This window comes from Hyperolius riggenbachi, chromosome 2 (assembly GCF_040937935.1).
Source record: "Hyperolius riggenbachi isolate aHypRig1 chromosome 2, aHypRig1.pri, whole genome shotgun sequence".
In the NCBI taxonomy this organism is placed as follows: Eukaryota; Metazoa; Chordata; class Amphibia; order Anura; family Hyperoliidae; genus Hyperolius; species Hyperolius riggenbachi.
In genome coordinates this window covers 407,992,640-408,064,728 of record NC_090647.1, presented here as the reverse complement: position 1 = coordinate 408,064,728, position 72,089 = coordinate 407,992,640, and the positions used below count along the sequence as shown (strand labels likewise).

Below are 72,089 nucleotides of genomic sequence, written 5' to 3'. Positions count from 1 at the left end.
CTGTCACCACCTGTCACTGCTACCCATCAGATCAGACCCTAAACTGCCCCTTGCGGGCACCCAAACACCCGCCCACACCCTCAGATCACCCTCAGACCCCGCTTGAACACCTCTCCAGTGAATTATTTACATCTGTTCTCCCCTCTAATCACCCATCAATCGCCCATCAATCACCCATCGATAACCCCCTGTCACTGCTACCCATCATACCCATCAGATCAGACCCTCATCTGCCCCTTTGCGGGCACCCAATCACCCGCCCACACCCTCGGATCGCCCTCAGACCCCCCCCCCCCCATCACCTCTCCAGTGCATTGCTTGCATCTATTCCCCCCTCTAATCACACCTTGAGACACCCATCAATCACCTCCTGTCACCACCTGTCACCCCCTAGCACACCTACCCATCAGATCAGGCCCTAATTTGCCTCGTGTGGGCTCCTGATCACTCAGCCAAACCCTCAGATCCCCCACAGACCCCCTTCCGATCACCTCCCGAGTGCATTGATTGCATCTATTCTCCCCTCTACTCACCCCCTGAGACACCCATCAATCACCTCCTGTCACCCCCTAGCACTCCTATCCTTCAGATCAGGCCCTAATCTGCCCCCTGCGGGCTTCTGATCACCCGCCCAAACCCTCACCCTGCAGTGACAGAATTTTTTCTGATCACTGCTGGTCTCTACGACTTAATTGGCGCTGAGACCAACCGTTATGCCACACAATACGCAACCGCCAATCCAAGAAGCTACCATGCCCACCCTTTTCAGTGGAAACCACTCCAAGTTTCCAAATGTAACATTTTTTTGTCACAAGTTAGTGGAAAATAACACTTGTGAAAAAAAAAAACAATAGAAATCAATTTCCGCTAACTTGTGACACAAAATAAAATCTTCTATGAGCTCACCATACACCTAACAGAATACCTTGGGGTGTCTTCTTTCTAAAATGGGGTGATTTATGGGGTTCCTATACTGCCCTGGCATTTTAGGGGCCCTAAACCGTTAGTAGTCTAGAAACCAAATGCCTCAAAATGACCTGTGAATAGGATGTTGGGCCCCTTAGCGCACCTAAGCTGCAAAAAAGTGTCACAAATGTGGTATTGCCGTACTCAGGAGAAGTAGTATAATGTGTTTTGGAGTGTATTTTTACACATACCCATGCTGGGTGGGAGAAATATCTCTGTAAATGACAATTTTTTGATTTTTTTTACACACAATTGTCCATTTACAGAGATATTTCTCCCACCCAGCATGGGTATGTGTAAAAATACACTCCAAAACACATTATACTACTTCTCCTGAGTACGGCGATACCACGTGTGAGGAATTTGGTTTCTAGACTACTCCTCACGGTTTAGGGCCCCTAAAATGCCAGGGCAGGATAGGAACCCCACAAGTGACCCCATTTTAGAAAGAAGACACCCAAAGGTATTCTGTTAGTTGTATGGTGAGTTCATATAAGATTTTATTTTTTGTCACAAGTTAGTGGAAAATGACACTTTGTGAAAAAAAAAACAGTAAAAATCTATTTCCGCTAACTTGTGACAAAAAATAAAATCTTCTATGCACTCACCATACTCCTAACAGAATACCTTGGGGTGTCTTCTTTCTAAAATGGGGTGATTTGTGGGGTTCCTATACTGCCCTGGCATTTTAGGGGCCCTAAAGCGTGAGGAGTAGTCTAGAAACCAAATGCCTCAAAATGACCTGTGAAATCCTAAAGGTACTCATTAGACGTTGGGCCCCTTAGCGCACCTAGGCTACAAAAAGTGTTACACATGTGGTATCGCCGTGCTCAGGAGAAGTAGTATAACGTGTTTTGGGGTGTATTTTTACACATGCCCATGCTGGGTGGGAGAAATCTCTCTGTAAATGGACAATTGTGTGTAAAAAAAATTAAAAAAATCTCATTTACAGAGATATTTCTCCCACCCAGCATGGGTATGTGTAAAAATACACCCCAAAACACATTATACTACTTCTCCTGAGTACGGCGATACCACATGTGTGACCCCTTTTTGCAGCCTAGGTGTGCTAAGGGGCCCAACGTCCTATGAGCACTTTTAGGCTTTACAGGGGTGCTTACAATTTAGCACCCCCCAAAATGCCAGGACTGTAAACACACCCCACAAATGACCCCATTTTGGAAAGTAGATACCCCAAGGTATTCAGAGAGGGGCATGGTGAGTCCGTGGCAGATTTCTTTTTTTGTTGTTGTCACAAGTAAGCAGAAATGGAAACTTTTTATTTTTTTATTTTTGTTTCAAAGTGTCATTTTCCACTAACTTGTGACAAAAAATAAAATATTCTATGAACTCACCATGCCTCTTAGTAAATACTTTGGGATGTCTTCTTTCCAAAATGGGGTCATATGGGGGGTATTTATACTATCCTGGAATCAGGGATGGATCTAGGGGGGGGGGGGGGGGCAGGCAGGTCTCTTGCCCCAGGCGCAGTTTGTTGAATTCTTAAAAAGGTGGCAAAATTTGGATGGGGAATGGCAGTTTAGGCGCCAAAACCTGACCTTTAGGTGCCAAAACCTGACCTTTAGGTGCCAAAACCTGACCTTTAGGTGCCAAAACCGGACATTGCCCCAGGCGCAACTTGGTCTAGATCCGTCCCTCCCTGGAAATGTAGCACCTCATGAAACCTGACAGGTGTTCAGAAAAGTCAGAGATGCTTCAAAATAGGAAAAATCACTTTTGGCACCATAGTTTGTAAACGCTATAACCTTTACCCAAACCAATAAATATACACTTATTGGATTTTTTTTTTTATCAAAGACATGTAGCAGAATAAATTTGGACAAAAATGTATATAGAAATTTTACTTTATTTGAAAAATGTCAGCACAGAAAGTTAAAAAATTCATTATTTTTGACAAAATTAATGCAGCAATCAAATAGCACCAAAAGAAAGCTGTATTAGTGTCAAGAAAAGGAGGGAAAATTCATTCAGATGGTAGGTTGTATGACCGAGCAATAAACCGTGAGGGCTGCAGTGGTCTGAATGGAAAAAAAGGCTCTGGTCCTTAAGGGGTAGAAAGACTGTGGTCCTCAAGTGGTTATGGGGCTGTGTCATTTGATTAGTAGTTGGTGGTATTCTTAGAAAATGTTTATGTTTAGTGACCCCACAGTCAGTTGATTGGGTAATAACCATTAGGAAGAGATCCGACTGCTCGGTACTGCATTGTGTTAATGATTTTCGCTTGTTCCATTTCATCTTATTTTGCACTGTCCTGCTGGGCTGTGACTTAATTGTAAAATCTCTATGAAGCTTACCTCTAAAAAAGAAGGGACAAAAGGCTCAGAGACAAAACTTAGGGTAAATCCAGCACAGAGTGAATCAAAACAGCTGCATGCACTGTAAGAGTAATTATAAATACAATTAATGTTTCAGGCCGAAATTATCATAAAATCCTGATGGAAATGGAGTATTCAACTCTAAAGGGAACCTGAAGCGAGAAGTATATGTAGGCTGCCATATTTGTTTTCCTTTTAAACAATAACAGTTGCATGGCAGCCCTACTGATCTATTTGTCTGCAGTAGTGTCTGAATCACACCAGAAATAAGCATGTAGCTAATCTTGTCAGATTTCACAAAAATGTCAGAAACACCTGATATGCTGCATGATTGTTCAGGGTCTATGGCTAAAAGTATTAGACGGGCAACCAGCCTCACGGAAACCCGGCCGCATTGATGACACCCAGGTGTACGTAATATTCTAATGAGAGGGGAGGTGGATTTAAGACTCAGCAAACGTATTGGTAGTAGCCCCTGATGAGTCATGTGATGTGACGAAACCGGTAGGGCAGAGCTACAGGACATGGAAGCTGAGTCCATGAGGGGATCTGGAAGCACGGTAGACGCGAGACGCTGAAATCCTGCCCGACCAGAGGGATGGTGATATACAAAGCTCTGTTTGTTTTTTAACATGTACGGGCATTACTTGATTTTAATCTAAGTATTCAAAGTGGTTTTACACATAGTCCGCTCTTCGCAGTTTACTTACAGATAAGTCCATGCGGAAGTGCCCTGGTGGCAGAATATAGATGCTGAGTCAAGTATAAATCTGGTGAGCAGGGACATAAAGGGGGGGGAGCGCCTGAGCCCGCAGGTGGTGGAACCCTTCCATGTTGTCACACCCCGGTTTTTGATGAGTGTCTGTCACTTCAGGGTGATATAGTTAGATTGATACAGGTTGCACTATATGTGTTTCTTTGTCTTTGAAGGTGTTTTCTTGCAGCACAGCTTGGGGTTGGCAATGTGACTCTGGAGGAAGCGATCGCATTACTATAGAAAGAAGTGAATTTGTACAGATTGGTAATCTGAAAGTGGAGCGATCCACCATAATAGGACATTGTATTTTTTTTGTGTGGGTGTAACCATAAGAGGACAGGGTAAGCGCAGCACTATAAACTAGACATAAAAGTATTAGAGGCATAGGATCAGCAGGATAGCCAGGCAACTAGTATTGCTTTAAAGGAAATAAATATGGCAGCCTCCGTACTTCAGGTGTCCTTGAAAAAAGGGTACTCTGATTAATATATTGTATTGTAAAGTATCCCCTAGTCTATCTTTAGGTGGGATTGTTTTTTTAGGGCAAAAGATTACATAAATTATGTCATGATGTCATTTACAAACATGCCTTTTATACAACAAAATATGCAAAATCTATTTAAAACTGGCAATTCCCTGTTCTCCTATAACTCTCACTTAAACCAGTATTTATATCCTGTAATTTAACACATATGCACATGTAAACATTACATTTACTGAATACTTGGACACTCATTACATTTTCTTATTTATTTATGTGGTCATCATATGAAACTAATTCCTTCCATGTGATTAATGATATAGAAAAACCATCCAAGAACTGCCTTTTTCGACAGCCCTGATTCATGCAGTAAAAATGCCAATTCACAGTGATTCACACTTCCAGATGGAAATGAGCACGCTTCCTCCATCGCTCTCGTACCTAAGATTCCATTTTATCAGGAAGGGCCTGAATGGTGTTTCACATTTTTGATGTGGTCGGAAGGGAGATGCATCCTTTTTAGGGAGGAAAGGGCTACAATGAGTCAGTGATGACAGTGTTCAAAATTAATACCAGCCACATATATAAATATATTTTCTCTAACTGTTTTGTTTTATGTAAAAATGGAGACCCTGATTTATTCTGTATTATCATTGATTTATATAGTGCTGTCATTTTACCCTGAGCTTTAGGCCCCTTTCACAGTGGGAACGCAGACTAACGCACAGCAATACAAAGTCTGTGCGACATTCACAGTGCGCACGTTGCGTTGTGTGTAACGTGTAGCAATATTTAGAAAGTGCTGCATGCTGTGCGTTTAGCAATAAATTTGCTGCGTTATGTGTGTTGCACATGCCCAGTAATGTTTTTTTTTTATTAAATGTAACGCATGCGCTGTTTTCGTTCCATCAGTATGCAACGAAAACGGTGCACCAAGAGACACATAGCGCAGTGCAAAATAACGTCCAATTTCATAACCTACATGCGCTGCATTAGGGGCACGTTGTGCGACTTTAACGTTGCATCAAACGCAACGTCCCACTGTGAAAGAGACCTTAGAGTATACTGAACAATTTATGTAATTTACTGTCACAGAGTGGACCTCATATTCTAGTCAGAATCAGCTCAGGAGTCTGGAGTAAACCAAATTTCCCTATGCCTCCATGTCAGCCCCACTCTAATACCTCACAGGACAATTATCTATAAAAGTTTTCTTGACCCTCCCATACCTGTCTTTTTTCCTGTCCCTCACCTCACAGGATGTCGCAGGTGATTCCTGCCGATTTTTATTTTCACCCCTTACTGGCCACATCATGCGGCTTACGCGCAGGTGGCCTCCCCCTGCAGCAATACCACCACAACAAACGTTAAATTTATTTACTTATTGTATTTATAAAGCGCCAACATATTACGCAGCGGATGTTAAATTTATTTATTTATTGTATTTATAAAGCGCCGGGGGGGGGGGGGGGGGGGGCGGTCAGGCGAAGTTCATTGGAAGAGCGGAGTGAGCGGCTAGGTGTGTACCTCTGAGTAAGATCAGAAATGTAGGTTGGACAGGTTTTGTGGACAGATTTGTAGGTCAGATACAGTATCTTGAATCCGATTCTAGACTGGATAGGAAGCCAGTGGAGGGATTCATGGATAGGATCCGCTGTGGTGGAGCGATGGGAGCAGTGGATAATTCTGGCTGCCGTATTCATGATGGACTGCAGTGGGGTTATTCGGGTCATAGGGAGACCAGACAGAAGGGCATTGCAGTAGTTAAGGCGGGAAATTATGAGGGCATGGATGAGGAGTTTGGTGGTGGCAAAGGTCTAGAAAGGTCGAATCTTACAGATGTTAGGAAGGAGGAAGTTGCAGGACTTTGTGAGGTTTTGGATTAGGGGGGGGGGGGGGGTGAAGGAGAGTGCGGAGTCCAGGGTGACACCCAGACAGCGGGCTTGAAAGGTAGGGCGAATGGTAGTGTGGTTAACAGTGACATGCACATCTGGGAGGTTCATGGATGGCCGGGGTGGGAAGATCATAAATTCCGTTTTGTCTCGATTTAGTTTCAGGAACCTAGCGAACATCCAGGAGGAGATGGCTGATAGGCAGGAGGAGACCTTGTCCATGGTAGTGGTGGATATGTCAGGGGTGTGGAGGTAGATCTGGGTGTCATCTGCATACAGATGATAGTTAAAACCCATGGAGGTGATAACCTTGCCAATGGAGGATGTGTATAGGGAGAACAGTAGGGGGCCAAGGACCGAGCCTTGGGGGACTCCCACCAAGAGGTGGTTGGCGGTGGACGGGGACTCATTGAATGAGGTCGTGAAGGAGCGGTTGGAGAAGTAGGATGAAAGCCAGGTCAGGGCGAGATCGTGAATGCCCATGGACTGGAGGGACTGGAGGAGTAGGGGATGATCTACTGTGTCAAAAGCTGCTGATAGGTCAAGGAGGAGGAGAATGGAGTATTTACCCTCAGCTTTAGCTAAGGCAAGGTCATTGACCACTTTGGTGAGAGCAGTTTCGGTTGAGTGGGCAGGCCGAAATGCAGATTGCAGTGGGTATAGCAGTGAGTTGGCATTGAAGTACTGGGTCAGGCGTTTGTGAACCAGACGCTCAAGGAGTTTTGAGGCAAAGGGGAGGAGGGAGATAGGACGGTAGCTGGAGGGTAGCGAGGGGTCGAGGGAGGGTTCCTTGAGCAGGGGTAGTACAGTGGCCTGCTTGTAGTCTGAGGGGAAGGTGCCTGTGGATAGGGAGAGGTTAAACAGGGTAGTTAGGACTGGAGCCAATTCCGTGACGTGAGTCTGGAGTAAATCAGAAGGGATGGGGTCAAGGGGGGAAGTAGTGGTATGGGAAGTCTGCAGTAGGTGGTTGACTTCCTCAGTGGTAGCAGGAGTGACGGAGGTGAAAGGAGGATAGGGTGGAGGAGGAGTTGGTTGGGAGGGGATGGGAGGTGAAGATTGAAGATTGGATATTTCCTGATGGATGGAGACAATTTTGTTGGTGAAGTCGGTGGCTAAATCTGTGGCAGAGAGGGAGGAAACAGAGGGTGGGGGGGTGGGTTTAAGCAGGGAGTTGAAAGTGGCTAAAAGACGCAAGAGGTTGGAAGCTTGTGCTCCGATGAGCTTGGTAAAGTATTCCTGCTTTGCATGAGTAAGGGCAGTGTGGAACTGCAATAGGTTAGTCTTGTACTGTAGGAAATCCTGGTTAAGTTGAGTTTTCCTCCATTTCCGTTAAGTGTCGCGTGTTTCCCTCTTGAGGTTGTGAGTATGGGTAGTGCGCCAGGACTGGGGGTTGGGGGGCGGTTGCGGCAGAATATTGGTGGAGCAGCTTTCTCTAGGGCTGATGAGAGAGTTTGGGGATGCTGAGCTGCAGCAAGATTAGGACAGGTTAGGGTGGGGAGAGTGGAGGAGAGGGCATGGAGGGGGTCAGCAAGGACGCTAGGGTTGAGCTTGCATAGGTCTCGCAGCCATCGACCAGGTTAGTTTGGAGGTGGCTTCCATGAGGAGGTTGAAGGTGAGAATTTGATGGTCTGAGGGTGGAAAAGGTGCGATGTCAAGGTCTGCAATGGTGGTGGATTTAGTGAATATAAAGTCGAGAGTGTGACCTGCAGTGTGGGTGGGGGTGTTGGTGTGTTGTACTAGGCTAAGTGAGTTGGCTATGGTGAGTAGCCGGGTCACAGCGGAGTTCTGGGGTTCATCGATGGGAATATTGAAATCCCTGAGGATGATGGTGGGGAGGTCAGAGGAGAGGATGTGTGGGAGCTAGGAGGCAAGGTCATTGATAAATTGTGGTGTGGAGCCCGGAGGGCGGTATAAAACCGCAACAATGGCAGGGAGGGGGTGGTAGAGGCGTATAGTGTGGGCCTCAAATGATGTGAATTGTAGGGAGGTAGGTGGGGTGAGGACACAGAAGGTGCAGGATGGGGAGAGGAGCAGACCCACCCCTCCCTCGGTCCTGTTGTCTGGTCTGGGGGTGTGACTGTGACTGAGGTGAAGGCCACCGTAGGTGAGGGCAGCCTCTGTGGCAGAGTCAGAGGGGTGAGCCATGTCTCAGTGAGTGCGAGGATGGTGAGGGATTTGGAGAGGAAGAGGTCATGGACCGCTGTAAGTTTATTGCGGATGGATCTGGCATACCAGAGACCGCAGGGTAGGGGGAGCATGTGTTTGTGGGTGGGATGGATGGAAATAAGGTTGGGGAGAGGATGGATGTTTACGTTATTTGTGGACAGAGGGCTGTAAAGTGTGTGAAGCAGGCGAGCAGGGGATGCTTGTACGGCAGCAAACTGTGGCCCAGGGTTAGGTGATATATCACCACCATGTTAAATCAAGTTTAGTGAGTGGCAACCCCGTTCTGTTGATCTTGAGGGTCCATGTTTAAAACTTCTCCGTTAGTAGCACTAGAGTTGGGAAACTGAGTTGTTACACTTTCTGCTGACCGCTCTTATAGGGCGGCTGGGTGGGAATCCTTTCCACCCTCTTGCTTCTTGCTTGCTGTACTGCTGGGCTGGATGACGCGCATGTGGCTTGGTGGTCTAGTGTGTGCTTCAGCCTTGGAGGAGGTTGCGTTCCTGCAGAGTGAAACCGGATGTACCTCACTTTCCTTCCACCAAGCTACAGCGTGCTACTGGTGCACAGTGGCTGGAATGCGGAAGTGAGAAGGGCGCTGTCCTAGTACGCGGCGGTAAGTTTTAAAAGGTGCACAGTTCCAGCAGTCGGTGTCTGTTACTCTCTATGGCTGCTTTAGAGAGTGGAGATCCGTTTTCTCTTGCTGGTGAGTGGAAGACTGAGTGTATGTTCCTCCAGTGCTCACTATCTCTTAAAGACACAGGTTCTATTATTGTTCTTCTTCACTTCCGGCTTGTTGCTGTTTTTCGACTGTCAAATCATGGATGCCCCTGTGCTCTACACAGATCAGCGCTTTATGACTAGGTAAGGGGGTTTCAGGTAGGTCACACCGTCTCAAAGATTGGAGAGCTAAAGTTTATCAATTCTTCTTTCTAGCCAAAGTAGAAACGATAATAAGTGGTCCTTTCTGTCTTTATCAGGAGACTATTATAGGAGACATTCTAGGAGTAGATCTCGCCGTAGCAGATCTCGAAGAAGATCTAGATCAAGATCTCCTCTCTATCATCTGAGAAAAAAACGTTGTTGGGCCTACATGTTTAAATGATTACAGGCCTGTTGCCCTGACATCATTGGTCATGAAAGCATTCGAAAAACTGTAAATGGCTTATCTGAAATCCATCACAAATCCCCTGCTGGACTCTCTGCAATTTGCCTACAGGCCTAATAGATCCACAGATGATGACGTGAACATGTGTATGCATTATGTACCACAGCATCTAGACACCCAGGAACCTACACCAGGATTTTATTTATAGATTACAGCTCTGCATTTAATACCATAATGCCATCTCTGCTACACAGCAAGCTCTCTCAGCTACACATACCTGAATCCATCTGCAAATGGATAACCGATTTCCTAACCAATAGGAGACAGCATGTTAGACTTGGTAAACTCACATCAAGCTCTCTGATTGTCAGTACTGGTGCACCCCAGGTCTGTGTGCTTTCCCCACTGCTCTACTCACTGTACACCAATGACTGTATCTCCACAGATCCATCTGTTAAGGTTCTGAAGTTTGCAGATGACACAACAGTAGTTGGTCTCATACAAAACAGGGACGAGTCTGCATACAGGCATGTGGTGGGACAGCTTTCCTCCTGGTGCAGCAACAACAACTTGGAATTTAATGCTCTCAAAACCATGGAGATGATAATAGACTTTAGGAGATCTTCCCCCCAGCACTTCCCCTTAACCATAAATGGATCCACAATAACCCAGGTAGAGTCATTCAAGTTTCTTGGGTCCACAATCTCACACAACCTAAAATGGGACAACAACACTGCCACTATTGTCAAGAAAGCGCAACAGAGGAAGTAGCATCTACGGCAGCTGAAAAGCTTTGGCCTACCTCAAAATGTAATGGTGCAGTTCTACACTGCAATTATCGAATCCGCCATAAGATCATCTATGACTGTGTGGTTCAGCTCCTGCTCAGCATTAGAAAAGGGGAGGCTGCAGCGCATCATCCGAACAGCGGAAAGGATAATTGGCTGTAGCTTACCTTCCCTGCAGGATCTTTACGCTAGCAGGTGCAACCAAAATTGACCCCTCTCACCTAGCTCACTCCATCTTCCAGTGCATGCCTTCAGGAGTAAGATTCCGGTCAATCGCTACCAAAACCTCCAGACACAGGAACAGCTTTTTTCCTCAAACGGTAGCCATACTTAATGGTGAACCACGTTAGAGCTGCTAGGACTTGATCGTAATCAGCACAGAACTGTAAATGAAAAATTCTCACATTGCTTACTGCCACTATACTTGCATAAATGTCCTTGACTTGTAATATACACACTGTTTGTCCTTGTATTGTTTTTGTTTGCGTTTGTTAAGCAACTGCCAAGACAAATTCCTTGTAGGTGCAAACTTACTTGGCGAAATAAAATTCAATCTTGAATTGGTTCTGATCCAGCCCTGAAACATGCCTGAAGAAGAAACTTAAAGTTTCGAAAGCTTGCAAAGGAATCTTGTACAATTAGTCATTAAAGGTATCACTTAAACTACTTTTGTTGTTATGTCTTCGGATACTATGTGGTAAATGTCAGAAGATTTTCAATGGGAAAACACTGAATAAATCATTTATATATAATTATTATAAAAAATGAAACACTTTTTTTATTACAATATTTTCACTGGAGTTCCTCTTTAAGAGAATTGACACAACAGATCCTCTGGGTCTTGTCTATCATCTGTTGTCGAAATACCATCCCAACAGGCCGTCAGGACACTAGCCACCAGGGGCGTCGCTAGCCGTATTTTAGGGGGGCCTGTGCCCCTAACATGTCCATGGCTGCCCCCAATCTATTGGGGTGCCCCGCTGTCTCCCCCTGCCGCCACTACTCCCCCCTGCTGGCCGCCGCTGCCAACATCAGACCTCGATCAGCCGGCGACCACTGTGCGGGCGCTAGGACCTAGCACACCGCACTAATATGCGGAAGTGACATTACTTCTGCATATAGAGCGTGGTGTGTCCGTTCGCCCGCTCTAACTGGTCGGGTCGCCCGCTGATCAAGGTCTGAAGCTGCTGCTGCTGGGTGGTGAGTGAGGGGTCCCTTTCACTCAGTACCTACCCTGAGGGTCCCTGTCACTCACTACCTAACCTGGGGGGCGCCTGTCACTCACTACCTAACCTGGGGGGGTGCCTGTCACTCATTACCTAACCTAGGGGTGCCTGTCACTCACTACCTAACCTGAGGGTCCCTGTCACTCACTACCTAACCTGGGGGTGCCTGTCATTCACTTCCTAACCTGGGGGCACCTGTCACTCACTACCTACCCTGGGGGGCTTCTGTCACTACCTAAACTGGGGGGCTTCTGTCACTACCTAAACTGGGGGGCTTCTGTCACTACCTAAACTAGGGGACTCCTGGCACTACCGTAACTAGGGGGCACCTGTCACTACCTAAACTATCCAGGCCAGCCAGCCCAGCATCACCACCAGCCAACCTGCCCAGAATCAATGTCAAAAAGGCCACAGCTTCACCACCAGTCAGGCCAGCATTTACTTCAACAGCCCAGCATTACCGCCAGCCAGGTCTCAGCATCACCGCCAGCCAACCCAGCCACAGCATCGGCCACAACATCACCACCAGCCAGGCCACAGCATCACTGCCAGGCCTTTCAGCCCACACATCATCCCCAATCCAGCCAAAAACAGTATTGCCAGGCACAGCAGAGAGTAGAGGAGAATTCAGAAGCCAGGTGAGAGGTGTCTACCATATTAAGGGGGCATTCTGCCTATTTATGTGAAATGCTGTCTATTTATGTGCCTCATGACTGCTGAATTTGTCTTGTTGGGGGCCTCATGATTTTTTGGGGGCCTCAAGATTGCTTAATTTGTCTTGTTGGGTGCCCTTATGATTTGTTGGGGGCCTCATGATTGCTGAATTTGTCTTGTTGGGGGCCTCACGATTGCTGAATTTGTCACGTTGGGGGCCTCATGATTGCTGAATTTGTCACGTTGGGGGCCTCATGATTGCTGAATTTGTCTTGAAAGGGGCCTCACGATTGCTGAATTCGTCTTGATGGGGGGCCTCATGATTGCTGAATTTGTCTTGTTGGGGGTCACATGATTGCTGGGAAAAGCTGAATCATCATCATATGAGACAATGGCCTTGATTCACTAACCGGCACTAAGCCTGTTAGTGTGCCTTATTACTTAGTGGGCACAAACTATCGCGCTAACCTTATCTGAGGTTAGTGTGCCTTTTCTGAGTTAGTGTGCCTTATCTGAGGTTAGTATGCCTTATCTGAGGTTAGTGTGCCTTATCTGAACTTAGTGCCCCTTAAGTAGCTTTGTGCACACTAAAAGATGCACAAAGCTACAGGGTGCACTGCACCACGCACAGTGTGCACAGCGTAATGCGTCGATCTTTGCGCGCGGTGCGACGATAACGTTGCACCTGCTATACTGTATATGATGTGACCATAAGGTCGCATAGAATGCAACGATAACGGTGCACTGATGCGTCGATTGTGTACAGTATAGCGGGTGCGATGTTATCGTGCAGTGCGCAATGTAGCTTTGTGCATCTTTTAGTGTGCACAAAGCTACTTAGGGGCACTAACCTCAGACAAGGCACACTAACCTCAGACAAGGCACACTAACTCAGATAAGGCACACTAACCTCAGATAAGGCACACTAACCTCAGATAAGGCACACTACCTCAGATAAGGCGCACTAACCTCAGACAAGGCACACTAATCGGCTTAGCGCCGGTTAGTGAATCAAGCCCAATAGCATTAAACCTTTTTTAGCTTTTTAAAACACAAAATAAAACTGGGAGGTTCTAAAAAAATGAATACATTTATTCAGGAGGAGAATGGATGAAATTGTTTATCTTCACAGTTTATTTTCAACTTGGATTTTCCATAATGTTCATGTATGAGTTAAAACGTTTGTACAGTATTTAGTTTAAATTGCTGTTGCCACTTTACGATAGATAAGTGACTTTTGGGTTGCAGTTTGGGCACTCGGCCTCCAAAAGGTTCGCCACCACTGTCCTAATCTAATGTCCCACCATTGCTAAGTTCATGTAAATATGTCTCCATCCATTACCACACCCACATTCTGGTCCATGGCCCACCCATTTTACGCCAAGCGTGCCGCACAACGTAACCCTCATATTTTTCGGCGCGCTAGCTGCAGTGTGCTGAATTCTGCTGCCTACAGTATGTACAGTATAAGCTGTTCTCTAGTGCCGATCTACCTCCAGTGTGTACAGTATAAGGTGTTACTCTGTGGCTTTACTGATTGTAAACCAGCTGTATTGTATGCTGATCCCTGCTACTTTCAGTATGTACAGTATTAGCTGTAAAGCCTGGTACACACATACAATTTTGATTAGCCAATTTTAGCTCTGTTCATCAAATTCACTGTCTGTTGGCCCACTTACTACATGGGGGTGGTAAAATTGGTCAGTGATTGACCAATCAAAATTGTATGTGCGTATACATCTTTGATCTATGCCTATACTGGTTGTAAATTATCTAAGTAAAGGACAGGGGGCTCCATCCAATATTTTGATGGGCAGGCCCGCATATTTCGATGGGCAGGAGCGTTATCTGTTATCTGTAGCTTACACCGCTGCTAAGTTCATGCACATTTGGCCCCACCCACGCCCACGTCCACTCACCACATGACCACGCCCATTTTTGCCACGGCGCCCCGCATATTCCCCCCACCTAGTGCCCACAGGTGCCCCCGATCTCCAATCTTCATCAATGGAAACCTCAAGGCCGCTGGATATGCGAAATTGCTACATGATGATGTGTTTCCCTCTTTATGCACTGAAGCTGACACGTTCCCTGAGTTTTTCCAGCAAAATGGTGCACCACCACATTATGGGTGTCAGGTCCGAGCATTCCTAGATGAACAGTTTCCTGGAAAGTGGATTGGTCATCGAGGGCCAGTTGAATGGCCCAAAAGGTCTCCAGATCTGACCACCTTAGACTTTTATCTTTGGGGTCATCTGAAAGCAATTGTCTATGCTGTAAAGATACGATATGTGCAGCACCTGAAACTACGGATACTGGAAGCCTGTCCTAGCATTTCTCCTGTGGTGTTGCTATCAGTGTGTGAAGAGTGGGGGAAGAGGGTGCATTGACAATCCGACACAATGGGCAGCACATTTAACACAGTTTATAAGTGGTCAGAAACGTGTAAATACCTCATGAAAGAATAAAGTTACAAGCACATCATTGTTTTTCTTGTGAAGTTCCCAATAAGTTTGATGTGTCACATTACCCTCTTCCTATTGAAAAAACAAAAGTTGGATTAAAAATGGCTGACTTCAAAATGGCCACCATGGTTACCACCCATCTTGAAAAGTTTCCCCCCTCACATATACACATGTGCCACAAACAGGAAGTTAATATCACCAAGCATTCCCACTTTATTAAGGTGTATCCATATAAATGTCCCACCCTGTATTTATGCTGCCTAATTGCTATGTGGTGGATACATATTGGCTAAATGTTATGTGGTGGATATGTGCTGCCTAACTGCTATGTGATGGATATATGCTGCCTAACTGCTATGCAGTGGATACATGTTGGCTAAGTGTTATGTGGTAGAAACATGTTGGCTGTTATGTGGTGGATACATGTTGGCTAAGTGTTATGTGGTAGATACATACTGCCGAACTGCTATGTGATGGAAACATGTTGGCTAAGTGTTATGTGGTGGATTCATGCCGCCTAAATGATATGTGGTGGATACATTTTGGCTAAGTGTTATATGGTGAATACCTGCTGCATAACTGCTGTGGTGGATGTATCGCTAATTGTTATGTGGCGGATATGCTACTTAATTTCTATGTGGAGTGCATCACTTAATTGTACTATTATTGTGACACACAGTAACCTCAGTTTATACATTGCTAGCCACTTGTGTACCAGCAATCTCTGGCTCCTTAAGAACCAGAGGTCGCTGGTACCAAAAAATGTCTCCTGCCGACGAATTGCCACCTGGATCCACCGCTCACACTTCGCCACAGGCACTTTGCTCTACCATTGCTATGACGGTAGAACTCAGTGAACTCTCCTAGAAACGCCCTAGAAACGGCCCTGACTGAGAGCTCAGAGTCAAATATTACCCCAAGAGAACGGGCATGAAGAGTTGATGGTAATACGGTGGTCTCTAAATTTATAGTGAGTAGAAATAAGGAACTAGAAAAAAGATGGGCGGAAAGGTAATACTCTGTATGTGAGGTCAGAAGAAGCTGAGAGGTAGGTGCCTGTGTCATCAATGCAGAAGTAATACTTAAAATTGAAGGAGTATATTAGTTACATAGTTACATAGTAATTAATATACTCCTTCAATTTTCAGTATTACTTCTGCATTGATGACACAGGCACCTACCTCTCAGCTTGTTCTGACCTCACATACAGACCCAGACCATCTGTCTGCTGCTCCTGTAGAAAGAATAAAAAAGAAGGTGTTACCTTTCCGCCCATCTTTTTTTCTAGTTCCTTATTTCTACTCACTATAAATTTAGAGACCACTGTAATACCATCTACTTTTCATGCCCGTTCTCTAGGGGTAATATTTGACTCTGAGTTCTCAGTCAGTTGCCTTCGAGAAGACAAGAGTGTAGATAGTAAGGAAAATGTGTTCAAGAATGGAGCCTTGTGGTACACAGTACAGTAGAGAGTTGAAGGTGTTGAAAAAGTGTTTAAGGTTGTAAGTCAGTCATGAAATTATCAAGGAAAAGTATGATTGTTTGGTATGGGAAAGGGTTTCCCTGACCTTATGTGGGGCTTATTTGTACTTTGTATAGTCCTCTTTGGTAGCAATCTCTCTCCAATGCCTTTCTGACACCATAGGTCATGATCTCAGTTGTTTAAATGGTTTCAATCAGCTAGGGTTGCATAAATTAAATAACTATGGCAGCCTCCTGGTACAAGCATCAAGTAGCCGCATGCCTCTAGAAAAAACAAGTAGTCACATGCTTCCAGAATTCAAAATCAGGGCACTTCTCCCCCCCACAACGCCCTTGCTTGCCACACAAAGGCATTATCAAGTTCCCCACTTACAAGAATTTAGCAATCACTATACCCCCAGTTACATAATTAAATAGCCATGGCAACACCCCCCCCCCCCCAGTACAAGCATCAAGTAGCCACATGCCTCCAGATGAAACAATGAAGTAATCACATGCTTCCAGACAAAGAAACTAGCTAGTTCCCCCCCCCCCCCCACTAGTTAAAGATGTCTCCCCCCCCCCCCCCCGGTATAGGTAGCTGCCAGTATAAGGTAGCCAAAGGTTGCCCCAGGTATAGTTAGCTCTCCCATAAGTATCCTCTGTTCTTCACTCAGCACTCACGCTTTCTCAGACCTTCAGTTCAGCGCATTGACAGATGCAGACCTGCAGATCAGTGCGGGACCCAAATGTTACTGTGCAGCCGTCCTCAGTCCCACGCAGATTTGCAGGTCTGCATCTGTGGCCGCAGTGATCTAAAGGTCTGAAACAGGGAGAAAGGGACGGTGCAGGCCTGGCTGAGATAGCAGCACTGGTGGCATGGCAACGGGCACCGGCTCCGCAGCATTAGATTTCTTTCAGGCTGCTTTGGGGGCAGGCATGACATGGTGCCCATGGCCCTGTGGCACCTATGGAATGAGCCATGCCTGCTTCCTGAAAATACGCCACTGCCTAGTGGAGAAAAAGATGATGCTCATCAGAGCCGGATTAAGGCTAAATGGGGCCCTAAGCAAAGTAACTGATTTGGGCCCCCCCATCATGTCGTAATAGTAATGTCAGAAGATGCAGCTGCACAGCAATATGCCGCACACACCGGGCAGGCCGAGCTACTGGTTGCTATGGGCAACAGCACGCTTTCCTCTGTGGGTGCACAATGCAGGGAATAGCAGCGGCAAAATGCAGAGTGAGAGATGAATGGCTGGGACATTTGCACTCAGGGGCTGGGGCACCCCTGTGAAGAGGGCGCCAGATATCACAGCAGCAGCACTTTCCCCCTGCATCTCCAGCCTGGCAATAGCAGAAAGCTCTGGACACCGCCAAACCGGAAGCCGTTCCCCAGACAGAATTACATAACCACTCCCACCACCGAACAACCAATTTCCTCCCAAACTAGACAGCCACCATGCAGCCTCCATCCCAGTGAATACGATAGTCCAGCAGAGAAGGCAGCCGCAGTGGGGGAGAATGACAGCACCAGATGAATCACATTCACCTATTGCGATCCAAGCAATAGAGGTCCCGTCATCCGGAGCCCATCTGTCTCCTCTAGAGTGCTGCCGCTCTGTTACTACTACTATTACTACTTCCTACCTCCTGTCTGATCTGAGAATCAGGAAGTTCAGAGCGAGCGGCTGCACTGTAGAAGAGACAGATGGGTTTCAGATGACGGGATCTCTATTGCTTGGATCATGGATAGGTGAGTGAGCGTTTGCCATCTGCTGCAATCTATCTTGCTGCAGCTGTGGTTCTCTGTGGGAAGGGAGGGTGGAGTGGGCAGCGGCAGAGCGCACAGTAGCAGGAGGGGGACCTAGGAGGAGAGCCTGGCTCTGAAGACAATCAGCAGCGCACGGCATCATTTGACAAGACAAGACAAATAACATTTATATCGCGCTTTTCTCCTGGTGGACTCAAAGCGCCAGAGCTGCAGCCACTAGGACGCGCCCTATAGGCAGTAGCAGTGTTAGAGAGACTTGCCTACGGTCTCCTACTAAATAGGTGCTGGCTTACTGAACAGGCAGAGCTGACATTCGAACCCTGGTCTCCTGTGTCAGCGGCAGAGCCCTTAAAGGGACTCCAAGCAGTGCCTGTGGATATGCCTTTAAGCATACCCACAACTAATTCATTACAATCCTCATACCTACCAGCATGATGTTTGTAATTATATCCCCCTGGGTTCGTTATATTTCATTGCATTGTGCTGAATCGAGCTGCCAACTTTGGAGAAAAGTCGTCCTGTGGCCGTGATTTCGATCGCGAAAATATCAAAAACTAAAAGGCATAGAGCAGCCGTTTATATATCATTGGAAAGAGGAGAAAAAAGAGCTTTAAAATGATATGCATCTTTCCATAGTTACTGCACTGCTCAGAGTCCCTTTAACCATTATACCATCCAGCCACCACTGACTTTGGAGAAAAGTCGTCCTGTGGCCGTGATTCGATCGCGAAAATATCGAAAACTAAAAGGCATAGAGCAGCTGTTTATATATCATTGGAAAGAGGAGAAAAAGAGCTTTAAAATGATATGCATCTTTCCATAGTTACTGCACTTCTCAGAGTCCCTTTAAATATTATACCATCCAGCCACCTCTGACTTTGGAGAAAAGTCGTCCTGTGGCCGCGATTTCGATCGCGAAAATATCGAAAACTAAAAGGCATAGAGCAGCTGTTTATATATCATTGGAAAGAGGAGAAAGAGAGCTTTAAAATGATATGAATCTTTCCATAGTTACTGCACTGCTCAGAGTCCCTTTAACCATTATACCATCCAGCCACCGCTGACAGGATGGCAAGGGCTGGTTTATGTGCTAATGGGGCCCCTTTGACTCTGAATGGGGCCCCAAGCGACTGCTTTTGTTGCCTGGTCGGTAATCCGGCCCTGATGCTCATACCACTGACTAGCAGATTTCACTGGGATTGAATAGAATTAATGGAGGTGGCCACAGAAATCATACCAATGACTAGCAGATTGCATAGGATTAACAGTGGTGAAAACAGCAATCATGTCATTGACTATCAGATTTCAATGGGATTGTGCCGAATTAATGGAGGGAGAAACAGCAATCATTCAATTGATTAGCGGATTTCAATGGGATTGTACAGAGTTAATGAAATTACAAGGTGGTTGACCTAATATAGGATGAAGACATGAACCAGCAGTAAGAAAGGAGGAAATGGAGAAGGGAGTTGCATAAAAATAATCTGGAAAAGGAGGAGGGTACTCAGTGCAGTCTCAGCTGGGTCTCTATGCAGCAGTGATAATTTAGCAGTTGCTCCAGGTTGACCTCATCTGTTAGTAGTGGTACATGGCACAACCACAACCCTCCATTAGGCTTTATCAAAATATCTTTGCTGTTAGAGCATTCTTGATACCTGGGCTTCTAGAAAAACAACTGTCATCTACACCATTAGTGATGGCCCGAACGGTTCACATGCAAACTTATTTGCGCGAACATCGCTGGTTCGCGATCGAACGCGAACTTTATGCAAGTTCGACCTGCCCCCTATACTACATCATTGGGCTAAACTTTGACCCTCTACATCACAGTCAGCAGACACATGGCAGCCAATCAGGCTGCACTCCCTCCCTGGAAACCCCCCCCCCCCCTTATAATAGGCAGCAGAGTCGGCCATTTTCTCACTCTGTGTACTGCTGTGTTAGTGAGAGAAGGGAGAGAGGTTACTGCAGAGATAGGGAAAGCTTAGTTAGGCTCTTGTTAGGCTTGATAGCTTGCTCCTTGCTGATATTTATTGCTAAAAAGCACCCCAAAACAGCTCTTTTGAGAGCTAATGTTCTTGTGATGTGTATTTTTTCTGTGTGTGGCCCCACTGACATTTGCATATACACAGCCCTGTCTGTCGCAGCTTGGCCCTTGCTAATTGCTATACTGTGCCAGGCCCAGCACATTCAGTGCCTACCTTTTCACTGCACCACCTGACCTGTGTGACTGCTGCATTGCACATTGTTTTGTAATACTAGTTACTGCATACCTTTTTACTGCACCTGTGTGACAGCACACAGTTTTTATATACCAGTCTGTGCATACCTGTTAACTGCACCTGTGTGTGTGACAGCTGCACATTGTATTGTAATACCAATCACTGCATACCTTTTCACTGCACTGTGTGACTGCACAATGTTATACCAGCAGTCAGTGTATACCTTTCACTGCACCTGTGTGACTGCACATTGTATTAGTCAAGTCAATGCATACCTTTCACTTCATCCCCCCAATATGGACAAAACAGGCAGAGGCAGGCCACCCGGCAGGTCTGTTCGAAGTCGTGCTGTTGTGATTTTGTGCGGCCCTGACATATCTTCTCCTCCTGCTCTGATTCTGGCACCCCACTTAACACTCAGTTGGCAGCCACCAAAGTGGCATCATCCCAGGGCTCAGTGGTGTGGATTTCCACACCACTGATTTTGTGTGTGTCTGCCTCAGATAGAGAAAAGCCATCTGTACTCTCTGCCACAGAAAATTGAGCCGTGAAAGACCAAGACACGCGTCGGGACAACGTCATTACGAAGGCACATGATGACAAAGCACAAACTTCAATGGATGACCACCTGAGGAAAAGAAGCACACAAAAGCAAAGCCACACACCGCAGTGGAAGATACCAGTCCGCAATTATTTCTCAAAAAAGGCGATACCCAAATGTTGCTTAGAATTTTTTTAATATTGGATCCAATACCTATGTTTGTATTGAATCAAATACAAAAAAATGTAGTTTGCTGCCTGATGTGATGATGCCACGTGTGCCCGACATTGGGGGGTGTATGCAGCATCATCAGAGGAACACGCCGGGGGACGTGATTGAGGGGGACAGGAGAAGGATGAAGAATGAAGAAGAGGAGATTGCCGTCGGGGATCGCTGTTAAGAAGATGGGAATCTGCTTGCAGGGAAGCCGTGAGGTGCCGGCGAGGGATCTCGCACGCCAGCCACACCAAAGGGGAGTACTAGTAATTAGTGGATGAGCCTGACTCATCCTTAACGATTCCAGCTATTTTTTTTTAGGGTTAGTCAGGCTTGTCCTTAACGCTAGGGAGGTTGATGCCATTAACACCCATTTTAGGTCTTCTTAAAAGATTTTCTGCTGTATGGGGGGGGGGGGGGGGCATGGGTGATCGCTGGGTGCTGAGCAGCAGGGATCCAGTAGGGTCTCCACATCCTCACACTGTGTGAGGAGGTGACCCGACATCAGTAAGGGCAGGACAGGCACCAGCTCGCATGCTTAAGCGCAACAGTATAATTATGCTATTACGTAGCGCAGCATGGTGCCGAAGGGGAAAAAGTGTTGGATTTTGTACAGCATTTTGATTCACATAGCCTGATAGTGTGCCAGGACTAGATGTGGCAATGTTGCCCTAGTAATATTAATTTTACATGGTGCAGCGGTGGAGCATGGGGCCAGTGGTGATCAAAGGTTCGGACTCAGTCCAACAATTTCATGTAAAGGAGCTAACACTGTGCCAGACTAGATCTTTCAACAGCACCCCTAGGGGCAGCCATTTTTTCCTGTGTCAGACTATGTCCAACATTGGTGTTGATCTGAAAAATGACACAGTTCGACACAGGATTGGAAAGGGTTTAATTCAAATTGAAAGAAAACGAAATAGCTAAGAGCAAAGTTTTGTACTAATTTAATGCCCATTTTGTGCTCTAACGAGTGCATTTGTGTATTTTGCATATAAATTAACATTTCTTGCATTGTCTAGTTGATAGCCTTCTCCTTTATAGACTCGGTTGGGCCTTGCAGAGAAGTGGCTTGGCTGGAAGGTCAATTAGGGGCCTTTGAATATCGTGCTGTGACTGATATAACCAGCCTCATAAGCACACCACAAGACTGCACTAAGCCTGCATATAGGGGCCATTACAGCCTGTAACAGGAACCAAGTTGAGCAGAATAGTTAAAAGAGGATGTGTCTCCTATAAAGACTTTTCCAGCACGATGGAGGACTGCAAGCAACACACGGATAAACTGTTTGTCAACAAAAAAAGGAGACTTTAATCGATGCAAGCATAAAGTAGCAATCAACAAGTAAGATGTCAGGCTACACAAACGCTGCTGATAAAGACAGAGGTTCCTGAGAAGAACCCTGAAGTTTTCAACAAATAAATACTATAACAAACTGTGTCTTTATTATTTCCACTTCTAAGCACTTTGGACATAGGAATAAGTGGTCTTATAAGACCCCTGTACACCTCAGCTGGAACCGGTGTTTACATGATCGCTCTGATTTGGGGGCAGTTTGGATAGCTCTATAAACCCTCGTTCTCATTATAGTTCACCACACTGGGGCAGGAAGTTTGATCAAAAAGCTCCTATGCTCACCAGCAGGGTAAACAGTGCTCTGGAAGGTTATGACAATCCTCTGTCCAATGGTCCCTGCTGTTGATTGCAAAAGCAAGCTGGTATGTAATCTGGAGGGAACCCCCATACTCAAGTGTTTTTTCCCTGGTAATAACTAACTCATACAGCCAGGTGGCAAGGGAAGCAATGGTCATTTTTGTGTAGTTTCTCATGAGGGTGAGTTATTCAGCACCTTGGAAAGTTTGGTAAGCTGCAACCGCTATTATCTCAAATAGATGCAGCACATAGTGAGTAGTGCCTCCTCATACGTGAGGTAATGTTCATGTTTATTTGCTGAATTAAGTGCGCAGTACCTGCTGGTATATGTGTGCAGTTACGGAAGCTTACTGAAAGGTTTTTGAATTGCCCCCATGGTTTCCTAACATCTAAGCATTATATTGTGTACCTGTTCATTACTAGGATTGGCACTGAATATCTCTTATCAGCTACCATTTGCTGAATGTTTATCCGTCAAGTTTTCCACAAACCATATGAACTTGGTGCCCACCATCACTGGTTGTCAAGAGCTATTGGTACAATCACACCAGCCCTGTTTACAACATCCAATCATTCAGGCTACTTTCACACTTACAGTGTCGCATCACATCGCGGTACTCTCCCCTGTAGCAGCTTGTTGTGAGGGCAATGTAAGTCTATGTGGATTAACACACTATGGTGATGCGATGCATGGGATGTATGATCTGTGCCTACTGCACAGATTATGCAGCAATGCAAGTTTATGGGGATGCATTAAGTGTAAATGCCCAATCACGGTTGCGGCATGACGTGCAGGTGCAGAGCAATGAAACTTCAGTGACGTACTCTCTCCCATAAGAGTGCATAGATAAGTCTCAGAGCTCAGAATACATAGTTGCAGGGTGGACTGTGTTACAGAGGAAATAGTCAAGTGTTCATAAATCCTGGCTAAATAAGTGGCTTTTCAGTAAGGACTTCCAGGGATGGCAAAGCCCTGATTGGATGTGGCAAGGAGTTCCAATGTGTAGGGGCAGTACAACTGAAGGCTCTGACTTCAAAGGTTTTGAGGCGGGCTCTGGGAGTGACCAAGTTATTAGAGCATTTTCATATAAAATTGTGGGAGGTGTGATGCAGTTTCCCTTAAACAGACATTAAAACATCTGGAAATGCATGCATTTGTCCTTGTGTTTTACTTTTTATTGTGTGGTTGGTAATGCTTTAAGAAAAACAAATTTGTACAAACACTGTACCATTTCTGCAAAAAAGATTAGCAATTACAAATGTCATCCTGCAGCTTTCCTCTAGTCATCACCAAATAATGTTGAGGCAGTCACTTCTCTAATGATGTGCTATATACAGAATCATGAAAAATTGTAATGCACTTGAGATCCTTAAACAATACTATATGCTTTTATTTTTGACATTAGAAATGAAATCCAAGTACATAAATAATACACAAAAACACATTTAATACAGGAAAAAAATATAAATATATTTATCAATCAGAAGAATTTAGTTTCCAGCTTGGTCCTTGTCAGATTTATACATCCTGGAAGATATGTCCATTGAGCCTGAAACCCAGCAGACAATGTAGCTGTTGCTTCACAAACACAGTTTTCTACATTGTGTGCCAGGTGCATGCACAATTTGGATGGGGGTGGCATTTAAATCACTTGTGTTTTAAAAACAAAATATACAGCAAAGCATGAATAATAACAGATACTGAAAATCTTATCTTGGAAGCTCCAAATGAAAAGAAATAAATAAGCAATGAAATGCATTTTTTAAATAAATTTCATGAACAAAAACAGAATATGGGGCTTTCAGCCAATATAAATCCTATCAATCCATGTTTTCATTTTGACATAAACTAGAATGGACCTATACAACTATTGAATGAGTTTGTGGTTATTAAAGTACAGTTAGAAGTCATTAAAGTGACTAACATAAGTAATTTGTCATCATGGAAAGGCCTAACTACGGGTATAGCTAATCATGAAAGTGATATATGCCCAGCATCGCAGTAGGCCTAAACTATCCATCTGAGCAGATATGTATCCCAATAGCAACAGATAACTGTACAAAAATGGCTATACTTGACTCATGCTCTTCTGTTAAATACTTCTAAATACAATTATCTTTAGACCTGCATTTTTCTAATTCAATACCTAAGGATGAATCTTAAGAATTGGTTGCCTCAGAGTTTTTGATTTTATCTTCGGTCAAAGCCTATTTGTGACACACCTTCATTAATTATATAGCATCTAAAAAGTGAAAGTCAAAGGCCAATTTGCGTTATATATTTCTTACTTTTTTTTTACTCTATGGCTTCCATTCTATTCATAAAGCATTACCACATTCAGTAATTGGCATTCGGGTAATTTTTCGAAGTTAGTGATATAAATTAGCTATTCATAGAAAATTAACAAAGGTTTTTACTGAATGCAGCAAAAAGATGATAAAATGTGTGGTGTTGGTTTGGTAAAAAAGTAAAAAATGGAATTCATAAAGAAAAAAGGGGGGGGGGGGGGGGTGTCTGTTTGAAAATCACAATCCTGCTTTCACCTATATACTGTACTGCTGTCGGCATTGCTTACCGCATGTCAATTTGACCAAAAACGGAGCCCTTTCATTGAGCATGCTGGAATTCCTCAGGATACAGAAAAGAAGGAGAGATAGGAGGAGGGTGATGCTGAAAGCACCTACGGTATTTAGGCTATGAACTGTATTAGTCAGAGCTTTTCTGACAAAGAGGTAGCTGTTAAATTAAACCCTCCCAATCCTACCCACAAGGTACCATAATTTTAGGCTTTACACTGTAAATTACCACAGCTTGAGGATTTTACTGACAGGATGTCGTATACTTATCGATCTTTTACCTATAGCATACTGCACTGATACAGAACAAACTCAGTAAGTTTTCTATATACTGAAACAAACAAAAATATGACATTGCTGCTAGTGGTGATTTACCATAGAGTTTCTGTTAACTGCACAAAGCTTTATGAATGAAAGCCTATGTTTTCTAACCCTAAACGTATATATAAAAATATATTCTCAGTTCAAAGCAATAAGTGCCCTAAGTAAGTTATATTATTTAAGCGTGAACATTTTCTAATGTTCTGTACTTTTGTGCTCTCTACCTGCTGTCAAATTATTATATAGCATAAAAAATGCTTATTGTTCATAAAAAAACATTTTTAAATTAAGTGATAAATGCATATCATGTTTTATTTATCAGTCGAAGTACATCCACTACCTCATGCGTAAGAACAAGATGTCATCTAGACAGTGTTAGAGACCCAGTAGCCAGATGTAGCTGCTGAATAAAATCACAGGATCTACACTGGTTACTGAGCGACCAACAGCACTATAATCTTTGGCTCTATGTTTTCTTCATCAGCTTTTTTCAACCTGCAAAAAGAAATGCACACTTGTCATAATGCCAGAAAGTAAATCTTGCAACATGTCTCTGATATCTTATAAAACTATAAGTATAACTAAAATATTGAAATCTATTTCTATTATAATTATTTACCAAAAAAAAATCAAAACACACAACAGTTTTACATTACAATTAAAGTTTAGACTCAAAAGTGTTGAGGTATAAACCAGAATTATGCTGGAACACATAGCTTTATGCACAGATTACTGCTTAGCGTTGTCGCCAAATTTCCATACCTTTAATGCAAGGGGTGCGTAACTGTTTACTTGCATTAAAGAATAATGCAAAAATTACTTTGTAAAAAAATACTAGCAATGCATAGTTTTATATTATACAACATAAAATTACCCTTGCATATAACCCCGAGCAGTAACTAAAATCAAAACTTTCACTTACCTGGGGCTTCCTCAGCCCACCATAGGCTGCGAGGTCCCCCGCCGTCCTCCTGACTCTTTTGCGGGTCCCGCTGGTGGCTTCGTTGCCGGCGACACCTGCGCCGGGCCGACACTTCCTATTTTTGAATCCTTCGCGCCTGCTTCACGTCATTGCGCCGGCCGCTCAGCATCATCACAGCAGCCAGCGTGACAGCACTGCGCATGTGCGGTTTTCTATCTCTGAACCGCGAATGTGCAGTACTGTCACGCCGGCCGCCGTGATGACGCTGAGCGGCCGGCACGATGACGCAAAGCGGGCGCGAAAGATTTAAAAGTAGGAAGTGTCGGCCCGACACGGGTGTCGCTGGCATCGGAGCCACCAGCGGGACCCGCAGAAGAGTCAGGAGGACGGCGGGGACCTCGCAGCCTACGGTAGGCTGGAGGAAGCCCCAGGTAAGTGAAAGTTTTGATTGCAGTTACTGCTCGGGGTCCCTTTAACAAGTCACAAGAATAATACATTACTTAGCGTAAGATATATTTATTATTAATCTTGAAAATGGACCAATCAGATCCCGCCAAGGTGATATTTCATTGATTTACATTGAAGCTTCATACATTTGCATATACAATTTGCATAATCATGCATCAACTCTGAACTGTTTGCATCTCATTCACCATCCCTACACTCAAGAGGTGTAAGGAGCCCTAATACGTTCATATGGATTTTATTATTTATGACTGTACTATGCTTTGGAACAGTCAGCATTTCAATAAATTGATGTTGCATTGATTAATAATAAAAATGACACCATAGTCAGAGATAACTACTGTCCTAATTAGTTTCTGACTATTATACATGAGAAACATTTTCTTATGGCTCTTTGATACTTTGTGAAATTCAAAGTGAAAATTTGTTCCATGTTTGGTAAATATCCACAGAAAATGTATGATCTGTGAATGAGTTTGAATCTAAAGGCACAGCAAACTAGATTATAAATCTTTCTGCCATTCAGACTGTACAGTTTATCTGCATAGATATCTTTGCTTGAAGTTCTAAAATGCACACATGCACATGTACAGCAAATTGATGACCATATCTACATTAGGGAAACATACAAATATGGGCAGGTTTGCACTAAGAATATCTGGAATAATGTGTTCCTTAATTTGCTTTATTGAGCAGGGCTAGTCCAGTGGCCTGCTTGAAGCCTGAGAGGAAGGGGCCTGTGGATAGGGAGAGGTTAGACAGGGTAGTGAGGATTGGGGCCAAATCCAGGAAGTGAGGATGGAGTAAGTCAGAAGGGATGGGGTCAAGAGGGGAGGTAGTGGTATGGGAAGTCTGCAGTAGGTGGTTGACTTCCTCAATGGTAGAAGGAGTGAAAGAGGTGAGGGGAGGATAGGGAGAAGGAGGAGCTGGATGGGAGGTGAGGATTGAAGGCAGGATATTTCCTGATGAATGGAGACAGTTTTGAGACAGTTTTGTTGGTGAAGTAGGAGGCTAAATCCGTGGCAGACAGGGAGGAAACGGAGGTTGAGGGGTGGGTTCAATCTGTTTAGTGGCAGGTGTTACCCTCTGGAGGTTGCACAATTCACAAGTCTAAATCAGATTAAAGAAGTTATGTGCTGTATATAAGTTTTAATAAATATTGTCCTTGGTGCCTTTCCTTTTTAAAGCCACCAATGATACCGGATCAGTCCAACGTCAATACTTAATAAATCAAGGACTCAAAACAAGATTGCAGCATGTAAGGACTTCAAATACTCAGCTGCATTCTTGTTTAGATAAATAGCTAGCACCACACTAATAAGAATGAATATACCAAGAAACTAAGAAATAAAAATGTGGTAGGCTCTGGCAGCTCTCATATTTCGGTCTTGACAGGATCACGTCTTTAGCTCTGGGGAAGAAAAGGTTAAATAAAATATTCGTAGACTGAAGCAACTTATAGTTATACGGCAATTCCCTTGCAAAAGAAATAGACATGGTCACTGAAAATATCTGGTCTAGTTCCATGGATAAAAAATATATATATATATATATATATATATATATATATATATATATATATATATATAATGTAAACGGGATTGTACATAAACACCCGGAGAGTGCATGAGAGATTAGGCAGCCACTGGAAAGAGATGTTTACATGTAGGAAAACATATTATTAAATGGGCGCAGTTTCATTGAGTAAACACTTGCTGGTGTGAGAAAAAAGTGCAGTACGTTTTCCACACAATAGAGAATGCACAGTGGAGGAGAGCTGGGACAATAGTGTAAGGCTCGGTTCACTTTGAGTTAATTTAGCATAGGTTCCGCTCCAATGAGCAGAACGCAGCAGCGGCAGCAATGCTTTCCCGATGGGAAAGTTCACATTGCTCCGTTCCGCTCCGTTCCGTTCCCTGCGCTCTGCTCATCGGAGCGGACGTTTCCGCTAATGGAACAGAACGGCAGCGCAGGAGCAGATGCGCTCCAATGTGAACCGAGCCTACATGTAAGACATGTGAAATAGGCTGACTGTAGGGCTCTTGAGTCATACACGAAGGCTTGTTATTACCTGCTGAGAATATTTTTACAATTCTTTCAAAACTTAATCCAACACACATTTTGAGCATAAAAGTGAAAGTTCAATAGTAAAAGTGTTTTTTCTTCCAATTTTTCTGGCAATGATAATAAAGTACATCCATAATTCTTGTTTATCAACATATGCTAAATAAGTACTGTCAACACTTACTTTGAGCAGGCAATCAAATCCAATCTGTTGTAAAATTGTATCTGTTGAATTAGTTTAAATCTGCCTGGTTGCCAAAAGCTGGTAGATAATTCTGTCATATACATCAAGTTTACTCATAGCTGCAACATGCACCATGGTATAAAGCTAGGTAAAGACATTAGATTCTAGTCAGATTTGCAAATGATTAGCTTATTGCAATCTTTTTAAGCTAAAACCATTGTAATAATATACTTTAGATTAAGTGATTTTCAGTGGTAAAGAATGGATACAATCTTAGGCCAAAAACTGATCAGTGTATTCATGCAAGAGGAATGAATGGAAACCAAAAACACTCCTGGATACGCCACTATAAAGATTTATTGCAGGTAAAGAAACATTATTTATGTAAACAACACAACCCACACTGTCAGGGCCCTTTTCCACTAGCAATCGCTAGCGTTCACGCTGAACGCTAGCGATTGCTGAATCGCAATTACCGGCGATTCCCCGACGTTCGCGGCCGCGATTTTGCTATGCTATGCACTGCATAGCAAAATCGCGGCAATTATCGCTCCGCCGCGCGTTCGCGTTCCCGGCAAAAACGAATCGCGGTAGTGGAAATGACCTACCGCGATTCCCATGTTAAAAAGCAAACCGTAGCGATTGTAAAATCGCTAGCGGTTTGCGTTTTTGCGATTCAGCCAGCGCAAACGCGCTGGTGGAAAAGGGCCCTCACTGTGTTAGCTCTTAATTATATGTGCATTGCAAACAATGGACATAGAGGCCCTCATGAGTCTTTTCAATTCATTGCTGGTAATATTAATGTAATGCAGACTGTTCCTAAAATATTAGAGCAAACCTGTTAGGGTTCTCATAATATGCCAACTGATACTTCTATTAAGCACAGGTACCATAAGATGCCTGCAGCTATAATTTGCTATACTGGAAATCCCATCAATGCAGGTACACAGTTATTAAAGAGACTATAAGTTAAAAATACACATTTTATACTAACTTCAGCTGTGTTTTCAGTATCACTGATCCTCACAGACCCCCTGTGCGGTGACTTTTATCATTGCCTCCTTGCAGGCGAGTGCCATGGCACTCTCTGTATTGAAGATACAGAAGTGCCACAGCACTCAGCTGCAAGGTGGCAGCAGGGCTGGATTTCTGGAAAGGCCACAAAGTCCATGGCTTGGGGAGAGATAAGAGGCCATGACCCGTATGCAATTAACTTTTTCTCCTAGGTGATACTTTCAAAATTGTCAATAAAATACCTTTTAAGACAACAGTAAGCAAGAAAATACTCTAAAAAGGTTTTGCCAGTACTTTTTCATCTACTTTTTGACACTTTTTTAGTTGTTGAGTGCTTAAACGTTATTTAAACAGAAGACAAATTATGAACTCCTAGGAGAAAACTGATGACATAAATGAAATTTCATTTGGGCCCACATGTCAAAGTAAATAATCTCTCCTACTCCAAAGCGACCCTGGTTTGCTGCACACACACAGCCTGAATTCCAGAGATTTCTGCATCCTCCTTACTTCCTGGTTTGCAATGAGACAGTCACAGCTTGCTGCAGTGTTCTTATGATCCCGGAACATACAAGCTTCAGTTTAGTGCCAGGGTTGTCGACAGAAGAATTTCTGATTCAGTAAGAAGGTATCCTGCACAGCACACATTCACGGGAATCTCATCTCTACTTTTTGATAGCTTAGCAAAAGGTCTCCGATTACAGCAGAGCAGAGAAGGAGATGAATGCTGCTCTGCTACTTCCCTATGCAGTCTCTGCTCTAACAGGAAATACAATAATTTGTCAGCTGAGAGAAAGCATACACACATAGTCACTAAAACAGACCTAAACCAGTGATTATGATTCAGGGCATTTGACAGAATGACGTTGGGAGGAGGGGGGGGGGGGGATGGTTGGAGTCAGAGGGGGCCTTGGGAGCTGAAAAGTACAAATCCGGCCCTGAGTGGTAGGGCCAACCGCTGGAAGTTGCAATACAGGGGGTCTCCAAGGATGAGTTATACTGAAAACACCTCCAAAGTCAATACAACTTTTTAGAAGAATGCCATGCAGTCCATGTGTATTTTAGACTTTATAGTCTCAGAGAATTCAAGGACTGACTTATGACTTGAAACTCTGTTGTACTCTCATCTACTAGCTGGTTTTGTAGCAACAGGAATTGGACAGAACTCCGAGTTAAAAATGAAAGGCATCTGGGGCTTCTTCCAGCCACTAGAAGTCTATCTGGTCCAGCGCTGCAGTTGCACTGTCCTCCGAAATATCCTAAACTACAGCTGTGGATGCTAGCTTCTGTGAATGTGCAGGTACTTCAGCACATCTCTCTTGATCATGCTTCCAACGATGAGAGTGTTCTGCGCTTGCACAGTTTAAGTCTTAGTGAGCTGCGGAAGCACAGAATTCTCCTGGCCACGGGGCGCAATTGAGAAAGGCTCATGGATGCATCCATGCAGAAGCCCATGACTGCAGCTGTGGCCGGAGATCTTTCAGATCTAGGGGCCGGAAGACAAAGCAGGTGCTTTCTGCTCACGCACTGGCCACACAGGGCACAGTTAGAGCACTAGTGCTATAGTGCCAGCCCAACGCATGGGTAATTTGGGGTTTTGGCAATCGCAGGACCCCAAATTACTTCTCCCCCTGAGTTGCTACAACTTGGAAGGGAAATAGTGCTGTACACCGCCGGGAATTTGCGTGGCAGCAGGGTGAGCCATCACTGGCGGCATATAAACCTGGAAAAAGCCCCAGTTAAGTGAAGCTTAATTTTTTTCTTTCAGCTTCAGTGACAGCTTGAGGTTTTAGAGGCTCCTTTGGACAACAAGAAACAATTTAAGGTTAAGACAAAAGTATTTATTTTCACCTATATTTGAAGGAAATATTTACTTAATGCCTACTTCAAAACAAGTGTTACATTATCTGCATCTTGAGTAACAAAAATGCTTCCAATATAATGTTTCCCTGTCAATTCTTTCCCACGGCTGATTTCTTTGGCCTGTATAACTTTGCCAGTATGTGAGCTGCCATCTTTTTAGTGATTTCTGTATTATTTACACATGATTTATAAGCATGGTGTCTGAGATTGTTAAGTTACAACAAAATAACGTCTTTCTTTGTACAAAGAGAGGATGAATCTTGTGAAAAGGAAGTTGTTAGAAGTCCCATTTAGGTATTCACGTCTGTACATGACAAGAACTAATGTTATTCTGGGCTTCTCTGTATCTAGTCTTTTTTTGATCCTTCTTGTTTGAAAACATTCATTGCTGAAGCAAGATTTTCACTATATATTGCTCCCAGTGAGATAAATAGATTTAGTAGCAAAAACAGCATACATATGTTACTGGGCCCTTTTTACAGTTCACCCTACACAGTAGATGCTCACTTCAACGTCACTTACCAAGTGGGCATCTTCTGCGCCTGCACGAGCGTGCGGCCGCACCGCTCATGATCACGCTCAAGTGGCTTGGAGTGGTCTGTGCAGGCGCAGAAGATGCCGACCTGGCAAGGTCGGCATCTCCAACAGAGGGAACCCCCAGGCCACCGGCTGGGAGCGGAGCTGCGGCGAGGGACATATCAGCTGCCAGGGGCTGGAGGAAGCCCCAGGTAAGTAGAACTTTTTTTTAATGTCCTTGGATCTTCCCTTTAAGTCAGTGCAGTCATTTTCAGTCATCAAATCTCTTGGATATTTTTTGTATGCCATTTTATTAGGAGTCAGTGTATTAACCGCTATATTGTTACTTGGACAGTGTGTTTGACTTATCCTGGACAAAATGCTGTGCAGATTCGAGCTGCTCATAGCATTACAAATTATGTTTTGTGGATCAATTCATCCCCATTCAGCTTTGCTGGTTTACAAAATAAACACTTTTAAATACCATGATTGTCTTACACAAGTAAAGACAGTTGCTCACTGCAGCAACTGGAAGTCTCAGTATTTCAGTGTCACAAATGTGCTTTATGCGTAATAGTCAGTGTGAACTGCAATCAAGATTTGACATAGACTAATACAAAGGACTTAATTCACTAAAGCGTGATAACGCTTATCACGGCTGTGATAAGCATTTTTGCGCATGATTTCAGGTGTGTACAGGTTTGCGTGTGATAACCAATGACTTTGTGCGCAAAGACGGGACATCACGTGATAAAAAACTTTGCGCGCAATCAGCGTAGAACTTTGTGCGTGCTAAATGCAATGCACCATTGCTGATTTAAGTACCAAACCCTATCTACATAATGCAAGAAGCGCCGTAGTTATCACGTGAAAAGCGCATTTATCGTGTGAAGCGCAACGCCGTACGCGCGATAAAAATGATCACGCGAGTGCTAAACTTTTCACGCACGTTTGCGCACAAAGAGCTTTAACATGTGATAACTGTGTTATCACGCTTTAGTGAATTGAGCCCAAAGCCTACATGCAGTGAGTTCGAATAACGCAATCTGTTACAACGCAGCACTGTGAACAAGCCCATAGAATTGTATGGGCAGAATTACTCTGAAACGCAAATGAGCACTGTAAACTAGCCCTCAGGCTAGGTTCACAGTAATTAGTTTCATAACGCATGCATTATAATGTGTGTGAACTGCAATGGAGACTGGCCATAGACTTTAATACAAAGCCTGCATGCAGTGAGTTAGAATAACGCGATCTGTTACAATGCAGTACTGTGAACAGGCCCATAGAATTGTATGGGCAGTGAGTTGACATGCAGAATTATTCTGCATCGTAACTGAGCACTGTTAACTAGGCCTCAATCTTTAGGGGTCATTTTCATTTGCTGAAAAAATGTATCACTGTAATAAAAAATGTCCTGCAACAGGTCCTATAATATTGTTAAAGTCTTTCTATTTTCAGCAGAAATATTCCTTAAGTCTCCCTGGTCCATAAAACTGTTAGATAGTATGATTTTATATGCACTGCAACACACAATGATGAATTAAGCCCTGCTTACAGCGCTCAGTTGCGTTACAGAATAATTCTGCCTACAATTCTATTGGCCTGTTGGCAGTAACAGATCGCGTTATTCAGGCTTTGTATTAAAGTCTATGTCCAGGTAAAAACACAGCTATAAATATACGTCGCCTATTCTCTAATATGCAATGCCAACACACCAATATAGGTAAAAGGGCCATTGCCTCGTTGGACATGGCTAAGGCCTTCGACTCTGTAGAGTGGCCTTACCTGTCTGCGGTCCTTGCCAGGTTTGGGTTTGGAGAAAGGTTCTGTAAATGGGTCCAACTACTCTATACCAACCCCCTTGCCCGAGTCTGCACAAACTCCTGGATATCCGACACTTTCCCCTTGGGAAGAGGAACACGACAGGGGTGTCCCTTATCCCCCTTATTATATGCCCTGGTAGCAGAGCCCTTGGCACATAGACTCAGAAACCACCCTGGGGTGATGGGCTTAAAAAACCCCAACTCAGAAGACAAAATAAGTATGTACGCAGATGATACAATTCTATATTTGGCTGACAGTGGGCCTTCTCTCACCTGCGCCCTGGATATAATAGATGAAACAAGTTATTATTCTGGACTGTGTGTCAACCGCTCGAAGTCAGTGGTACTCCTGTTAGATGAATCCGGGGACCCATCCTCCACCTCAGTAATACCCTTGCAAGTAGTGCAATCCTTTAAATATCTTGGTGTACACATCTTCACGTCCCCCAAGCAATACCTCTCTGACGAAATATACAACCTAATTCCCTATGTGCAGACCCGCTGTAAATCATGGGCCAAACTTCCCCTTTCTGTGATAGGCCGCACGAGCCTAATTAAAATGATATTGCTACCTAAACTGCTATATCTCTTCCACCACTCTCCCATATACATCCCCCAAAAATTCTTTAAGCGCCTCAGGTCTATTCTCCTAGCTTTTATCTGGGGCAATGGCAGAGCCAAATTAAAATACACATTGCTACAAAACTCAAATAACCTAGGGGGTATTGCCTTTCCCTCCTTTCACATGTACTACCTGGCCTCTCAATTGCAACACCTGGCAGCTTGGTTTGTAGTCCCACATGCAGTGAACCCTGAAACTCTAGGATATGGCCCCGACCCCCACAGAGAGTGCTTGGTGTTAGAGGTCCTATCCGCACACATCCCACCCAAAAGACAAGACAATACCATTCTGAGACAGTTCGTAGGTGTATGGAAATGTGTTCAGAGGGAATTCTCTACTGATGGGCACGAATATTATACACCTATTTGGAATAATCCTGCACTGCCTGAATTTAACACCATCCCCGACCACAATTTTTGGAGCTTCCATGGTATTGTCTTCCTGGGACACATTCTTACGCAAGGACAGCTACTTACCTTTCAGGCCTTAGTAGCCAAATTCAAATTACCCACCAGCCAGCAGTTTAGGTACCTACAACTGCAGCATGCCTTCATGTGTCAATTCAAGCATCTACCCCTTAAGATCAATAGTACACCCATTATAGATATGATAGCCAATGGCCCTACTCCACATATGATAGGGAACATATATAAAGTACTGGCCAACAATAATGCCCTGGAACGCACGGTGAAATCCAGAGATAAATGGGAGGCAGCAGGGGTCGAAATTCAAGATGATGACTGGGAAGACGCCCTCCTTATGGTTAAAAAATCCACTCCTTGCATACGGGAGCGCAGCACTCAGCTGTACATATTACATCAAGTATACCTTACCCCAGCTATAGTCTCTAAATATAACCCAGCTCACTCAGATACCTGTCCCAGATGCTTAATGGCCTCCCCCTCTTTCATGCATTTGTTATGGGAGTGCCCCCCCTTGACCGCTTACTGGACTCAAGTCACCAAATTCATACATGACAAAATGGGTAGCCCCGTTCCACTGGACCCCATTCTATGCCTACTAGGAGTTATACAAGACGAAGACCTAGACTCCTCCTCCAAAACTCTCCTATCTGAAACACTCTTCATGGCCAGACAAGAAATTGCCAACAAATGGCTATCTCCATTATTGCCTACCTTATCTAATTGGAAGAAAAGGGTCAACAATTCCATCCCATATAAAAAACTAATATACGCCCACAGAGGTTGTGGGAAAAAATTCCACCTAGTATGGGACAAATGGAAAATATCTTAACGTGCCTCCCACCCCACCTTCCCTACGAAACCTTCTCCCTCAGAGAGTCCCAGCGAACACTGACGTATAAACAGACTTGTGTTGACAGCACCGTAGACCTAGATGATCCCCTATGGTATGCTTAATCTGATATATGCTATTCCTTCATTGTGTTGAGATTGGTCCTCATTCACTCAATATATCTTCTTTAAAATGCCTACACTGTATATGCATCCATAGGTATATATCTGTCTATGCTCTTGCTCTGCTCCGCTCTCAGATATGTTTCCATTGATGTATTCCTATCAGATGCAATGATGTACTTTTGTATTTCATCCCCTCTTATCCTGTATAATATTTGTAACTATCAATAAAGCCTTGTGTTTGTTTAAAAAAAAAAAAAGTCTATGTCCAGGCTCCATTACAGTTCAGACCCATTATAACACGTGCGTTATGCAACTGACCACTATGAATCAAGCCTTGCTATCTAGTTGTTTGAAAAAAGCATAGACTGTAACAAGTATTATTTATTTATTTATTGTATTTATAAAGCACCAACATATTACGCAGCGCAGGACATTAGTTTAGGTTACAGACAATATTTAGGGGTTACATACAGCAAAATGAATCTACATGAATACAAGAAAGACCACAGTATGAGTACAAGGTAATGCTTAGTCACTGGATGGAGCATGGAGATTAGGCAAGTTAGGTTCACTCAGATGCATAGCATGGGTTCACAGTAATGGAGGTGCATGATCAGGTGGGACACAAAAGGAGGAGGACCCTGCCCATAGGCTTACAATCTAGAAGGAGAGGTAAGGACACGAAATGTAGGGGACCAGAGTTCAGCTGTGGGTTTAGAGCACTTGTGAGGGGTAGTAGGCCAGAGTGAAAAGGTGAGTTTTGAGGGCTTTCTTGAAGATGTTGAAGGAGGGGGCTGCCCTAATGGGTGGAGGTAGGGAGTTCCATAGTGTTGGAGCAGCTCTTGAAAAGTCCTGGAGGCGTGCATGGGACTGGGTGATGCGAGGGGCGGTTAGGCGAAGTTCATTGGAAGAGCGGAGTGAACGGCTAGGTGTGTACCTCTGAGTAAGATCGGAAATGTAGGTTGGACAGATTTTGTGGACAGATTTGTAGGTCAGACACAGTATCTTGAATCTGATTCTGGACTGGATAGGAAGCCAGTGGAGGGATTCTAGAAGGGGATCTGCCGTGGTGGAGCGATGGGAGCAGTGTATAATTCTGGCTGCCGCATTCATGATGGACTGCAGTGGGGCTGTTCGGGCCATAGGGAGACCAGACAGCAGGGCATTGCAGTAGTCAAGGCGGGAACTTATGAGGGCATGGATGAGGAGTTTGGTGATGGCAGAGGTCAGGAAAGGGCGAATCTTACAGATGTTACGAAGGTGGAAGTTGCAGGACTTTGTGAGGTTTTGGATGTGGGAAGTGAAGGAGAGTGAGGAGTCCAGGGTGACACCCAGACAGCGGGCTTGAGAGGTAGGGCGAATGGTAGTGTGGTTCACAGTGACATGCACATCTGGGAGGTTCATGGATGGCCGGGGTGGAAAGATCATAAATTCTGTTTTGTCTAGATTTAGTTTCAGGAACCTAGCGGACATCCAGGAGGAGATGGCTGATAGGCAGGAGGAGACTTTGTCTTTATATATCTATTTAATAAGACACCCGACAAATCAAGTATGCTACACCAGCCAGTCAAAACCTATTTAGAACCTATCTAGTTACCCTAGTCCAAAAATGAAACTTGATTGGGTGCTATTGCTCAATGTACTTTTCAAGTTCGCTGTTGTATGAAAGAAATTGTTTAATAATTTAGCTATAAAATACATGCATTTTAAGTAACTGAGATTAGATATTTTAAAACTCAAGTACTATCCACGTTAAGTAACAATGAACCAACAGTCAGCCAAAGGTTGTGTGTTTATTATTATTTTAGATCTTGCATACCTGAAACCGCATGACCATAGATCAAACACAGTTATATCATCAGCTGATCGTCACTTGACTTTGACGTTCACTATTTACTAAATTTCATTTGTGGAAAAAAGTCATGGTAAAGGACAGACAGTACATTTTAATGAAACCTTCTGCCAAATATTTCTTTCATTCACACTCCTGCCAGAGATTACTAGTATAGCAAGCTGGGCAAGGAGTGTTTCTTACACAGTTGTCAATGAAACAATCGTTCAGATGCCAAGTCACACTTAGAAGCAAACTTTATACTTCCTTTATTGAAATTCACCGCAATGGGACAGGAATTATCTTCATTCTTTTTTTCGTTTTATAGGGCCAGACGGTTATAGTTAGAAAAGTCTAGAATGATTATATTTTAAAGCCAAAAGAAACTTCTTTTGACAAAAAAAAACTTGTTGGTTTAATATGTGTTAAAGAGTAACTGTCAGGCTGCAAAAGCTAATTTAAACCTCTATTCTCCTGTGTTAAACAGTTTAGAAGGAAGCCAAAAAGCAATACTGAAGTTAAAAATCTCTCTTATTTTTGATGTGTGTTGACAGCAAGGCTCTGTATTCCCAAGGACGAGAGGCCGCATACCATACTGCAAAGCATTCTGGGGCCCTCCCCTCGGCTGCTAGTGAGAAGCTACAGGCTCAAGTTACAACAGCATGTTACATAGTTACATAGTTACATAGTTATTTTGGTTGAAAAAAAGACATACGTCCATCGAGTTCAACCAGTACAAAGTACAACTCCAGCCCGTCCCCCACATACCCCTGTTGATCCAGAGGAAGGCGAAAAAACCCCCACCAGGCATGGTCCAATTAGCCCCAAATGGGAAAAATTCCTTCCTGACTCCAGATGGCAATCAGATAAAATCCCTGGATCAACATCATTAGGCATAACCTAGTAATTGTAGCCATGGATGTCTTTCAACGCAAGGAAAGCATCTAAGCCCCCTTTAAATGCAGGTATAGAGTTTGCCATAATGACTTCCTGTGGCAATGCATTCCACATCTTAACCACTCTTACTGTAAAGAACCCTTTCCTAAATAAATGGCTAAAACGTTTTTCCTCCATGCGCAGCTCATGTCCTCTAGTCCTTTGAGAAGGCCTAGGGACAAAAAGCTCATCCGCCAAGCTATTATATTGCCCTCTAATGTATTTATACATGTTAATTAGATCTCCTCTAAGGCGTCTTTTCTCTAGACTAAATAAACCCAGTTTATCTAACCTTTCTTGGTAAGCGAGACCTTCCATCCCACGTATCAATTTTGTAGCTCGTCTCTGCACCTGCTCTAAAACTGCAATATCTTTTTTGTAATGTGGTGCCCAGAACTGAATTCCATATTCCAGATGTGGCCTTACTAGAGAGTTAAACAGGGGCAATATTATGCTAGCATCTCGAGTTTTTATTTCCCTTTTAATGCATCCCAAAATTTTGTTCGCTTTAGCTGCAGCGGCTTGGCATTGAGTACGATTATTTAACTTGTTGTCGATGAGTACTCCTAAGTCCTTCTCCAAGTTTGATGTTCCCAACTGTATCCCATTTATTTTGTATGGTGCTAGACCATTGGTACGACCAAAATGCATGACTTTACATTTGTCAACATTGAATTTCATCTGCCATGTATGTGCCCATATAGCCATCCTATCCAGATCCTGTTGCAATATGACACTATCTTCCTGAGAGTTGATGATTCTGCACAATTTTGTATCATCTGCAAAAATAGCAACATTGCTCACTACTGCATCTACTAGGTCATTAATAAATAAATTGAAGAGCACTGGACCCAGTACAGACCCCTGTGGGACCCCACTGCTAACAGTCTCCCATTTTGAGTACGATCCATTGACCACAACTCTTTGTTTTCTGTCCATTAGCCAGTTCCCTATCCATGCACACAAACTCTTCCCCAGTCCTTGCATCCTCAACTTTTGCACCAGACTTCTGTGGGGAACAGTGTCGAAGGCCTTTGCAAAGTCCAAGTATATCACATCTACAGCATTCCCAATATCCATATTAGCATTCACTACCTCATAAAAGCTGAGCATGTTAGTCAAACAGGACCTGTCTTTAGTAAACCCATGTTGATGCTGAGAAATAAGATTATTTTCTACTATGAAGTCATGTATAGTATCTCTTAGTAACCCCTCAAATAGTTTGCATACAACTGATGTTAAGCTTACAGGTCTATAATTTCCTGGATCAGATTTTTTGCCCTTCTTAAATAATGGGAAAACGTGGGCTGTACGCCAATCCACTGGGACTCTGCTAGTTGCAAGAGAGTCACAAAAGATAAGATAAAGGGGCTTAGCTATAACTTAACTTAATTCTCTTAGGACCCGAGGATGCATGCCATCCGGGCCAGGTGCCTTGTCTATTTTTAATTTATTTAGTCTTGCCTTTACTTCTTCCTGCGTTAAGTATTTAATATTACAGTTAGAAGATTGAGACTCTTCTGCCTCTGTAATTTGCAACAGTGCTGTTTCCTTTGTGAAGACAGAAGCAAAGAAAGCATTTAATAACTCTGCCTTACCTTGGTCATCCACCATTGAGTTCCCACCCTCATCCTTTAGGATTCCTATACAGTCAACCTTTCTTTTTTTAGAGTTGATGTACTTGTAAAACTTTTTTGGGTTAGATTTGATATCCCTAGCGATTTGATTTTCAGCTTCGATCTTTGCCAGCCTAATTTCTTTTTTACAATTTTTATTGCACTCCTTATAATTGCTTAGTGCAGCCTCAGTCCCCTCCTGTTTTAGGACCTTATAGGCATTCTTTTTCCTCTTCATTTTATCCCTAACCTTTCTATTCATCCATAGAGGCCTTTTTTTATTCCTAGACATTTTGTTTCCATATGGGATATACATACTACAATATTGATTGAGAATACGTTTAAAAGCTTGCCATTTCCCTTCAGTGTCGTCCCCTTGTAGTACATTATCCCAGTTCACCAAACTTAGTGCCTGCCTAATTTGATTGAACTTTGCTTTTCTAAAATTCATAGTTTTAGTGGTCCCGCTGCCCCGTGGCCTATCAGTCACCAGATCAAACGTTATCATGTTGTGATCACTATTTCCAAAATGTTCTTGAACCTGCACATTTGATACATTATCTGGTCTATTAGAAATGATCAGATCCAGTAACGCATTCCCCCTAGTTGGTTCCGTTACCATTTGAGTCAAGTAATTGTCCTGTAGTGCTGCCAGAAATCTGCTGCTTTTACCAGAATGGGTAGCCTCAATACTCCAGTCAATGTCTGGAAAGTTGAAGTCGCCCATAATTATGACCTCGTTTTTACTTGCAGCTTTTTCAATCTGCTGTAGTAATCGCAGTTCTGCAGCTTCATTAATAAGAGGTGGTCTGTAGCATACCCCAATAAGCAATTGGCAACTTTTATTTCCACCATGAATATTTACCCAAACGGACTCCACATCTTCGCAATCTTCCTCCATCTCATCGTTGAGGACAGCTGTAAAAGAATTCTTAACAAAGAGACAAACCCCTCCACCTTTTTTCCCTGCTCTATCCCTCCTAAACACATTGTATCCTTTTAAATTAGCTATCCAGTCATGGCTTTCATCCATCCATGTCTCGGTTATTCCCACAATGTCATAGCCTTTGTCATTCAGAATGAACTCTAGTTCGTCTATTTTATTTGCAAGGCTCCGAGCATTGGTTACCATGCACTTTATATTTTTACCAACACATTTACCAATTTTGTTTACACGAAATGGGCTACTTGAAGTTTTACCAACCTCCTTAATCTTTACACTGTCCCCACCCCCCTCTCCACCCCCCATAATGTTAGGCTCCCACTGTCTTTTTACCTTATCTTGTCTACATATTGAGACTTTATCCTCCCGCCTGGGCTGCTCACAGCACTGATAAATCTCCGGGCAGAGTACACTGCAGGAGTCCGCTATTGTTCCTAGCCACATGGCTAATTAATATTCACTGCACAGTAGCGTTATTCATTACGAGCTTTTTTGTGAGTGGACTCATCAGGAAGCAGGGAGGATATAACATCACAATTGGCTTCATAGGAGACAGACAAACATGGAACCTGCCATGAGCTGTCAGGAGCATCATTCTTTGCAAATACTATATAAAAAATCTGTGAAATCCAAACGTGGACAGTGAAATGCATATGTAATGTAATTACAGCCAATATTTAGCTACTGATATACTGTATGTGTTTATTTTCTCTGAGACCTTATACCTAACAGCTCCTCTTTAAGTTGGTATTGGTTAAAAATAAAAACAAAAGAAATAACTATGAAGTAACTATTGACTGCACTATGTAATGAATTTCAAATTGGATGAAATCCCAAAGCAGTGAAGAATCAGAACATTAAATTAATGTATGACTAAATATATATTTAAAGTGTTCACTAAAATTACCTTTATCTTCTTGGGCAAAAATATATTTCACAAAAACAATAAAAAAATTTGGTATGGCTAGCTTAGCTAAACAAATAAATCAAAGGCAGACAACAAATGTGAAAATATAAATGGTCAATGGACGAGCAATCCTTATCCTAATCTATGAACAATGCATATACTTAATAAAGATTAAAGAAGAACAATGACAAGGCATTTCCTGACCTTGGTTGGATATCAAAGTGAACGAAAGATAATATGAAAAATATTTTTACGTAAATCATCACCCAAGAATCTTGATCAACTTGGGCAAGATGCAAATAATAATTCTTCAGCAACATTAGCACATTGCTAATCATAAACGGACTATATATTAGCTATTATTATCATAAAGTATTATATTGTACACCACCAACAATTGAACATGTGTTTATAAATAATTCCAAGCAGGTAACTTGTCCAGCCCAAAAAATTACAATTCTACAATATCTGTTTCCTGTCTACAAGTGTATACAGGTGGTATAAAGATTTGTAAACAATAATTCTAGTTATCGGCCTGATGAACTAGATACTCTGCACGACTGAAAGAAATTATACATTTGGCAGCATTTTACTTCCAGAACAGTTAAGCCAAATTTACTCAGCTTGAATGGTATTCCACTACCCTGGAAATAATATGCAGTCCATATGTCAAAGAATGATAGATTACATCTAAAAATTGCCACAGAGGTATTTTGATTCAGAAAATATTCCCTTTAAAACAACAGAAGTAAAAGGGAGATCAATAAAGCATTTCAATAATACAAACACACAGATCCCTGGTTCTTCTTGGCAAGCCCAGTTCAGAGTTCACTATTGGCAGTTATTGTGGGTTTCCTTGTAGATGTTTGAGGGATGACTGTGCAGACCACATCCACATTCTCAGATATATTTAAGATCCCCTAACCAAACTGCCTCCAGAAAAGCAGGAACTGACTCATTTCATAGAAGCCAGCTTCATGAGCCTTGGAAAATGAATCCTATGAATGAATTATAATGGCAAAGATCACAAGACCAGACCCTAAGTATACATTCATGTTAAGACTTTGTGATGGCATATTTACACCCATTCAAATATCAAACTTAAGAGCTAAGTTTTAGTCAGGGTTGTGCCAGTGTTGTGCTTCCGCCTGTCCGCTTACCACTCACCCTAGTGCCCAGCATCTCCTACCACATGTAGCTTGATTACACCTGACACGAGGAGAGTGAGGGGCCAGCACTAGAGGGAGCAGGAGACAGACAAGATGGTCAAACAGGCACAGCACTGGACTGGCTTCTGCTGCGCTATACTCTGCATTTACACAATGGACTGGGGGAGTGCAGGAGGGGGACAGGGACAGATAGTGGCACAAGGGTACATAAGGAGGCATACGGGGACAGAGGGGGGCACAAAGGGGGGCAGAAGGAGCCTAGGCACAGTGGGACAGAGGGATGCACAGGCAGGCAGAGTAGCACAAGGGGACAGAAGGAGGCATGAGGGCCAGAAGGAGTCACTAAGGGGGACAGAATTAGGCACAGTCACAATGAATGAAGTACACAGGGGGACAGAAGGAGGCACAAAGGGAGATAGTAGGAGGCACAGGGGGGCAGAGGTAGCACAAGAGGACAGAAAGAGGCACAAGGGCACAGGAGGAGGCACAGGAGGACAGAGGAAGGCACAGGGGTCAGAGATGACACAGGGGACTGAAGGAGGCATAAATAGACAGAAGGACACACAAGGAGATAGAAAGAGGCACAGGGGGACAGAAGGACACACAGGGGAGGCAGAGATGGCATGGGGGATTGAAGGAATCACGAGATAGAATGAGTCTTAAAAGGGAAGAGAAGGAGGCACAAAGGGGTCACAGAAGGAGGCACAGGGGGACAGAGGGATGCATGAAGGGGGGGGAGAGGTGGCACAGAGGGACACAGTGGAGGCTGCCTGCAACTTACACTATCTGGATATCTGCTCTTCAGAAGAGAAAAGCGCTATACAAATGTTCAGATATTCACAAGCTATTTACTTTTACTGACCGAGTCACTAGGGGTGTTTTATTAAAAGAGAAAGTTACAGTGATAAGCAGTGAAGAGAAGCAGTATTCCTTACCAGAGTAATTAAAAAACGAAAATGAAAAAAGAACTTGCATGCCTACGTATTCACATGTTTAATTGTATATTTTCTTTAGTAAAACTTTCTTTTTTTACATAAAATATGAATAGAATGAGATGAATAATACATAACATAAAACTTTAATATTGCATTGTATTAATTATAACATTTGCTGTGCCAGGTCCATAAACAGTGTTATAAATGTTAAAGGGAACCTAAACTGAGGAGGACGGCATTAATTTTTCTTTTTAAAATAATACCAGTTGCCTGACTCTCCTGCTGATCCTGTGTCTCTAAGGGCTCGCTTCCACTGTTGCGGTGCGGAATCGCCTGGATTCCACCGCGGACGAAATCGCATGCGGATGCGTCTCTGCATGCTGTTTTCCCCACGATTTCGCATGCGATTTCGCATGGCTAAGAAGCAGGCGAATTTAACCATGTCACTGCCTGTGCAAATTTTCATGACCTTACATATGAAATCGCACGTGAAATCGCCGGGAAGACCGCATGACAAAGCCGCATGCGATTTCCCTATTAAAAGCATTGCGGGCGATTCGCCCGCATTCCAGCCGCACTCGAAATCTGACAGCTCTGCCGTGCGGATTTCCCCCGCACACCAAAACGCACGACGCACGACGCACAAGTGGAAACAATCCCATCCACTTGTATTGCCTATGCGAATCCGCATGCGGTGCCCGCATGCAGATATGCTATAGTGGAAACGAGCCCTAATACTTTTAGTCACAGCCCCTCAACAAGCATGCAGATCAGGTGCTCTGACTGAAGTCATACTGGATTAGCTGCATGCTTGTTTCAGGCGTGTGATTCAGCCACTACTGCAGCCAAAGAGATCAGCAGGACTGCCAAGCAACTGGTATTGTTTAAAATAAAACATCCATATCCCTCTCAGTAAAGGTTCCCTTTAAGCTACATTGAAGGGAAATTGCTACTGATTGTCACAGAGTGTATGTTCACTGCTCTTAACATCACATCTTCTTTAATAAACCATCTTCAAGAACAATATTTTCAGGTCAGTTTTGGAACAGTTAACACTACAATGTTCATGCATTTCTGTGAATGCTCACAGAAAAACTATACTTTTACAAAATGCCATATTCTGACGCACAAAGTCACCACACCCAGATGAGAAATCATCTTGATTCACTGGATAACTATTTTGTGTTTGTCATGCCAGTCTGTGGCTTACAAAATGTGGTCATTACTGACCACCAAAGCAGGCCCTGGCCCAATATCTGGAAATGTGTGATCAGAGGTTGTCAAACGTAACCTTTTGAAACAAAGTGTAACAGACATTTGAGTGCTCCTCAAGGACAGCTACCATGGTGTAAACCTTTCTTTCCAAAACTGTTTGGCAAAGTATTCACATGTCCTTAAAGGGGTTCTGTGGTATTGTAAAAATCAAACGAGCTGACACCTACCTGGGGCTTCTATCAGCCCCTTGCAGCAGTAATGTCCCACGCCGTCCTCTTCCGATGCACCGTTCCCTGCCGCCAGTCCCGATGTAATCACGCACTGTGGCTGTACGTGCTCGCTCCCGCGCGTGTCATCAGGAGCTTACTGCGCAGGCGCAGTACAAGAAAACTTCGTATAGAAGTTCGATAGAAGCCCCAGGTAAGTGTCAGCTTGTTTGATTTTTACATTACCACAGAACCCCTTTAAAGAAGATCTTTATCCAAGGATTGAACTTCATCCCAATCAGTAGCTGATACCCCCTTTACGGCAAAAAAAATAAATCTTCACCTTTTCTCAAACAGATCACCAAGGACATCTGTATGGCTGTTATTGTGGTGAAACCCCTCTCACATTGTTATACTAGGATTTTTCAGTATTGGGCTGTGAAGACCTGGAGTTTGACATCTCTATTTTAATACAATCTTACTTGAAATACAATTATTGAAATAACTTTTGCTAAAAAGACAGCAATAAGGAAAAATGTTACACGTTAACCAACCAGTGCTTCAGTCAGCGAATAATATATCTCTGAGAACCAGATTTTTTTTAATGTTGTTATAAAAATGATAAAACAAGGGAACACTCAAAATTGGGCAAGTTGAGAAATCTAATTAATGGTAACTATGCACTAACATATTCATCTATATTTCACATAGCACATCGCGTGTAAGAGTTGCCTATGGCACTTCCTGCAAATCATAATAATTAAGAGACATTGGGCCTGATGCAATTGTCAGACCCGCCAGCGTTAATCGCTGGTGAGTCCGATAATCAGATCCAATTGCATTTAGCCCTAGACAGGGTGTTAAAAAAACTCGCTTGGGCGATATTATCGCCCAGCATGTTCCTTACACCCTATCCTATTACACCTTGCATGCCTCTATGAGTGTTAGCTTAGACCTGCAAAAAGCAGGTCTAAACATGCTAACGCACGTCATCGCCGCTGCGTCTGGGGGTCTCCTTCAATAAAAAGACTCCCAGAGCTTCCCGCTGCCCGCCGCTCGTCTATGCAACCCCTCACGTAGCTGCACAGATACTGTGAAGCAATTACCGTCCCGTCGCTGAACACCCGCCGCAAGTCCCCGACGTGTAATTACAGTGTATGAGTCACTGTAATTACTCTCGCTAATAGCAGAGTCCCGGCAAAGCATCTGTGAATCAGCCGCCGGGGCTCCCCATTGGTTCACACTCTGGACCAATGAAAATGGCTCAGACTGTGAACCAATGGGGAGCCCCGGTGGCTGATTCAAAGATGCTTTGCCGGGACTCTGCTATTAGCGAGAGTAATTACAGTGACTCATACAATGTAATTACACGGCGGAACTTTCGGCGGGTGTTAAAGGGAAGGATCAGGGAAACCTTTAAAAAAATAAAAATCCATATCCACTTACCTGGGGCTTCCTCCAGCCCGTGGCAGGCAGGAGGTGCCCTCGCCGCCGCTCCAGAGGCTTCCGGTCGTCTTCGGTGGCCGCACCGACCTGGCCAGGCCGGCTGCCAGGTCGGGCTCTTCTGCGCTCCAAGGACGGGCTCTTCTGCGTCCCACGCAGGCGCGCTGATGTCATCGGACGTCCTCCGGGCTATACTGCGCAGGCGCAGCCGGCCTGGCCAGGTCGGGTCGGCCACCGAAGACGCCTGGAAGCCTCTGGAGCGGCGGCGAAGGCACCTCCTACCTGCCACGGGCTGGAGGAAGCCCCAGGTAAGTGGATATGGATTTTTATTTTTTTAAAGGTTTCCCTGAACCTTCCCTTTAAGCGGCGGTAGGGAAATTGCTTCCAAGTATCTTTGCAGCTGGGTGGTTGCATAGACTAGCGGCGGCCGGCGGGGAGCTCTGGGGGTCTCCTTATTAAAGGAGACTCCCAGATGCAGCGGCGGAAGATGGCGGCGGATGTTCGGCGGGTGTGCGCATGTGTGGGGAGCGAGGCCGTGGTGCTGATGGACAGCATTACAGGGTAAAACCTCGTTTCCCATTGCCCGTGACAAGGGAGCATCGCTCAGGCTTTCACCTGAGTAATGCTCCCTAACGATCGGCCATCGCACGAGTGAAACTGGCAATAGGATTTGCCGGTTATCCTCGTGCGATGGCAAGGTGATAATTAGCTTGCATCTGCAAGCTACTTATCACCTTGAATAGCATCAGGCCCATTCCGTCTCCAAAAGGTAAAAAATAATTTGCTCATGTATGCTGCATTGCGTTGAGAGTTCATATATTACCTTTCTGCGTCAAAGGAGGTTTCTGCAGCTATAAACTTGTTTTGAAAATTTGATCAACTGACCTGAAGCAGACTGGTTGAAGGAGTCAACAGAAGGGTGTGTGTGCAAGATTTCTGCTTGGCTCTGTTAAACCTAATAGTTAAACCTGCAGGCATAGATGGAACTCTCTGAGGGGACTGTAACCTGAAAGTCTCAAAATCTGCAGAACGTTACTGGTGTAGGTACTCTAAAAGTGCTACTTAAGTTAATTTTACCAGCCCTATGAGTTACTTAGTAAACACATGCTTTCATAATATGGTATAATCTTTGATAGCGTTGATAAACACAGCTGTAGATCTATTCTTATTTTGTTTCACTAAGCAAATCTGCATACTTCCAGGGATATTAGTTACTCTGAGGTCTACATATATGAATGAAAACCTGTCTGTGCTGCACATAGTAACTAATACTGTCAATTATTTTTTAAATGTAAGAGGTGCTCTGTTGGTGCTTTATAAATCAATAATAATAATAAAACATATTTTTTAATTGATTGAAATGATATTTCTGATATGTTAATATTTTCTTTAACAATCATCAACTGTTCTGCAAGTGCCAGAAATTAATCAAAGGTGCATACTGATCAGGTAGAGTGTGATCTATGGTAGCAGCAAATCTGTATCATTAGCACCATGCTATCAGTGAAGCCCTTATAAAGTAACATAAACGTTGCTGGCTCATTTCATATTAAATTCCTATCATCCACCTGACATCACGTGCTAAAACAAAATTCTGGTGTGATTCGATAATCACTAACATTTTGTAGCTGGAGGAAAGAAATGCAGCTACTACTGGATAGTACAGGTACAGACCATGTTTCAAAGAATACTAAGTGACATTTTGGGAAGTCATGCTTGAGTGGCAAGTCATAATAACTCAGGTGACCAAGCTTCGATGTATGAATAATTCCTAGGTGGTCACTGCAGATGATTATTCTTTACCAAATGAGAAAAATAGCAGATTACTGCAACTAAAGATTATCACTAACCCTATGGACATGATTCTATAAACAGATGATTGTTCACTTTCTCTTATTCCACATAAAATAACCAATTATATTTTTATAATTTTTATTTAATGTTTGGGTATCTGAAATGAAACCAGGACAAGTGAAATTATTGCTTTATAGAAGGGCTTTTCAACATTTTTACAGAATATACCACTTTTATCACATGGCATTTTTAATGCAGCACCAGTGGCTCCGCAAAACCGGCAAATAAACTGGATGTGGTCATGACAGGCTGTGGGAGGAGCCAACAGTCAAGAATGAACCATAATTAGCCAGAGAGTATACATAAAAACACCCACCAACCATAAAATAACCAAATATCACATGTCCTACCTGCCCTCCATAAAACTGCCATGTGCATGTCATGGTTGTTATATTTTGCCAGCATTAGCATTTGTAATCCCCGTTACAAATGCTGCTCCTATTTTCCTGCCAGAGACACATTGAGTATGGGGTGGGGGTAATCGGGGAGAGATCGGGGTACCTGCGTCGTCAGGATTCTCTGCGCAGTCCTTGAAGTCCGTGACTTGCAGCAAGAAGGGAGGAACTGCTGAACTGTATGGGCTGTACTACTGCCCGCTGAAAGGGGGAGGGCGGAGCTTTCCATTCACTCCACTCCACAGCCCTGCCATAGTGCACCAACACCAATCCACACTGCGCACCCCTTGAAGCAGGCAGATATTGCTTGCCCTGCAGTCACCCGCCAGATCGTAGCGCGCTCTTTTCTACGACCGCGTCCCCGCTCCCCACCCCTCCTGAGGCAAATAAGGCAGCTCCAAGCTCCAACTGCCAAATTTAAAAAAAAAAAAAAAGCTTTCCGTAGCAGGAGAGATACGCGTACCACCGTGCAGGTGGCAAGGAACCACCAGTGGTACGCGTACCACGGGTTGAAAAGCCCTGCTTTATAGCATCTGAACCCATATTTCCATAACTCACAGAATTAAACAGATCTCTGCCTTCATTTTACAAACAATAGAATGAGATTTCTGTGCATCAGTGTAAATATAAGGTGTTTCTTATGGTACCCTACACAGTTGGTCATGTAACATGTCACTGACAGATGTGTGTCTAATGACCACTGACAAACAGCTGAGCTCACTTACTTGCCTACTATGGTCAAAGTAATACGGCAGGGTAGAAAAGTCTGCTGTCATTGTAGCAAACAGTTTGTATCTGTGTTAAACTATGTACAGTTACCTACGTAGTGGACTGTAAGAAATGTGTATGTATGTGTAAAAGACTAGAAATGTTTGACATGCCAAATGTTAGCAGCCCAAGGAAACAATACTAAACCTTAAAGGTCTATTAACTTTTACTGAATGAGCAACCATTCATCTTCCAAGAATGCACTGATTCATTCTTAGCTAGAGTATTAGAACAGTTTCCTGGAGCTCAAGTGCTGATTTGCTGACAACACCCACCCAAGTGCAGCACAACATTTTTGTGACTTACAACGCTCTATATAAATTCCCATTCTAGCACTATTCTGAGGTCCTCCATTAATCAAGCACAAACAGTTTGGCCACAATACCTCTTATTGCAGTCAACATTCAAAGTTGCAGTTCCCACTATCAATAATTGCAACTGTAAATATTGCAAATAATTACATTTAAATATTAAGGACTCGGAGCTGCTCGCCTGCACCGACTGGGCACTTGTTAGTGCTCCGTATTGGCGCTGGACAGGTGGCAGCCTCTATAGAGTCACATCCGTGCTAAGACATGACATGTCACGTTCTCTGCTGCTGGGTAACACCACTGTGTCAGCACTTGACACATATGGTGATATAACCACTGCCATTCGGCTGTTTGCACTGGAATGCCACACATGGGCAAGAGGCTGAACTGCCCAACAACTCCGCAAATCAGCCTCTGAACTGAAAGAGGTCTCACTGCATGAAATGTGTAGCTTTCCAGTACCCAGCAAGCGTATCTTAAGTCTGATTTTTTTTTCTTTACTCAACTCTCAGTATTTTTTGTATGGTATGCTTATATGTATAGCACATAGAAGGAAAACAAAGATAGTAAGAACCAGCGGCGTTGCTAGGCCTTGCACCGCCCACGAACCTGTTGCCATGGTGCCCCGGATCTATTATGGCCCCCGTGCCCCACAGGCCGCCCTCTCCTCCCCAGACCGCAGATCACGGCGACTCTGCCCGCCCCTCATGGGCCCCCCCCCTCTGCTGGTCCCCCACACGTCACCCCGCCCGCTTATCTACAAACAGCAGCAGCTTACCTGCCTGGATTCCAGCGCCAAGCCTAGAGACCAAAGCCGCAGACCTCTCTTTTCCTCCTGCTGTTCCCCCTAGTGACCGGCTTCTACTAATGACACTGATCGCGTCATTAGCAGCAACCGAGCATTGGGGAGAAAGCAGTAGGAAGAGAGAGGTCTGCGGCTGGTCTCCAGGCTCAGCGCTGGAATCCAGGCAGAGGTAAGCTGCCGCTGTTTGTAGATGGGCGGGCGGAAAGGCCGTACGGGGGACCAGCGAGGGGGGGGGGGGGGAAGGAGCCCAGCCCCATGCCTACCTACCTACCTAAACTGAAAGCCCTATCCCTACCTACCTATACTGAGGACCCCATACCTATCTACCTACCTGTACTGAAAGCCCCATACCTACCTACCTATACTGAGGACCCCATACCTACCTACCTATACTGAAAGCCCCATACCTATCTACCTATACTGAGGACCCCATACATACTTACCTACTTATACTGAAAGCCCCATACCTACCTACCTGTACTGAGGACTCCATACCTACCTACCTATACTGAAAGCCCCATGCCTACCTACCTATACTTAGGACCCCATACCTACCTACCTACCTATACTGAAAGCCCCATACCTACCTACCTATACTGAGGACCCCATACCTACCTACCTACCTATACTGAAAGCCCCATACCTACCTATCTACACGGAAAGCCCCATACCTACCTACCTATACTGAAAGCCCCATACCTACCTACCTATACTGAACGCCCCATACCTATCTACCTATACTGAAAGCCCTATACCTACCTACCTATACTGAGGACCCCATACCTGCCTACCTATACTGAAAGCCCTATACCTACCTACCTATACTGAAAGCCCTATACCTACCTACCTACAATGAAAGCCCTATACCTACCTATACTGAAAGTCCCATTACCTATACTGAAAGCCCCTCTACCTATACTGAAACTATATATACATATATATATATATACTGAAAATACTGGGACGTGCGGGGGGGGGGCAAGGGGGGGGAGGGGGAGGAGCCCAGCCCCATACCTACCTACCTTTACTGAAAGCCCCATACCTATACCTACCTACCTATACTGAAAGCCCCATACCTACCTACCTATACTAAGGACCCCATACCTACCTACCTATACTGAGGACCCCATACCTACCTACCTATACTGAAGGCCCCTGTACCTACCTACCTATACTGAAGACCCCTATACCTAGCTATCTATACTGAAGGCATCTATACCAAGGTACCTATCCTGAAGGCATCTATACCTAGCTACCTATGCTGAAGCCTCCGGTCTCAGCAAAGGTAAAGCCCCCTGGGCCCCAGACAAGCAAAGCAAAGCCCCCAGCCTAGCAAAGCCCCAGCCTAGCAAAACTCCCGGTCCCAGCAAAGCCCTGGGGCCCCAGCCCAGCAAAGCAGAGCCTCCGGGCCCCAGCCCAGCAAAGCGTACAGCCAAGCAAAGCTCCCAGCTCAGCAAAGCCTAGTAAAGCCCGCAGCCCAGCAAAGCATCCAAAAATGCCGTCACCCCAGTGAAGCCCGCAGCAAATTGCCCAGCCCAGCAAAGCCCCCAGCAAATTACCCAGCATAGCCCCAGGCCCAGCACCCAGCAAAGCCAGGCCGGCACAGCATCACCACCAGCAAGGCAGCCCAGCATCACCAACAGCAAGCCCAGCATAACCGCCAGCCAGGTACAGCACACAGGCCAGCCAGCCAAAAACAAGACAGACAGAAGCCAGGTTTATGTGAAATACTGCCTATCGAATATATTTAAGTTACACCACTGCTATGTTCATGTACATTTGGCCCCACCTATGACCACGCCTACTTTCCACAGCATGACCATGCCCTTTTTTTTTGCATAATCTTTTCCTCTTGGTGCCCAGGTGTGCCCCGGATCTCCCAGGAACCTAGAAACACCCCTGGTAAGAACAAGATAAAATCATACATAGCTCATGAGAGAAGCTTAATGAATAAATGTACTTCTATTATAAGGCTGGATTCACACTGTGTAAGTTGCATAATAGGTGAGTGAACTGCAACTGAGACTGGGCATAGACATTAATTCAAAGCCTGCATGCAGTGAGTTAGAATAACGCAATCTGTTACGCAGAGAAGTGAGCAGTCTCAAAGAATTATATGCGCAATGAGTTCACATGCAGAATTATTATGCAACACTGATGCAGTGTGAAAGGACCCTAATTGTTTTTACAACCTAGTTAGCATAACACGTTGTGCAAAATGTAAATAAAACAATGCAAATATTTGCAAATCACTTAAACCCTACATTTGATTGAAAAAAGTACAAAGTGGTGGAGCTATATATAGATCCCCCAAAAATAGAAAACTCAAAAGGTTGCTCAATCAGCTAGTTTCTACTAACATCACTTCATTTGAAAAAATGTTTGTATTATTTAATCATTAGTTTTTATGGTTTCACTTATATTATTGCTCTCTCCGGTACAGCGTGCACAGAAACATCACTAATATTTACAGGCTGGAAAGGGGGCAGCGTGGTCTGCACAGGAACACTCCTATTGCATAAATAATTTATAGAGCATCGTTGTGGGCACTGTAATGTAAATGGGATAAAATAGATTTGTAGAGAGTTAAAAAGTCGATGACTAAAAATGTAAAGCAATGGAAGTTAACCTGAAAGGTTGGAAATGGGGGAAAAGGCACAAAGTATAGGCTATTAAATTGATTTGTATAAATGTAGTAATAAACATCTGTGAAATTATGTAAATGATGTTTTCATCTACAGCACAGTACATACAACAAGGGGGCACAAGCTGGTTATGTAAGAGAGAAACCTTTACTAAAATAAATAAGTGAAGGTACTACTACAATACAGGTAGTTGCGAATGTGTAAGATTTCCTAGGAAGTTTGACTGGTTCTCTTCTCTTCTATGCAATTAACTTTTTCTCCTAAGTTGTCTCTTAGGTGACATTTTCACAAATTGTTAAAATGCCTTAAAACAACAGCAAGCAAGAAAAAGTTATTTGAATAAGGGCCCATGGGGTTGATTCACTAAGAATAATAGTTTGAGTAACCTCCTGTTACTCGCACTATTTAATCTGCACGCCTTCATTTTGAGTCTCTGCACGCTATGCGCGCTAATGGCAGCGTAGCGTGCGTAATTAAGTTCAGTTAGAGGGGTGCTCACTATGCTGTGCATAGCAAGCGCTAGTAACTTATGCCTGTTAAGTGACAGGCAGCCTATTGGGCCAATCAAAGTGCAGAGATCTCGTCCTTTGAATCCACTGGACCTGAAGGGGCTCAGGACGGGACGAGCGGAGCACCCGTTATTGGGAAGTAGCAGGTGCAATTTACTAGCTTTCGCTATGCACAGTATAGGTAGCACTCCTCTAACCAAACTTAATTAGGCACGCTACGCTGCCATTAGCGTGTGTCGTGTGCAGAGCCAGAGACTCAAAATTAAGGCGCGCTGATTAAATAACGCGAGTAACAGGAGGTTACTCGCACTATTGTTCTTAGTGAATTAACCCCTATGAGGTTATGAATAATCAACTGAAAAGGACATGTATACCAAAGAAAATGGGATTTAAGGAGGGAAGAAAACTGGCGCAGGGAGAGACAGATGTGGAAAGGGGAGGAGTGGAAAATAGTAAATAACAGAACCAAGGAACTGTTCCTCACTCTCTCATTTACCTTTCCCCACACCTCCCCTTTCCTCAATCTTTCATCCCTTCTTTCCCTAGTTTTCCCCCCTCCTACCCTTATCATTAAATCCCATTGTATTTGGTATTCATGGTAATAATTGGACATGTATGGCAACACACCTGTTCAGTTCTATATTGTTTAGTGGAACCTCTGAGAAGGATGCAATGCTGCAAGAGATAATGACTGCCTGGTATCACGCCTTATGTAATGCATAATTCACAGTTTGTAGGGAACAGTTACCTCATTGCAAATATATACAATAATAGAGGAGTTACCTATTTAATGCAGTGGTTAAAGCATAAATAGCTTAGCTAGAACAGGAAGCAGGTGTTGTACACCATGCTGAACTTCTGCTATTAATGGCAGTTTGGTATGCAGGAAATCCTTGTTTTTTTATTTTATTTCAAAAGTCTAAGAAAAAACAGTGTGGCTCCCTTTATATATATGCAAAGCAGCCCAGCCTCCCCTCATGCATGCTGTTAGTCAGCATAGTCAGCAGGAAGAGACATGACCAGTGTGCAGTACTTCTTGCTGATTTAAACAGTCTGAGGGCTGGTTCACACTTGGCGCTTTGGCAGTACTGCTGCTAATGCAATTCAGTGGTAGTGTTCACACTGTATGGTGCATGCAGCATTTTTGGAGTGATTTGAAGTGATTGCATTTCAATGTTAAAGAATCACAAAAAGCAAACACTCAAAAATCCCTTTCCTGCACAGTGAAAAAAAGCGTTTTGCTGATCGCCGGCAATCAGCAAAACGCTATCAAAGTGCCCAGTGTGAACTAGCCCTGAATTAACCTATAGATGTCTTGTTGGGGAGGTGTTTTGTAGGACAGATTTTCTGATGATGAGCACAGAGTATTTCAGGATTTTTCCATGGCCTGGAACTTCTTTCAGTGGCGCTCCAGCCAGGCCAAGCATGCACAATGGAGTGTGACTGACAGAAGTACTGGGACAGCTAGCGGATGACTAGGGCAGCCCGGAGAGACGGCAAGGGAGCCCGTGTCCTGAAGGGGCTGGAGGAAGCCCCAAGTAATTATAAATGTGTTATATCCATTCGTCCCAGGTTTCCTTTAGGGTAAGTAAATCATCTGGAAAATAACTCTTAAGTTATTCATCTAGGGAGGATATAACTATCTGTTTATTTCTTTAACAGAGCAGACTGGCATCACATATTCCATTCTTACTACTGAGCAGCTCTTTGGAGCAAGGAAGATGTCTGAAGTGGAGAGGGGGCAGGTCAACCGTTCTATGCTCCTCACAAGACATTGAACTAAAGCTAAAATTCATGTTGGCTATAGGAATGAGCTTGGTGATTTTTTTTTTTACCGGTGGACTAACATGCTAAATGATTGAGGACCCTACTGGTTTGCATATGAAAGAGGACCTGTATTATATATATTATCAGAGCCGGCCCTAGACCTTTTGCCGCCTGAGGCAAAATTAGAAAAAATCGCCGTCCCCCCCAACCTCCCCCAGCCGTGGGCCGCCGAGCTGGAGGGGTAGCTGGCAGAAAAGGGTTATTGGGCCTAGCGGTGGGGAGGGGGGTCGCATACCCCCCTCCCTCGCCTGGGTCCCCCGATCTGCGCTCCTCCTCCAGCGTTAAGTACCAGCCTGCATATGATGAAGAGGCAACGGGCGGGGGAATCACTCACCTCTTCCGCGTTCCATCGTGCGCTTCACTGACGTCACTTCCTGCAAGGCCGTCCACTTACAATACAGTGGGCGGTGTTGCCGGAAGTGACGTCAGTGGAGCACACGATGGAACGCGGAAGAGGTGAGTGATGCCCCCGCCCGTTGCCTCTTCATCATATGCAGGGTAGTACTTAACGCTGGAGGAGGAGCGCAGATCGGGGGACCCAGGCGAGGGAGGGAGGATCCGACCCCCCTCCCCACCGCTAGGCCCAATACCCCCTTTCTGCCAGCTACCCCTTTAGCTCGGCGGGCGGGCCCAGCATCCATGGACAGGCGGGTGCCGTCCCCCCAGATCTGCCGCCTGAGGCAAATGTTTCACCCCGCCTCATGAGCGGGCCGGCCCTGTATATTATTAACTATCTAAATATAACGTAAGCAGTGCTGCTGTGCTGTAACATTGCAAAAACACTACAAATTTGTGCCAAACAGTTAATACCTGTTTTTTGTGGCTCTAACATTAGTCCCTAAATCAAGCATGAGAATATCATGCTAGCGGGTGAATAGCAGCTGTAAATCTCTCTCTACCAAAATACTATTTTAAAATACTTATCATACATAAGAAAACACACCTAGCAAAATCCTGGTAAAGTTAGTGAATCATCTAAACAACAAAACTGCGATATAACATGAGATTTCCAGGAACATCTTTTCTTATATCATTCCTTACGTCATTCCCTATGTCTCCTAAATATATTTCAGTGGTCGATAAATTGAGGCCTAGGTTAAAATGATCATTAAAGGATAACTGAAATTACAAAATACGTTTATCAAAAATGTAGAGTTGTGCAGAAAACAAACAGGGAGATCCGGGAGCCCAATCTGGCGCAATATTGTTAGGTCACCAGGATAATCAAGAAGAAAGCAAGAAATATAATCACAAAGATAGGTTGCTGTTTGAGGCAACTATTCGTTTACACCTGTGGGGAAATGCTGTCCCCACTCGGCCTTGGGTCGTCATTGTCGCTGCTCCAATAAAAAGGATTTTTGAGGTCCAGGAGTAAACCTTAGACTAATCCCCCCTGAAACTAGGGGTAAATACTAAGTACTGAAAGGAACTGGAGGCGCCCATTATGAGAAGGTAAATATGTATTTCTATAACTATAAGGTAGTATCCAACAGTATTCTTAGAAGGGTCGTAGCTTATGGATGTCTCGTTCTAGACAAAGACAATTTGTATTTCAGGGTAAAATTCAGAACATTTTTATTGGTGCACTTGACAACGCGTTTCACGGCAAAAGCCACAATAGCTCTTAGAACTCGATGGACGTATGTCTTTTTTCAACCAAAATAACCATGTAACTATGTAACTAGTACAAGACAACTTATCATTCATAATACAAGTAATAATATACAAATATAAAAAATATGACATAATATTGGTTTGTTGTAATGTTTGCAAACAACAGATTAAAATAACAGCAAATCCCACTTTGTGCTGGGTGGACAGCCATTGACTGTCCCTCAAATGATGTACTTTCTGTCCACCAAGCACAAAGTGTGAGTTGCTGTTATTTTAATCTGTTGTTTGCCTCTCAGTCGGCCTGTGCCTTTTCATTCTCATTCACAGGTGAAAGGATTGAGGGCCAAGGGATCTTCTTTTGCTTACAACCACTAATACTGGCTGCTGTGCCTACGTTACAGTTGAATGCAGACAGCCTTTCCATACCACTAAATAGACAGAATGTCTATTTCTTACTAGGCAGCAACATCTAGCTCCTGGAGAGAGAGGAGGCAGTGGATGCAAACAAGTTGTCTCAGCTTTTTAAATCTGTACTTTATAAGGACAGCTATCCTTTAAAAACATTATTGACAGTATATCTATTCATACCTCCATAATAATGACAACTGAAAAAAATGCTTCAAATGAGAATATTTAAACAATATCAAGTAGTGTATACTGAAAATATGTTCATGGCAACCATATAAAGATTAAAAGTTCTTAAGAAATTATTTTAAATGTATTAATTGTTTAGAATGCCCAAAAAGGAAAAACAAAGATAATGGTAGTGAATACTACCAACTTAGGTTATCCATGTGTGGTGTCACATGCAAATTCCAAACATACTTTTGACACAATATTATGTGGTTATTTGACACTACGTGCTGAATGATACCCAGTGCAATTATGTGTATAACATATATAGTGAAATGTAGTTTAATACAGCTTTTATTAGCTGAACAGGTGACAGTTACAAGCTTTGGAGACAATGGGCCTGATTCAAAAAGCGGTGATAACTCAGTTATCACGCCTAAAAGACTTTAGGCGTGATAACCTTTGCACTAGCAAAGTTATCCCCGCTTTGTGCTCTAACTCGTGCGAAGCTCCCGCGCGCAAAGTTTTGCGCGCAAAGTCCCATAGGGCTTAATGGGCACTTCGCGCGAAGCACGGTGCGCTGCGCGCGTAGTGCACCGTGCTACACGCGCACAACTTTGCGCGCAGGAGTTCACGCAAATTCCTTCAGATCAAAGGGCTTTTCACAGGCGTGCAAAGTGTTTGCACCGCTTTGTGAATCAGGCCCATTGTAGGTTTCTTCATCAGACATGGTGTAACTGTCATTTAGAACTTGAATTATAATTCGAGTTATCACCTAATAAATATACGCAGTAAGCAAATGAAAATGATCACTTGATGCTTTACAGTCTACCAATAGCTAAGACGGTACAAAATATGTCTACTTCTACAGATACAATGGATATTTATGTACAATATTTGAATAAATGTCAATACATTTAAAATATCACCTCTTAAAAAACTAACTGAACACCCACCTACCCTCCAAGTAACAATCTATAATTTATAAAGGGCACCAATGTGTCCTAGATGCTTGCACCATGCTTTCCAGCACTGGACTTCCGGGTCTATCCAGGACAAAAATCTGCAGGGTGTTTGAATGTTTTCCTGATATTTGTGTGTGTTTTACCAACAAATCCTAAAAATATTCTGATATTTCAATTTGTTTCCCACAAAACTGGCCTTAGACTATTGTGGGGACTTTAAACTTTAGAATACTTTAGTTTAGACTATGACTATGGATTAGATTTTGAGCTTCTCTCAGGAACAGCTTGTGACATGCATTAAATATTCAATGTACTCTATAGAGTGTATAAATGCACAAAAACAATAAGAAAAAGATGAAACAACCCTTCTACTAATTGGAAACCCAACAGATGTCATGCGACTGCTGCTAACTTTTTTCTCTTGAAGAATGGATTTATGAAACCCATCTGGGTAGGACCCCCACCTTACACACAGACACACACACCTTGACCCCTGACTCCACTGATCCTAGAATGATGGAAAAAATGAAAGTGTCAATAGTTGCCAAAATACTCAGTTTCTATTCTAAAATGATTGCTCCTGGATCTCCAATGAGTCTCAGTACCAATGAGAAGTTAGAGAGTCAATTATGTGCCCCAACTTGACCATACTGTGTCATCCTGAGAGGGGAGCCTGTTATATTTATTTTATTGTACATTCATTAATGTGCACTGCATTTCTATCACAGGAGATAGCATTCATCTTTTGGGTCTGATATTGAATGGGAAAAGATGTAATTTGACTGCTACATTTCAACTAACTTTCTGATATAGGCAAGTTTTTTTTACTGTTATTTTAGTTTTTATGCTATGCAGTGTTGGGAAATTAAGTTATAAAGTGCCCCATTTGTAATACCCAGTGTTGGACTTAAAATCATTTCTAATAAATTGTAAAGTATTCTATGGTTTTTGACAGTCTGTCAGTCAGCTTGGTAGATGATCTTCCCTAAAAGCTCTATTTGAGAAGCATTTAGTTCCACAAGTTAAAAATCACTTTGTGAAAAAATGCACACAATGATCTCATCTTGTAAAATGTGCATTCTCTGTACTCATTATACTCTGAATCCAGCAATACTGGTAACATTGGAGTTTAACAACATGAAAAAGATGTAATGTACTACAAGACAACTCTGTTTTTAATGGTGTGGGACAACCCTAAACACTTTCCACAATGGATGACATTTAAAGGCAGGCGTCATGAGACTGCTTAGGATATTAAGACTGCAGGATGTGACATAACTATATCGCGTAGGAAGGAATGAGGATATGATGTTACTTACATAAGATCACACACGATCATGTCACTAGATTATGCAGCACTTGACTTTACAAACCAGCATACCATTCACTTAAACTGATGCTAACAGTCCATTTCCTCCACTTTGCTAAAACTGGAAAAACTACACAGGACATATTGTTCTGAATGTCACTCTTTCAGCAATCATCAATCTTCAAAGTGTCATTTTTAACATGACAGGTAAACTTTAGCTAGTTACACACCAAGCTAGTAAAACATTGCCACACCTATGACTGAAGGAATATGTGAAAACTCTGGTTTGATAAGGGACGGTTCTCCTTGCACATGAATCTTATCTAAAATCAATTTAGGATTGTTTCAGCTTATATGAAACATTTTCCTGTTCAGATCTACAGTTTACGATTGGCAATAAAATGGTAGTTACTTCTAGTTTTAGTAACCCTTGACAATTAAACTTAAAACAGTCTACAAATAGGACATTTCCCAACTTATTCTGAGAATTTCCAAATTAGAAAATAATCTAGAAAAACATATACTGCACATGCTAATTCAGCTAAAAAAACTGATCTGTATTGTCAAGCAGATGGATTAAACACACCATGAAATATCATCTTTCCCTTGTTTCCATTTCACAGAAGTAAGTGAAAACTTTCTCAATATTAATAGTATCCTCAGTGAAATAATGGAATTACTGAATCACAGCTTCTCTATCTGCCTTTAACAGAGTGTGGATCAGCAGACATGCACTGCTCACTGCCCAAGTCATGTGTCAGCAGCATTACGTTAGAGAAAAGTCATTCATGCCGACCATGTGCTTCAGAACAGACATTACTGCCTGGCATAACCTAATCCACATTAGGCAGCATAGCTCTACACTACTGCTGTTAAAATGTCTGTAAATGAATAGCACCGATATACAATAGTAATTAAGAACACATTTCTCAGTGCTTACCTAAAACACATTTTAAATGATGATACTCCAGGTCCGTTAATAATCTTTCTTCAATTCTAAAGGAAATAGAAAAAAAAGACAAGCTCAGTAACATTCTCTGTCCTTTTTGAAGATCCAATTACCATTTTAAAACAATAAAAATAAACATTTGTATTCAAATAGGTTTCTCAGGGAAAACTGAACATGTTCTTCGGTGTTTAAAAAGCACACACCTAGGATGACTAGAGTCGTAGTTAAATCCCAGTCCTTAGGTCTATCCAAATGTATCTGCTGTCTCTCAGAGGCATAGTTACATCCACAGAAACAGAAAATCTTATTCACAGGATCCTTGCTGCCACCCAGCTTTGCCTGAACAGTGTGTCAGAGAGAGAAAGAGAGAGCTACGAGTAAGCTCAGTACAACTCAAGTGCTTGGAGTCTTATAGAGTACCGCCAATTAGCAGCTGACCAATCACATGCTCTGGGGACAAGTAATCACGTAAGAAAAAAAGGGCAGCCCCTTCTGAATCAAAGAAGTTCTGAATTACTGAGGTTACACAAAGGACACTCATTCAGAAAAAAAGGCAGTGCTTCTGTGCTGAAAACGCCCAGGGAGAAACTGCAAGTACTTTAGATGCAGGAAACGCCTCACTGAGACACAGATACTGTACGTACAGCAGCAGCTAGTATCTTAACCAGGAAATGTCTCTGGCACATATAGTACACTAATAACCTAACGTAATAAAGTGCTAAGGAAGAAACACAAATTGTCCCCATTGGGAATTACCAGAGAATATTTCTACTAATACTTTTAAATTTTAATCTCCTTTTACACTTATTTATTCATTTATTTCTATTACACATACAAAATTAGTAAACTTAGAGTAGGCATTTATTTGGTTATGGCTGATGTACATTTATGTATTCTTATTCTGATGCATGTTTCTCATACTTAATGTATTTTGATTCTATGATAGTAACAACATATAGAAAGAAACTTATAGAAAAACATTCAGGCGCACACTGATGATCTATGGGTATTATACATTTCTACACTTTATTTAACAACATAAAAGGTATATTTTATATAAAGTATCCCATAGTAGATGATCATCAACAAAATATAATGGAATCTGTGGTTTATATGGTTTAATGCACTTTGCAATTTATTATTGTTACTTGGCACTATTAATAAGTCAATCCTGCTTATATTTCTAGCAACTTTAAATATATATGTATTATTATTAATAATAATAATATTGATAAGAAGTACTTATCCCTTGATAAGATAGCCAAATGTGCCCCCCGTTAGATAGCCAGATGTGCCTCCCTCCCACACTTTTATACTTTTTTGGCAGATTTACTGGAGGATTGATTTTCCGATAATTTTTTTTGATCTATGAGAAAATCGATCAGAAAAGCGATTGAAATCAGATCAGACCTGTCGGAAATTATTTATTGAGCCATCTATCTGTCAAAAAAACTCATGGTGTATTCCCAGCATTAGATAGCCAGATGTGCCTACCTTCCCCACGTTTAGATATAACCCCTATAGTTAGCCAGATGTGCCTCCTTGTTCTGCTGCTGTTAACACTTCTGCACTCCTCTGCAGAGGGAGCAAGAGAAGCAGGGGCACTTCGGGCAGCCAGTGAGCTGCCTCTCACTCACTGGGGTGTGCGGTGGCCATGTTCTGCGCCCCCTTACAATTCTGCACCTGGGGACATGTGTTTCTCCTTGCCCACCCATAGCTACGCCTATTCATAACACATCTATAAAGCAGCATAATATGAGAGCAGCTCAGCTGGAAAAGATGCTGAAAGCATCAGATCTGACCAATCAGCAAGTAAGGTTTGAGTGGACCAATCACCATTAATCGAGTTCATGATTGCAACTCCTATGTCTATGGAAGATGAATCAGGAATCAGATGAAAGGTAGGCTACTGCTCACCATCGGCTCCAAGCAAAATCTTATGTAATGGACTTCAGCATCCCAAAATAAAATATAAAGGCTTTTATTTTACAAACTAAAAAGCATGCTAGACTTCACGCATTTTGCGAGGTTCACATCAATAATGGTTCAGTTGTTGATTCCCAACAACGGAAAACATCTACCAGGAACATAGGAGCAGCAATCCTGAATTTGATTCATGGTGGTTGGTCCAGTCAAACCTTACTTGCTGTTTTGTGAGTACTGATGTTGTTATCATGTATTCCTTATGCACCAGGAGGGCTTTTCTCTTTTTTATTTTGTGCAGATTATCAGTTTATTTGTGGTAGCCAATAGAAAGCAAGTGCCATAATTTCTAGAGTAACATGACATCTATAAAAGGCCAGAGTCTATTCTTGTAAAAAAAATATTGGTTTGATGTGCAGCAGTGTTTTTGTTCTTCCTGCTGGCTCCTGTTTAGGGGTATTTTAACATACGTGATGTTTCAGATATTACTGTATGTAAACTTTTTGAACAATCACTGAAAGTATGTCCCATCAAAAAGTACGTCATCAAAAAGTTTACATACAGTAATATCTGAAACACCACGTGCATCAAAATACCCCTAAATAGGAGCCAGCAGGCTCCCCTTTATGAGAGGGGTTTGCGGTCTGTTCTGAGTGCAAACTCTTAAAGGGATACTGTAGGGGGGGTCAGGGGAAAATGAGTTGAACTTACCCGGGGCATCTAATGGTCCCCCGCAGACATCCTGTGCCCGCGCAGCCACTCACCGATGCTCTGGCCCCGCCTCCGGTTCACTTCTAGAATTTCAGACTTTAAAGTCTGAAAATCACTGCGCCTGCGTTGCCATGTCCTCAATCCCGCTGATGTCACCAGGAGCGTACTGCACAGACACAGGCCATACTGCATTAGGTCATGCATGCACGAACCCGATTTTGTGAACGCATTATGACCTACAGCATGACATCGGGAAGTTGTGGTTCGAAGCTGATCAGCGGCGCTAGTTCTAATTCAACCATCGGGAAAATGCTGGCGCTAGACGATTAAAAGCTCCCAGATGCGTTATAACATATTGCTCTGGAACGCTTTGTCTAATGTGAAGGTAACATTAAAGTCTCCTTTCTAACTGCATCCTAAGATCCATCAAAACGCACGGAACAGCTCCTAGTGTGAAGGACCCTCAATAACTAAACTTAATTTTGCACAGACATTAAAAAGGTGTGTCAGAGAATTTTGCATGATTTCAGATCATATTTCAGTTGTATAGCTCTAGGTTCAGAGTCCAAAACCTAATTTAGTTGTAGAGATGAAAAAAAGTCTAGGCGCATGCAAATTTCATATTGCCCCTGCATCACACAGTTTACCAACTTTAGTTTTCTAAATACTTTTAATGGTACACAAAGTGCCAAGTTTTTGGGCATCAATGCAAAAAATCATACAATTATGGAAGCCCAACATGGTCTCTGTGCATTGTGATCTAAAATACAATAGATACAACGAAGATAACATGTTTGCAGCTTAGTCACACACAAACCAGCTTATCATTTTAGTGCTTGCAATCACTGTGCATTTTCCTAAATAACTGGTACATTAAAGGGAACCCAATGTGAGATGGATATGGAGCTGCCATATTTATTTCCTTTTACACAATCCAAATTGCCTGGTTGCCCTGCTGATCCTCTGCCTAATACATTGGCCATAGAACAAGCATGCAGATCAGGTGCTCTGACATAAGTTTGACTGAGTGTGTTTCAGGGTTGTTTAAAAAAATATAAATATGGCAGCCTCCAATGACTTTAAGCTAATTGCCTTGAGCGTTAGAAAGGTGCTTTCTCTTGCTTTAACCAAACAGTAATTTAGCACCATTACTTATAGCCTCAGTTTTTTACTAATTCTATCTCATGGTTTTTACTTTTTTTTTTCAACATTTTGCAATATTTTTTTTAAAATTAGCTTTGCCCCAAGCCCTTTTTAAACTTTATTTGCAAATAGGCTAATTACCAGGGCTGTGGAGTCGGAGTCGAGGAGTTGTAGCGATTTTGGGTACCTGGAGTCAGGAGTTTCATAAACTGCGGAGTCGGAGTTGGTTGATTTTTGTACCAACTCCACAGCCCTGGTAAGTATTAGATTAAAGAGTCCGAGTCGAGGCGTCTCCACAGCCCTACTAATTACTGGGACCAGACTGCATAATCCAAGGCATGAGGTAGGGGCTCTTTGATTGGGGAGCAGTAGTTACCCCACACATCCGTAAAGCCCCCTTGATCATGTTGAAGACAAGTGGCTAATTCTCAACGTGTTCTCATGAACATGGGGTAACTGGGTAGGGAAGAGTAACTTATGGTGGGAGCACTTTTACTAAGAATGCTGAAAGAGAACCATGGCACAAGCATCATTAAATCTCCTGCTGTGGAATCCAAATGGTCCCTTGATCTGCACCAATGAGAATGCGCCTAAGGGATTCAGATCAGTGGACTAATGAATGGACTATTAAGAAGCTCAGATGAAAACTGAAAAGCTGAAAGGTGCCTTAAATTGGCCTTATGATGTTCATAATAATACCAAATTCAGTTAACAGATTCAGGAAACGCAAGCAAATGTATCTTTGACTATCCCAACAGACTTTGTAAAGATGCATTTACCGGTCTTCCCTGAATCTTCAGTATTGTGGCACATTGTAGAAAAAAACAAAAAACCCCTGGCTTAAAACATCTTGGAATTCCCTAATGTCTTTTTTTTAATGGAATCTAAAATCTTGGAACTTTCCAATATTTTTATTTGTATAGGAAATGTGACTTTTCTTTTTTTGTTACCCGAGATGAAAAAAAAAATGAAAGGATTGATATTTACCTGGGGCTTCCTTCAGTCCGTGGGCTCCCTTGTCACCCCCTCTGCTGGACGGCCCAGTAGATTTGTCCAGTCACAGTCATACATGCGTGGCCTGATCTGGCAGGGATCAGGACTTGATCTGTTCGGCTACAGTGACAGAAGTGTTAGAAAACAGGCGAGCCGGCAACACCTTTTGTTGCTATGCAGAGGAACGGAGGGCAGATGGGGTGGGACACAAGGAGCTTCGTGCAGCGGGTGATTGAGTAGAGAGAACAATGCTCTCAGCCGGGTCGATCCGCTGGTCTGATCACTGACAATGCATCATGGGTCACTATATTGCGTTTCATCTTGCATGTGTATGAGGCTTTAGGAGTACTGTACTCCTATGCATGCAGAAGGAGGGGGCAGAAAGAGAGGAATATCTGAAAGACTCCTTACAGTATAAAGTTTTTAAGTGTACCTGAGCCGAAGCTGGGGTACAAAATCACAGCTGTGAAAAGAAAAGCCTCAGGAACGTAATGAGGCTTCCCTCACTGTCCTTTGGTCCCCTGTTGCTTGTCGGTAATCTGATCAGGGCTGAGTTCCTCTTCAAGCACTCTGAACTGCACCTTTGCAAGTATGGCTGTGCCTGTGCAGTAAGCCTGAGCCTCTCGTGCACGAGTGGCTTTGAGCTACTGCGCAGGCATGTGCGCACTCATGACAGAAGTGTGGCCCGATCAGCTGGAGTTTCCCGGGAGTGGCAGGGGACCGGAGGACTGCAAAGGAAGCCTCATTAGGATCCAGATGCTTCCCTTTCCTTAGGTAAGTATGTATTTCTGAACCTGAGCTTTGGCTCATGTTTTCTTTAAGTTTTCCACATAGAAGTTTACATGCAGTAACCGGGACTTGTTTCAGAACTGTATTGAGAATTATTTATTTTTATTCCTAATATTAAACACTGATATGTATGCTGAACAAGTTCCTTCCTTGCTTAATTCCCCCTTCTCCACAATAAGAGGATGCCCAAAGATCCTCTCCCATTAAGGTCTACAATTAAATAAAACATAGTGAAACTGTAATAAAAATCCTTAAATGAATAACCCAAGGAGAAAGGGGAGTTTGCCTAATGCCCTACTGCAATCCAGATCAATATAAATGTCCCAATAGTTCTAATACTCCTAGTGGTCTGTGCAAAACAAAAACAATATTAGTAAAGTTACCAATGGTAACAGCCAGATCTAAGAGAAAGACAAGAAGGGCAGTCACAACTCTTTTACAAACTGATCACGAGGCCAAACAAGGATATTTTGCTGCACTAATGAGCTACTTTGTTTTCAGGGTAGGCAGACACATACGTCTTAAAAACACACTCAAAAGTATCTTCTTGAATTGTCAAGCCAGGTAAAATACACTATTACGTGCAGAGCAATCAGCTAATACATTTAATCGGGTTGTTTGCAAGCTAGATAAACTTAACTATTAACATTACATGGCTGAAAATAAATATCTTGAAAAAAAAGCTACCTGTTTATATATTTTCAGTAATCGAATTTCCCCCCTCTGTTTTCAAAATCAAAACATACACTGTTTAATATGAATTGATTATCTATAAAATTAATCTGTCTCCATATTGGAATTTAAAGTGAGCCTTACAACATACAGGTTCAGATTAATCACTTGTGCTATGACAAGAATGAAAAAAATGTTGAAGCCTCTTTTCTTTTATTAAGAATAAAATATTACAAGCATGTGGCTTATTATAAGTTATAACATGCATAAAGCATGGAATTTTAATGTGGTAAAAATTGCTAAATGCCTCCATACATTGGTGACTAATCAGAAAAGAATGTGAAATGTGTACTTTAGTATTGTATCAATAAAAAGGCACACCTTGCACAAATATGTTTGAAGTAATAAACTGACACTTCAAAGCAAGTGTGAACATTGTAGCTATCAGCTATTATAGACAGAGATGAGCAAATGTTATAAAATCCACCCAACATTTTGCCCAATTTAAAGCCCCCTGTTCAGGCACAGTAATTGTGTGCATGCATAAAACAGTTTAAGTTCAGTTATACTTAAATGTTTGAAAAATACATAGTAGCTTACAAAAAATAAACAAGGAAAATATTTAGTGCACCAATTCATGGATCATCGTGTTCCTCATATGCATGCACGGAAGAGAAGGATAGCTCAGTCAGCCAAAGCTTTGCCATTCTGACGACTGATAGCCTATCATGGTAAAATTACTAGTAATTTGGTGCTGCAATAATGCAGATCTCATGCCTTCCTGATGTTGTATTCTGAGTGTTGCTCTTAATTCATGTTAATACTCATAGTAAAGTTCACCAACTCTCTCTAAAAAAATGCCCTCCTCCACTTATTTAATTCACAGCATCTCCTCTTCCTAGTATGTTCAACTTCTCCGATCTCTACTCAGTTGTTCCCATCAGTATGTCTTCTTGGCCATTAGAAACGTGAGAGTTTTCACTTCTCCTTCCAAAGCACAGAACAGTTCTAGTTTGCTCCCTCTGTGCTGGACCACCAGTAGAGGGCACCACTGGTAGTACAAGAACTACAAATAGTGCAGCTCTGCTCCATAGTTACATAGTTATTTGGGTTGAAAAAAGACATACGTACATCGAGTTCAATCAGAGAACAAAGTACAACACCAGCCAGCTCCCTCACATATCCCTGTTGATCCATGTGAAGGCGAAAAACCCTTACTAGGCATGGTCCAATTAGCCCCAAAAGGGAAAAAATTCCTTCCCGACTCCAGATGGCAATCAGATAAAATCCCTGGATCAACATAATTAGGCATTACCTAGTAATTGTAGCCATGGATGTCTTTCAACGCAAGGAAAGCATCTAAGCCCCCCTTTAAATGCAGGTATAGAGTTTGCCATAACTACTTTCTGTGGCAATGCATTCCACATCTTAATCACTCTTACTGTAAACAACCCTTTCCTAAATAAATGGCTAAATGTTTTTCCTCCATGCGCAGATCATGTCCTCTAGTCCTTTCAGAAGGCCCAGGGACAAAAAGCTCATCCGCCAAGCTTTTATATTGCCCTCTGATGTATTTATACATGTTAATTAGATCCCCTCTAAGGCGTCTTTTCTCTAGACTAAATAAACCCAGTTTATATAACCTTTCTTGGTTAGTGAGACCTTCCATCCCACGTATCAATTTTGTTGCTCGTCTCTGTACCTGCTCTAAAACTGCAATATCTTTCCTGTAATGTGGTGCCCAGAACTGAATTCCATATTCCAGATTTGGCCTTACTAGAGAGTTAAACAGGGGCAATATTATGCTAGCATCTCGAGTTTTTATTTCCCTTTTAATGCATCCTAAAATTTTTATAGCTTTAGCTGCAGTGGCTTGGCATTGAGTGCGATTATTTAACTTGTTGTCGATAAGTACTCCTAAGTCCTTCTCCAAGTTTGATGTCCCCAACTGTATTCCATATATTTTGTATGGTGCTAGACCATTGGTACGACCAAAATGCATGACTTTACATTTTTCAACATTGAATTTCATCTGCCATTTATGTGCCCATATAACCATCCTATCCAGATCCTGTTGCAATATGTCCCTATCTTCCTGAGAGTTGATGTTTCTGCACAACTTTGTATCATCTGCAAAAATAGCAACATTGCTCACTACTGAATCTACTAGGTCATTAATAAATAAATTGAAGAGCACTGGACCCAGTAAAGACCCCTGTGGGACCCCACTGCTAACAGTCTCCCATTTTGAGTATGATCTATTGACCACAACTCTTTGTTTTCTGTCCATTAGCCAGTTTCCTATCCATGCACAGAGACTCTTCCCCAGTCCTTGCATCCCCAACTTTTGCACCAGACTTTTGTGGGGAACAGTGTCGAAGGCCTTTGCAAAGTCCAAGTATATCACATCTACAGCATTCCCAATGTCCACATTAACGTTCACTACCTCATAAAAGCTGAGCATGTAAGTCAAACAGGACCTGTCTTTAGTAAACCCATGTTGATGCTGAGAAATAAGATTGTTTTCTACTATGAAGTCTTGTATAGTATCTCTTAGTAACCCCTCAAATAATTTGCATACAACTGATGTTAAGCTTACAGGTCTATAATTTCCTGGATCAGATTTTTTGCCCTTCTTAAAAAATGGGAAAACGTGAGCTGTACGCCAATCCACTGGGACTCTGCCAGTTGAAAGAGAGTCACAAGTGAAAAAGTTTACTTTATGTACTTACAGAACTATTCTTATATGTATGTATAAAAAGTTTAATCAACCCATACTTTTAGTGAGTAATAAAAACATTTTTGCATTCCCTAATTTTTATTTCCAACTCATTGTCACTTCTCCACCTTCTTTTAAGATCTTCAATATTTTTGCCTCAAAATCTCCTTGTTGATAATTTTTATCCAAAAATCTTTCCTTCATAACTTGAGCCTTACCCCAAAAATCTATATTCTCAGTTAAGTCTCTTCTTACCTCCTATAACTGAAGGCTAAAAGTGAGAATACATGAACATAATCAAAAGCATATTTCAAAATCATAGTGAATTTGAAGATTTTAGGATCAAACATGGCCAACACCCATAAAGCTTCAAACTGTGGTAAGAGCTTTACAAAGGATCGTAGGTTAGGTGATACAAGTTTTAATTGGCTCATTACTTCTTGGAATATAATGGATTATATGCCATGAATTAATGGAAAGAAAACAATAGGTGGTGTTTTAGGATATCATGCATTTAATTGTGATATAGATATACAACTGAGGAAGAGAAGGTGGGTGAAACGTAGGTCAGAAGAAAATGTGGGAGTGCACAAGGTTCCACAGAGGGTCAAAGAGATCCAAGCTGTTTCAAGCAGGGCCAAGTGTCACAGTGCAACAGCAGAATGTAGATTGCACCACACTAGCATGAGTGTTGTGAGTGTAGCAGAATAACGTAGGGAGAGAAGAATTAGTAAATATTTCAGTAAGGAATAGCAAGGACTAGGAGGAACACTCAGAATACAATATTGTACAGGGTGATATCTGTATTAGCACAGTGCCAAATTGCTTATTTTAGTCGTCATGTTACCTCTGAAATTTGTGAATGTTTAGTGGGTGTTCCAACTGTGCTCCAGTTTTCTTTGCATCCCTGATATAGTATTCACAAACACCTGATTACTAACAACACAATTGTTGCCT

The 72,089-nt window shown here is 42.9% G+C and overlaps 1 long non-coding RNA gene across 1 annotated transcript; it reads right to left on the bottom strand.

The window, feature by feature from the left end:
* Nucleotides 1–24,065: 24,065 nt before the first annotated feature.
* LOC137544511 (uncharacterized) lies at nt 24,066–62,526 on the bottom strand. The gene is made up of 3 exons (XR_011025890.1): nt 62,386–62,526; nt 62,174–62,229; nt 24,066–26,097 (listed from the first exon to the last, which is right to left on the bottom strand). It is a non-coding gene; the product is annotated as an uncharacterized lncRNA (long non-coding RNA).
* Between the last annotated feature and the right edge of the window lie 9,563 nt (nt 62,527–72,089).